General features: G+C 38.6%; 1 long non-coding RNA gene across 1 annotated transcript; it reads right to left on the bottom strand.

The window, feature by feature from the left end:
• Nucleotides 1-20378: 20378 nt before the first annotated feature.
• Nucleotides 20379-28882, bottom strand: LOC145795446 (uncharacterized). Its single transcript, XR_014336408.1, has 2 exons — nt 22875-28882; nt 20379-20906 (listed from the first exon to the last, which is right to left on the bottom strand). It is a non-coding gene; the product is annotated as an uncharacterized LOC145795446 (long non-coding RNA).
• Between the last annotated feature and the right edge of the window lie 43207 nt (nt 28883-72089).

The following is a 72089-nucleotide window of genomic DNA, read 5'->3' as shown; positions in this document are numbered from 1 at the left end:
ATTTATGCCATGAAAATTTATGTGAAATAAGAACATGTTATGGAATTTATTTTGGTCCAACTTTGAATTACATGTGTTTAGTCTTGAGGATTTTTCACGTGATATTACTTTGGTTGCATGTATTATACATTTTGTGAATTAAAAAATTATGTACTTGTTGTGACCATAAGGATTTGCTCACATTAATAAATTAAGCCATCATTATAAATAAATAAAAATTATTATGTTTTAAGAGTAACCACTCTTAAGACATAAAGATGTAGTGATTCTCAATATTATGATCACACAAAGTAAAATAAAATTAATTTGACATTTTCATATTGCAATTATGTTTTATGCATAATTTCTCAGTCCCACAGGAAAGTAGTTATTTATGAAATCTAATTGGAATATTATAATGGATTGGGTATTAAAGTGATTGACACACTACAATAATTTTCACTTTTGACGACTAAATTTTTAGTCACCAAAAATCAATTTTTAGTCACTGAAGTGCTTTAGCGACTAAATTATTTGGTTGCAGCATTAGTCGGGGGAGATTTTTCAGGAAAGGTAATCGCCGACTAAAATAATTTTAGTCGCCAAATATATTAAATTGCCGACTAAATTTTTAGTCGCCAAAAGGTTGGAAAAAAAATTAAATAACACATTTTTTGTCGCCTAAAGCTTCAGTTATTGTTAACGACTAAACATTTCGTTGCGAAATTTTTTTTTAGCTACTAAATATATTAGTCGCCTAAAGTAAATGCTTGTGTTTTGGCTACTAACATTTTAGTCGCTTAAAGTCAAATTTTTTTGGCTACTAAAGATTTAGTCGCCTAAAGTTCCATATTTTTGGCTACTAAAATTTTAGTCGGCAAATAGTTATTGTTTTGGCTACTAAATGTTTGGTCGCCTAAAGTCCTACATTTTGGCTATTAAATTTTTAGTCGACAAAAGTGTTTTTATTCTTCAACTTTTGTTTTTAGCTACAAAATATTTTAGTCACCAAATGTTTGATTTTCTTTTGGCTACAAAACTTTTAGTCACCAAACGTTTACTTTTCTTTTGGCTACAAAATTTTAAGTCGCCAAATGTTTGATTTTCTTTTGGCTACAAAACTTTTAGTCGCCAAATGTTTGAATTTTTTTTTTTTTTGGCTACAAAACTTTTATTCGCCCAAACTATTTTCCTAATTTCTTTTTAACTACTAATTGTTTAGTCGCCAAAAACATGATATTAAGTTTTATCGCAAAATTATAATTTCTCCACAACCTATTTATATTTCATGCAACTTGTAATACGTATATAAACAAAATGATACATATACTATCAATCATTCTACAATGTGCATCCATATACGAAAAATAAATAACTTTAAATGTCAAAGTCCATTCAAACCAACTATTGTCCAAACTAAAATAATAATTTCACACAAAATATAGAATCATACAAAAATCAAATCCCTCCGTATATAAAAAATACATTTACTACCATGCGAAACGACCATTTGGCATGGTACAAATTACCATCGTAATCTGTATCACGACAAAAGGTGATGTATGTACTTGATGTAGGCCGAAAGGTACCACATTTAGGCCACTGAAGTTACATTTTTTGTCTTTTAATTTTATTTATTTGGTGGAGATGATGTGTTTCGTGCACTTGTACAGATTTGACAGGAAATATGAAAATTCAATCAAAAGGGGGCGCGAAATCAGATTCTCCGAGTGAGATGTGAAAAATCCGAGTCCACCAGACCACCGCACGTGCGGCCAAGTTCCACCGCACGTGCGGCCAACACCACCGCACGAGCGGCCAACCTAGGGACGCGTGCACGGACTTTTTGGTCTATTTTACTCCGAATAAAAGACAGAAAATCAGTCACAGTTAGGGTTCGAAAATTGAATACAGAAAGGAGGGAGGCTAGGGTTCCAGAGGGGGAGACACTACCAAAGCTTGGAAAACACTTCCATGGGGGCTTCTTCTTCATCTTCTTCCTCTTTCCACTCCTCCATGAGTGGCTAGCCGTCTTTTCTAGGGTTTTGATGAAACCCTAGCCATGTAATGGAATTTTTCACGAGCTTTCATTGTAACTTGGTTTGAATGAATGTATGGATGTTTTAGAAGTTTATAAATAATTGTTTCGTTCTTCTCTTCAAGCATTTTACTCTCTGTGATTGTTTAATGTTTTCCATACATTAGTATTCTTTGTGCATGTATTCAAAGTACGAGACAATTCATGCTATGAGAGACGGGTCGTTTTGCTAACATAGTTTAGAGCAAACGACTTGTACTACTCGGGATGATTCGTGCCTATACATTGAATGCAACAACCCTCTTGATCAATATTTCAAACTTGTAGTTGTGAAATATTGGATAATTCAAACCGAATTGCGATTGATGGTTGATGTTAAGTCTTATTCATGTGGTTAGTGGTGAATTCTCTCCCCTAGGAATTTTTTCCTGAAAATTAATATCTCAAACCCTAGATTTTAATTGTCAATATAATTCTTCAATTTTATTTAATTGCTGTTTAGGTATAGAATCAATCTTATCTTTTTAATCAAAATTAATTTAGGAATTTTGCGATTGAATTAATTTAATTTCACAATAGTCCCTGTGGATCGATACCTGGACTTACCATTATTCTGATTGAATTTGGTATAGTTTAGTATTTAATTTTGGTGTGTTCAACGACCCATCAAATTTTGGCGCCGTTGCCGGGGACTTCTGGCGAAATTAGTTAATTTAAAGTTACATTCTTACTTTAATTTTTAGTTTAGGATTTTATGCTTTTGGTGTTGCTAAGTATGCAGAGTGGTTGAAATTGGAGCTATCATTGAAGTGCAAGCGGAGCGCTGCCGAGCTTAAATAAAAACCACAGCACTAAAGTGAGTAAATAGAAGCAAACACTCACAAGCAAAGCACCAAAGTGCTAAAACGAAAGTCAAAGCTCAAATAGAGGTTGAAAACAACGTCTACACGTCAAGCATCCGCAAGACGAGTAAAACGTTTTTGTTAAACCGCTGTGAGTATTTCTTCCTTTGGTATTTTGCTTTCATACTTAGTGCACAGAGTCGGTACTTGTTGTGTGTGTTTGGGTAGTGTATGCACGAGTGTCGTTCTTATCGCCCTGAATTGTGGAGTTTGGACCTTAAACTAGAAAGGACCCTTAGGAGACTTAGGACCTCTGCCCGTATTCCTAGGCTTGAATATTCATACATTGAGCCATTAGAGATGGCAGATCCTAATGTCCCAAATGTGCCCAACCGGACACTTAAGGATTATTTTACACCCACTACATATACATCACCATCATGCATCCAATTACCCAACACCACTGCTGCACATTATGAGATTAAGTCCAGCACCATACAAATGCTCCCATCATTCCATGGACTAACTCATGATGATCCTTATAAGCATTTGAATGAATTTCTGGAAATTTGCTCGACAGTGAGGATCCAGAATTTCACAAATGAAGCCTTAATGTTGCGATTGTTTCCATTCTCGTTAAAGGATAAAGCCAAACACTGGCTAAATTCTTTAGCTGCTAACTCAATCACAACTTGGGAACAATTATAGCAACGGTTTTTGAAGAAGTACTTTCCCATAGGTAAAACCAACCAACTTAGGCGAGCCATCACAAACTTTGCTCAAATGGATGGCGAGCAATTCCATAAGACGTGAGAAAGAGTTAGAGACCTTCTCCAACAGTGTCCCCACCACCAAGTGCCTGATTGGCAACTTGTTCAAACATTTTATTATGGCTTAACTAAGCCACATCGCCAAATGGTGGATTCGTCCTGTGGTGGGACATTTATGTCTAAAGATGATGTCGAGGCATGGCAATTGTTTGAGAACTTAAGTGATAATTCCCTTCACCATGCCTCCGCAGCCCGGCAAGTCCAGCAACCTGTAGTTGGAGCCCCGAAAAGAGGGGGCATTTATGAGGTCGGGCAAAACCTAGAGTTAGCCCAACAAGTAGAGGCACTGTCCCGCAAGATGGACCAATTATTAGCTATGGGACATGCCCTTTCCCAACAAGTTCAGCCTCAATTTCACGAGGCATATGTTATTTGCGCAAGCCCTGCTCATGACTTGAGTGAGTGCCCTTCGGCATCACAATTTCCGGAGTTAGTCCAAGAGCATGTAAATGCAGCTCAAGGATTCTCCAACCCGGGTAATGATCCATACTCCAACACATACAATCCGGGATGGAGGAATCACCCTAATGTCTCATGGAGACCCCCTTCACAAGGCACTTCTTACAATCCTCCACCACCAAGGCAGAATTTCAATAATTTTGCCAACCAATCATCTTACCGACCACCGCAACCTTATAGACCCCCACAACCATACCGACAACCACAACCATAACCCCTGCCTGTTCCTCAGGGCAACTCTGCCTTTGAGACTCAGGTGTTGGAAGTTCTCTCAGAACTGAAAGGGTTAGCACCAATAGTTCACTCCCACACTCACTCTATTACCAAGATAGAGACCCAATTGGGTCAAATGGCTAACAGCATGAATCGGAGAGAGGAGGGAAAATTACCAAGTCAAACTGTGGCCAACCCTAAGGGACAATACGGGGCAGAGAGTTTGGGTGGGAATGGTAAGCAACATGAGTAAGTGCAGGCAGTGGTTGCTTTGAGAAGCAGTAGGGAGCTAGAGCCTCAGTCAGTTGCGTCTGATGCAACTAGAGTTAGGAAGGGTGACCGCGGTGGTTCATCTAGTGAGAGTAAGGGTGAGGGGGAAACACTTAAGAGGGATGACTTAGTCCCTAGCACTTCATTTGAGTCTAAGGCACCATATGTGCCTAAGGCACCTTTTCCCCAGTGCCTTGATACACCGTCCCCTTTTAATAAGAAGGCGGCATCTTTGGAGGCAATGATGGAGGTCTTTACACAGGTAAAAATCAACCTCCTCCTATTGGAGGTGATTAAGAAAGTACCATCATATGCCAAATTTTTGAAGGACCTTTGTACGCAAAAGCGTAAATCTAGGACACATGTGTCCCAAAAGGTCCTACTTACGGAGCAAGTAAGCTCCATCTTGTTGAATGACACACCTCCTAAGCTTAAGGACCCAGGTGCCCCAACCATTGCATGCATTATTGGGGACCATTTCATTGATAGGGCCTTATTAGATTTAGAAGCTAGTGTAAATTTGTTGCTGTACTATGTGTACGAGGAATTTGGGCTTGGCGAGTTGAAGCCCACTACTGTTACTCTTCAATTGGCTGACCGGCCCCTTAAAGTGCCACGAGGCATGATTGAGGATGTGCTAGTTAAGGTTGATAGGTTCTACTTCTCTGTTGACTTTTTGGTTTTAGATATGGAACCGGTAGCCAGTTCGAGGAAACAAATCCCGGTGATTTTGGGTCGACCTTTCTTGGCTACGGCCAATGCATGCATTAATTGTCGGACCGGGGTTATGGAAGTTTCATTTGGTAACATGCAAGTGAAACTTAATGTTTTCCAAGCATCACAACAACCTCACGAGAGAGAGGAGTGCTTATTAGTGGATGTTGTGGATGAGATTGTTGAGGAGGCTTTGCCCTCCATTCTTGTAGAGGACCCTTTAGAGGCTTGTCTAGCTCATTTTGGGTTTGAAAATTTTGATATAGATGGGTCAGTTGAGGAGGTGAATGTCTTGCTTAATTCTTCTTCTACACCGGATTTTCCTCCATGGAAAGCCCGGTTTGAGTCACTTCCTCCTCTGTCGAGAGAGCTTGCCGCACCATCTTTGGTCACACCACCTACACTTGAGTTGAAGCCACTTCCGGCCACACTCAAGTATGCATTTTTAGGGCCCCAGGACACTTTACCAGTTATCATTGCATCTGACTTGACTGCGGAGCAGGAGAGTCAGTTAATGAGTGTTCTCGTGGCACATCGGAGTGCTATAGGGTGGTCAGTGGCTGATTTGAAAGGGATAGATCCCTCCGTGTGCATGCATTATATACACCTAGAGGAGGACACCAAACCTTCTCGCGAAATGCAACGAAGACTGAATCCTAACATGAAAGAGGTAGTGAAGAAGGAGGTTTTGAAATTGTTGGATGCGGGTATCATATACCCCATCTCAGATAGCAAGTGGGTGAGTCCCACACAAGTGGTGCCCAAAAAATCGGGCATCACTGTTATTGAGAATGAGTGTAACGCCCTCAAAATAAACCCATAATAACCATAACATTAACATGCATTTATAAAAGAAAACGAATCATTTGAGTTATTCATCAGAGTATTCTTATTGAAAGACATCACATGTAACATCCTGCAACATCAAAATAAATGCCCTAAGGGCTTACATCTTTCCAAGCTAACACTTGGACACAAAAAGGATGAGTACTAACTCATTTACAAGTTAAGCCCTAGGCTTGAATGTTTACATGAAATCTCAAAATAACAAAATAAAACATATAACTAAAGACAAGTCTTCAAAATCCCAAACATCAAATCCTTCCAGGCTAAGTCCGTGGAGGTAGCTTATCACCTGAACCTGAAAATGATGTTCCCATAAAGGGTGAGCCACAGCCCAGTAGAAAAATACTAAACCAAATATAAGCATTGAATAAAGCTATAGCATTCAATAGATGGTTAATCAAGATAATCAATTTTATCATTAAACAGTCTCATGACACTAATGTCTAAGACACATTTCACTTTCCATTATTATCAACATGGCTCAGAACCTGGCCAAACTTACAACAGTGAATTATATATCATATTCACATTACTTCCAATATCAACAAAACAAATGAGACTCATGCTCATATCAAAACACTTCATACTTCCCATTTGATACACATTTTAGTGTTGTATCAATAATCATGTAAAAACACTTCAATATAATAAGCACACATAAAAATGGTGCTAATGGAGTCCATCCCCTATCTCCTCCCAAACAAAAATCCGGTTTAGAGGTCCATCCCTTATCTTCCCCTAAACCGTGGAGTACATCCCCTATCTCCTCCCAAACAATATGCATATGCAATGCTCAATCAATACATGTAATTTCTGTATTAATTCAATAGTCTAAATTTATGACTTAACAAATTGATTAGTTTCAATTTTCCCTAATCCGCATGCAATGTCTACAACAAGCACGACTATCCTCCACCGATAGCCCAAAACAGTTATTTCTAGACTCGAAAAATAAATATACCAACTACACCATTTAATCAATAAATTCCCCAATTTCATGGATTTAACCAAATTCCCCAATTTCCTTGAATTAATTACTCAAATCAATTTAGCAATTCAACTAGGGTTTTTCCCAAAATTTTCAAAGTGTCCCCAACCTATCAATATACCAAACTTAGAACAAAGCATATAAAATGGAGTAGGAAAATCCCTACCTCGAAGAAAATAACCCGTATGGAGAAGATGGAGATGAAGACCAAAGACCAACATGCTCCAAATCCCAAGTTTCTCAGATTAAAACGAAGCCCTCAACTCACTCTAACTTTTTAATAAAGGATCTAAGGTAGAAACTCACTCTAAGTAGATCAATCGAAAGAGAGAAGGTGTGTAGAGGGAGAGAGAGAGATAAAAACACTCCAGGGGCGGTTTTTAAAAAGTTATGAAGGAAAAGTAGGTCAAAAAGTGATCCAAAAAGTGAAATCACGGACTGATATAATCGACTCTACGCTCGAGCGTAGAAAGCCCCGCTCGAGCGTAAGACACAGAATCATGCTCGAGCGTGAAGAAAGCAGCTCGAGCGTCGATTGCACCCTTCCAGAAGTTTTGCAGGCGCTGGTACCCGCTCGAGCGTCAAACTCCCCGCTCGAGCGGAGGAGCAAAAACAAGGGATCACGCTCGAGCGTAAAAACTACCGCTCGAGCGGAAGAACTGCAGAGCAAAATACTGGGAGATGGAAAATCACGCTTGAGCGTCAAAATTCCCGCTCGAGCGGAGAAGCAACAACGAAGGGACCGCTCAAGCGTTAAAACTTCCGCTGGAGCGTGAAGGCCAAAATCTGGGCATCACCTATTGGCATCTAAAATCAACCAACCTGTAACAGACCCGCCCAACACAACCTATACTTCAAATCCAAAGAGATTAAAGGACAACAACAACCAATAAGTAATGACAGGATCCACGGGTCCTAAGTCCGGATACAATAATTTAAAGAGAAAAGACCGGGGTCGCTATAATGAGGGAGAAGAGTTAGTCCCCACATGAACCACTACTGGGTGGCGAGTGTGCATTAATTATAGGAGACTAAATTCCTCGACTAGGAAGGACCATTTTCCCTTACCTTTCATTGACCAAATCCTAGAGCAGTTAGTGGGGCAGGGGTTCTATTGTTTTCTTGATGGCTACTCGGGGTATAATCAAGTCCCGGTGTACCCCGCTGACCAGGAAAAGACCACATTCACATGCCCTTTTGGCACTTTTGCTTACAGGCGTATGCCCTTCGGGCTATGTAATGCACCAGTGACCTTTCAACGGTGTATGATGGCCATTTTCTCTGACATGGTGGAGAAATTCTTAGAGGTTTTTATGGATGACTTTTCGGTGCTTGGACAGTCTTTTGAGGAATGCCTTAGGAACTTGACTAGAGTGTTAGAATGATGTACTGAGGCAAATCTAATCTTGAGTTAGGAAAAGAGCCATTTTATGGTTCGTGAGGGTATAGTGTTGGGACACATTGTGTCCCCTCGAGGTATAGAGGTTGACAAGGCTAAGGTTGACCTCATTGCAGGCCTTCTTCCACCCAATTCTGTGCGTCAAATTAGGTCTTTCTTAGGGCAAGCAGGTTTTTACCATAGGTTCATCAAAGACTTTAGTAAGATATCACGTCCTTTGTGTAGTCTACTGGTTAAGGATGCGCCTTTTATATTTGATGAGGCATGCTTAAAGGCATTTGAAACACTAAGAATGGCCTTGACCACCGCCCTAATCATGAAATCACCAGATTGGTCGTTTCCCTTTGAAATCATGTGTGATGCCTCTGATTATGCTGTCGGGGCTGTGTTGGGCCAAAGGGTCAATAAGGCACCATTTGCTATATACTATGCTAGTTGCACTCTCTTAGATGCACAATTGAATTACACTACCACCGAGAAAGAGTTGCTAGCTGTGGTCTTCGCCTTAGACAAGTTCCAGTCATATCTCCTAGGTTCCAAGGTCATAGTCTTCACTGATCACGCCGCTTTGCAGTATTTATTATCAAAGAAAGAGACCAAACCTTGATTGATTAGATGAATTTTGTTGCTTCAAGAATTTGACTTAGAGATCCGTGATAAGAAAGGATCCGAGAATGTGGTGGCGGATCATCTCTCCCGAATCCTTGTTGAGTATAATAGTGACCCTCTTATTTTGCATGATTCGTTTCCGAACGAACAACTCTTTGAGCTGTCACAAGCGAGCCCCCCGTGGTTTGCACATATTGTGAATTACTTGGCCATTGGGCAAATTCCACAGAATTGGTCTAAGCAAAACAAAGACCGATTCTTTTCGCAGGTCAAGTATTACTTTTGGGAGGATCCAGAGTTGTTTAAATATTGCTCCGACCAAGTGATCCGACGGTGTGTGCCAGAGAGTGAGGTGCAAAGCATTCTTACATTTTGTCATTCTTCTACATGTGGCGGTCATTTTAGTGGGCATAAAACGGCCGCCAAGATTTTACAGAGTGGGTTTTATTGGCCCACAATTTTTAAAGATGCCCATCAATTTTGTAGAACTTGTTTGCGCTGTCAGCAAATGGGTTCGATGTCTCGGCGTGACATGATGCCAATGTCCCCTATTCTTATGGTAGAAATATTTGATGTTTGGGGATTGATTTTATGGGCCCTTTCCCGTTGTCATTTGGGTTTGAGTACATTCTCTTGGCAGTAGATTATGTGTCTAAGTGGGTGGAGGCAATAGCTACTCGAACAAACGATCATAGAGTGGTAATCAAATTTTTACATGAAAACATCTTTAGTCGTTTTGGGTTTCCTAGAGCCATAATAAGTGATCAGGGTACACATTTTTGTAATCGGTTCTTTGAATTAGTAGTTAAGAAATACTCTATTACTCATAAAGTTGGCACTCCATACCACCCTCAAACTAGTGGCCAAGTGGAAGTCTCAAATAGGGAGGTAAAGCACATAATTGAGAAAATTGTGAGACCGGATAGGAAAGATTGGTCACAACGGTTAATTGATGCATTATGGGCTTACCGTACTGCTTATAAGACACCTATTGGGATGTCACCATATAGAGCGGTGTTCGGCAAAGCTTGCCATCTCCTGGTTGAACTTGAGCACCGAGCATTGTGGGCCATAAAGAAGTTTAACTTCGATATGGACGCGGCTGGGCTCAACCGGAAATTGCAACTCAATAAGTTGGAGGAAATCCGGAATGATGCGTATGAGAGTTCGAGAGTTTTTAAAGCTCGGACTAAAGAATTCCATGACAAGCACATCAATAGGAAATCCTTTGAACCCGACCAAAAAGCGTGGCTTTTTAATTCAAAATTAAGACTTTTTCCGGGTAAGTTAAGATCAAGATGGGATGGACCCTTTGTAGTTGTTGAGGCTTTCATTCATGGCGTCGTTGAGGTGCGAGATCCCAACACTGGCCACACTTTCAAAGTGAATGGCCAAAGATTGAAACCATATATAAAGGGGATTGGGAATGGGGATATGATTGAGTCCATTGCATTGATGGACCCATTTTACTACGATTGATGGATTAATTTCTTATTTTCTTTTCTTTCCCTTCTATGCTATTTTGTTTTTCTTTGTTCTCATCATGCTTTACTTGCGTCTAGGAGACTTTAAATCCTCTAAAGGTGTAATTCCTTTGGTGTTAGCCGTGCCCGAACGGCATCTGAAGGTCTGGTATAGCCACCTAACCGTGTTTGTAGTGAGTTCCTAGGAGACCAATTGAGACGGTGGAAACTAGAGTTTGAATGGCAAAGCCTAGAACACAAAGGTTTGGGATTTCTGAGACTAGAGTCTGGTTTAAATACCCAGGGGTGTGGAGATTCCTTCAAAACTACCTCGGCTTGAACTCTGTATGGCAGCTCCACAGGTTGAGGTAGCTTTATGCGCCTCGATTCTGGATACCGAATCAATCTAGTCTGTCACCCTGTTGGAGAATAGGGAAAGTTACAAACACAGTTAGGGAGAAAAGTAGTACCCGTGGTTTTCGCGTAAAGATTATACCTTTAGTGGGCATTCTGTTATTTTCTTATGTGCTATATTTATCTCGGATGTCAATTGAAGGTAGAAATGGTTAAGTATAATTGGGTTGTAGTAGCCCGAAGGCTATAAACTACGCTGGGTTTTATTACTTGGGGGGATTCTATAGTGGCAACTTTATGCCATAACTCTAGTGCCTTTGGTTAGGTGTTGAGAGTTAAAAAAAAAAAAAAAGGGGAGAAGCCCAGACCGCTCGAGCGGTTGGGCTCACCGCACGAGCGGCCCAAGCAAATTGCACACTGTCTAATTGCCGCAGGAGCGACCCAAACTTGCTGCAGGAGCGGTTCGAATAGGGCGCTCGAGCGGCCCACTTGGTGCACGAGCGGCCCAACTTGAAAAAAAAAAAAAATGATCAGCCCAGACCGCTCGAGCGGTTGGGCTCGTCGCACGAGCGGCCCAGCTCGAGATGGCTACTGTTTAACGCCGCACGAGCGGCCCAAATGCGCCGCACGAGCGGCCCAAAATAAAAAAAAAGAACTTTGCTGGAGCGGCCCAATGTTTTGTTTTTATTATTATTATTATTATTATTATTATTATTATTATTATTTACTTATTTGAAATAAATAAATAAATAAATTCTTTTTTTTTATTATTTTAAAAAAAGAGAGTAAAATTATTTCTTTCTTCAATTTCTTTTATTTATTTTATTCTATTTATTTTGTTTTATTTTCGTAAAAAAAAAAAACCCAAAAGGTGTCCTTATCTATACACCAAGATACATTCCCTCTCAATCTCAGATTTGTTGACTCACTCACTTTCCCAACACTGTCTATCTTCTTCATCTTCATTCTTCTTCTTTTCTCTCTCTCTCTCTCTCACAACCCCACACAAGCCCACTATCTTCCTTTTTCTTCTTCTTTCTTCTTCCTCCCTACCACCATCTCACCGCCGGCGTCCTATAACCCTCTCCGTCCGTCGAATCTCCGGCGACCACCATTTTTTCCGACGAATCACCACTCTTTTTCTCTTTTTCAAGGTAATTTTTTTCCTTTTTATGTGTAGATTGTGGCGTCTTTGATGTTGTTTTTCTGTTTATTTTATTTATTTTTAAGATCTATTGTTCATTCAAAAAAAAAAAAAAATTGCTTGGCTATGTTTGTTGTTAGTTGATCCTTCTTTCTTTTATTTTTATTTTATTTTATTTAGCCATGTTTATTTCCATGTAATAGTATAGTAACTTAGCCATGTTTAACTAGTTTGAAAAAAAAAAAAATTGCGAATCTGGGCAAGAACACCATCGCCGCACGTGCGGTTGCGGCCCATGCCAGAATAAAAAAAAAAAAATTAAAAAAAAAAATCGGAAATAAAGTTAATAACACTAATTTAGTTTATTTTTATTTCCTCCATTTATTTAGTTTCAATAATTTCATTAGTGATTCTGGTTAGTTTAATTAGTTAGTGGATTATTTTTATTTTTATTGTGTTTGTTTAGTTAGTGATTTCATTTTTATTTTTATTATTATTATTATTATTATTATTATTATTATTTATTTTTATTTTTTATTTTTTTACTCTATGATGCAATTGTTCATTTAATTATTCAGTAGTTTAGTTTTTTTTTTTATTTTATTTCATGAATTTTTATTTCATTTTATTTCGTTTTCGTAAAAAAAAAAAAAAAAAAAAAAAAAACAAACAAACAAACAAAGAAAAATAATTAATGTTTAGTTTAGGTTATTTTATTCTATACTTTAGCCTCTTCCGTAATTTAGCTATTTTATAGCTTAGTTTAGTTTATTTTATTTTATAGTTTAGTTACTTTAATTTAATGTCATTTTTATTCATTTATTTAATTATTTTCGTATTTATTTTTATTTTTTTATTATTTTTTTAAAAAAAAAAAAATTTGGTGATGTGAGGATGATCCGGTTTTGAATGATTTATGCCTACATGCTATTTCTGATGAATGTTCATATAATGGTTCCACATTTTTGGTTGTGTTGGTTGAACTATTTTGTGCAGATATGGCTTCATCATCCCATCGAGCACCCAAACGGCCTCGCATTGCCAATATTGCATTCAGGGATACGCCAACAGATGCTTGGGCCACCAAACCGGTGGTATGTGATACATCCTTTGATGTGGACTTCTTTCGTCGGCATCAAACCACTACATGGAGTATTCAACAACTCGAAGACCGGGGCCTCCTGGGCATCTGCACTGTCATTGAACCGGCATACCCACGCATTGTGCGCCTCTTTTATCAGCATATGTACGTCAGCGACGAGGCCCCGGGAGCTCTTTGCTCCATTGTTGACGGAGTGGAGTTAGTGGTCACTCCAACTTCAATTGCCGAGGTCCTCCACTGTTCTATGGACCCTATCAATGTAGAACAGTTCCCGGTATTCACTCGGGAACTCACCATCCCGGAATTGGTGACTGAGTTTTATGAGGGGCGTCAGGAGGATGACAATCGTACGAGCATCAGGCGGGCTAATTTACCACGTCGCCTTCTCTTCCTCGATGTGGTCCTGAAAAAGAATGTCATTCCTATTGGCCACAAGGAAGAGCGGAGAGGGGACTTCCACCGTGCCTTACATCGGTTTGACCTCGGGTTTTGGATTGACATCCCTACCTTGATCTACAATCAGATGTATAGAATCCTAAATGAAGTCAAAATCTGCAATACACGGGGTAGTTCTACATGGGCCCTCCCTTTTGCCAACCTCATTACAGCGCTCATAAAAGCCCAAGGGACATACCCACTGTAGGCCATTGAGGCTCAGCTTCCGCCGCCCCTATTTTTTGGTAGAACTCATTGGCGTCAAACCACTGCTCGCCTGCCGCCTCCACTAGTTCTTCCCGCGGCCCCGGCAAATCCTAATGATGCCCTAATCGAGCCTGCAGCCGCCCCAGTGCCGGCACTACCGCCATTCCGTATGACGAGGGCGCAATATCAGGCTATTATGGATAATCAAGCCGCCCTTCAGCAATCTATGGTTGATCTCCGGAACGACTACCAGGCTGACGGGGATTATTCACGGGCGACATTTGCTGGGTATCAGCAGTCAGTTGCCTCTTTGCACACTGACTTCTATGCATACCGGGATTCGAGTGGGCAGCGATTTGATCAGTTTGATCAGCGGTTTGATCGGTTTGATCAGTTTGATCAGCGGTTTGATCAGTTTGATCAGCAATTTGATCAGCATGGTACTAGGGTCCATGATAAGGCGTTCGAGACTCGGACACTGATGCATGCCCTATTTGAGCAGCATTTCCCACCACCACCACTAGATCCACATCAGTAATTTCTGTATATTTCCTTTATTTTCTTTCATTTCATTTTGTTTATTCTCTTTTCCTTTCTCTTTTATATGTACTTAAAAAAAAAAAAACTGTGTTTGGGTGTCCTTGCCTCGCTGGATGTGTGCCCATGATGTCTGGTACGCTTATCTCTCTCATTTTACTATCTCATGTCTCCTTGCTTACATTGAGGACAATGTTATATTCCAGTTGGGGGGTGAGGGTATTTGTAATAAATATTCATGTTTGTACTTGCTGCACTTGATTTGCACCACTTCACTTAATGTTTACTTTGTGCCAGTATGGTAATGATATGAACATATGTTAATTGGGGAACATAGTGGGCTTGTATGAAAAGGGTTTATTGGTTAAATACTCACATGTGATGTTTGCACTAGGATAGTTGTTTGTGTTTGTGGTATTAGTACACTTGTCATGAGTATGACTTAATTCACATGAACACACTATCATAGCAGTGACCTCTTTATTATAATCCCTGGTGTACATCATTGATAATGGTTGAGGTTGCAGAAAAGAATAAATGAGTAGCCAAGATTCTCTTTAAAAAAAAAAAAAAAAAAACAACAACAACAAACTTGACTTGTTTGGGTTCGTAGCCTCTTTAACTCGAGTTATTAAGCCTGTAGGGGTGTCTCTACACCTAGTACCCTAAAACCGTCTGGTTTGGGAGTCATTGGCCCACTACTTGCTACATGGGTTAATTAGAAAGCTTAAGGGACCTAGACATTGCACAGTTAAGGAAAAATAAAGAGAATGACTAGTTCGGATTCGTAGCCTTTTCAGCTCGAGTTATTAAGCCCGTAGGGGTGTCTCTACACCTAGTGCCCTAAAACCGTCTAGTTTAGGAGTCATTGGCCCAATGCTTGTTACATGGGCTGAATAGAAAGCTTAATGGATCAGGACATTGCACAGTCTAAAAAAAAAAAAAATATATATATTTTTTTTGAGAAGCTTGGTTGCAACAGTTTAGTTTTTCTGTATATGTTAAGTGTTATTATGAGTTACATTGGGCTATTATAGTGGATAGTTAACTAATATGGTGATGGCACTATACATCGAGGGTACTAATGATGTGTCTACTAGCATTCACAAGTACAAGGGACTCTACTTTTGTATTAACTGAATTGTGGTTTAAGCTCAATAGATTCCTTCATACTTGTCCACTATGCCTTTAATGAATCATCATGTTTTAATATCACACTGTAGTGACACATAAGTTGGTTGTTGTGTGGAGTAGTGTGGTTAATTGTTGTTGAGCGGATTTGAATATGTTGATGTTTGTGGGTATCATTTTTGAAAATCCTCACGAGACTATACTCGTCCACTTGGGGTAACCTTGTGGTTTAAAGGCTTGTTGAATATGCTAAATGCAATCGTGTTCCCTATGAAAGTGACTGAGAGTATTTTACTTTTCTTATTTCTTTTGTTTTGCTTGAGGACTAGCAAAAATGTAAGTTGGGGGGTGTGATGTAAGCCGAAAGGTACCACATTTAGGCCACTTAAGTTACATTTTTTGTCTTTTAATTTTATTTATTTGGTGGAGATGATGTGTTTCGTGCACTTGTACAGATTTGACAGGAAATATGAAAATTCAATCAAAAGGGGGCGCGAAATCAGATTCTCCGAGCGAGATGTGAAAAATCCGAGTCCACTAGACCACCGCACGTGCGGTCTACCACTGCACGAGCGGCCAACACCACCGCACGAGCGGCCAACCTAGGGACGCGTGCACAGACTTTTTGGTCTATTTTGCTCCGAATAAAAGACAAAAAATCAATCACAGTTAGGGTTCGAAAATTGAATACAGAAAGGAGGGAGGCTAGGGTTCCAGAGGGGGAGACACTACCAAAGCTTGGAAAACACTTCCATGGGGGCTTTTTCTTCATCTTCTTCCTCTTTCCACTCCTCCATGAGTGGCTAGTCGTCTTTTCTAGGGTTTTGATGAAACCCTAGCCATGTAATGGAATTTTTCACGAGCTTTCATTGTAACTTGGTTTGAATGAATGTATGGATGTTTTAGAAGTTTATAAATAATTGTTTCATTCTTCTCTTCAAGCATTTTACTCTCTATGATAGTTTAATGTTTTCCATACATTAGTGTTCTTTGTGCTTATATTCAAAGTACGAGACGAGTCATGCTATGAGAGACGGGTCGTTTTGCTAACATAGTTTAGAGCAAACGACTCGTACTACTCGGGATGATTCGTGTCTATACATTGAATGCAACAACCCTCTTGATCAATATTTCAAACTTGTAGTTGTGAAATATTGGATACTTCAAACCAAATTGCGATTGATAGTTGATGTTAAGTCTCATTCATGTGGTTAGTGGTGAATTCTCTCCCCTAGGAATTTTTTCCCGAAAATTAATATCTCAAACCCTAGATTTTAATTGTCAATATAATTCTTCAATTTTATTTAATTGCTGTTTAGGTATAGAATTAATCTTATCTTTTTAATCAAAATTAATTTAGGAATTTTGCGATTGAATTAATTTAATTTCACAATAGTCCCTGTGGATTGATACCTGGAATTGCCGTTATTCTGATTGAATTTGGTATAGTTTAGTATTTAATTTTGGTGTGTTTAACGACCCATCAGTACCACGACAAAAGTACATCTATAGACCATGACAAAAGGTCATATATGTACCACGACAAAAAGTCATATATATGTACGATGACAAATGGTCATATATGTACCACGACAAAAAGGTCATATATATGTACGATGACAAATGGTCATATATGTACCACAGCATAAGGTGATATATATATATATATATGTATATGTTCCAACTAGCATTTAAGGTAGAACAATCTAGAAATGTCTTCTTCGAAATAAAAGCACATATATATATATGTATGTATCATGCAATATTTATTCCAACCAACTGCGCAAACAATCCATTATGTAATTTCTTCGTCCTATAAATATAGAAAGGCAATTATTAGAATATGTGGATGTTATTTTCATAAAGTTGTCACTCTTTAAACTAAGTGTTACGCATTTTTTGACTAAGTGTAAGACATTTTCGGCTCTAACTCCCAACCTACGGGTTCGAAAAAAATTTCGTCTGTTGTCACAGGTCTTACTTGTCATGGACAAGCTGTCCATAAGAGCCACACGGTGGTTTGGGGGATGTTTTGAATTCTCGACCCCAGAATGCCATTTTTCAACTAAGTTTAAGGTGTTTTCGGCTCTAACTTGCAACCTACGCGTCCTAATTACATTTTGTTAGTTGTCACAAGTCCTGTTTGTCAAGGGGAAGCTGTTTGTGAGAGCCACATGGTGGTTTGGAGGCTATTTTGAATTTTCGTCCCTAGAACGCTCTTTTTCGACAAAGTTTAAGATATTTTTTGCTCAAACTCCAAGCCTACGCGTCCTATTTACATTTTTTCAATTGTCACAGGTCCTAATTGTCATGGGAAAGCTGTCCATGAGAGCCACAAGGTGGTTCGGGGGCTATTTTGAATTTTCACACCTGAAATGCCCTTTTTCAACTAAGTTTAAGGCATTTTTCGCTCAAACTCCAAGCCTACGCGTCCTAACTACACTCCGTTTATTGTCACAGGTCCTAATTGTCATAAGGAAGCTTTCTGTGAGAGCCACATGGTGGTTTGTGGGCTGTTTTGAATTTTCGACTCTGGAACCCCTATTTTTTGTTTAAGTTTAAGGCGTTTTCAGCTCTAACTCCTAACTTACGGGTTTGAATTACATTCCATCTATTGTCACAGGTCTTATTTGTCATGGGGAAGTTGTCCGTGAGAGCCACATGGTGGTTCGAGGGCTGTTTTGAATTTTCGCCCTTGGAATGCTCTTTTTCGACTAAGTGTAAGGCGTATTCGGCTGTAACTCCCAACCTACGAGTCTGAATTACATTCTGTCTATTGTCATAGCTCTTATTTGTCATAGGGAAGCTGTCTGTGAGAGCCACATGATGGTTTGGGGGCTGTTTTGAAATTTCGCCCCTGGAACACCCTTTTTCGACTAAGTTTAAGGCATTTTCCGCTCAAACTCTAAGCCTATGCGTCCTAATTACATTCCGTCCATTGTCACATGCCCTAATTTTCATGGGAAAGCTATCCGTGAGAGCCACATGGTGGTTTGGGGGCTGTTTTGAGTTTTTGCCCTCGAAACGCCATTTTTTCGACTAAGTTTAAGGCATTTTTAACTCTAACTCCCAACCTGCGGGTCCGAATTACATTCCATCTGTTGTCATAGGTCTTATTTGTCATGGGGAAGCTATCCGTGAGAGCCACATGGTGGTTCCGGAGCTGTTTTGAATTTTTACCCTCGAAACACTTTTTTTCAACTAAGTGTAAGGCGTATTCGGCTGTAACTCCCAACCTACGGGTTTGAATTACATTTCGTCTATTGTTATAGGTCTTATTTGTCATGCAGAAACTGTCTGTGAGAACCACATGGTGGTTCGAGGCTGTTTTGAAATTTTACTTCCGGAATGCCCTTTTTCGACTAAGTTTAAGACGTTTTCGGTTCTAACTTGCAACCTACGTGTCCTAATTACATTCCGTCAGTTGTCACAAGTCCTATTTGTCAAGGGAAAGTTGTCTTTAAGAGCCATACGATGGTTCAGGCCTGTTTTGAATTTTCACCCTCGGAACCCCCTTTTTCGACTAAGTTTGAGGTGTTTTCGGGTCTAACTCCAAGCCTACGTGTTCTAATTACATTCCGTCCATTATCACAACTCCTATTTGTCAAGGGGAAGTTGTCTATGAGAGCCATACGGTGGTTTGGGGGCTGTTTTGAATTTTTGCCCTCGAAACCCCAATTTTTGACTAAGTTTAAGGCGTTTTCAGGTCTAACTCCAAGCCTACGCATCCTAATTACATTTTGTCTGTTGTCACAAGTCCTATTTGTCAAGGGGAAGCTATCCATGAGAGCCACATGTGTAGACGTCCCCGAACGTCCCGGGAGAATCCCGTTTTGTCTATTGGGCTCACTACAGTTCGAACTCAATGTCACGGTTTTGAATCTAATCTCGCAAAGTGCAATGCAAGATTGATAAATCACCAAAGAGTCCAAATCCGACAAATCATTTTGAAAAACTGATTTTTAGAAAGAAGTGCCAAACATGGACTGCTTTGCCAGATACAGAGTCGCCACCTAAATATTTTATTTTGGGAGAATTTAGGAAACCCTGACTCGTGCTTAAGGCCATGTGTCCGTCATCACCAAAGTTTCCTCGGCTCGAGAACTTGGGTACGATTGGGGAAGGTCATTTCATGAGCACCCCCGTTCGCCCGATCAAAGATCGGCCACTACTAAGCATGATATCTTGTTTTTTGAAAACACATGTGCTCTTATTTCGGTTATTTAACCTAGAATTACTATGTGATGCGCACAACATACAAGTATAGACTAGATTGCCTCAGTTGGAACAAAGCATCGCATATCCGTTTGTTTTGAAAATGGATTGAAGTTTGCTACTCGCAAGTAGGCTGAAACACGAGTTTCGACGAATTATTCAAATTCAAGCAACCCAACCTTCACCCACAGGCATTTATGCAGTTATATCACATAAGCACATAGCCTCATGGTAAGCATGCTATCATGGCAGCCACTCACACGCATGCAAGGATGCTAAAACATAAACACTTACCGAGTACTCCGAGCCAAAGAAAGAAGCTAATTAGAAAACATGCATGAATCCTAACTATGCTGAGATGCCTAATGCAACACATGCAAGAATGCAACTAAGATAGGCTCGGCTATTCTAAGATGGCATATGAGATGCTACAGGTAACATGCATTCAACTTGGAATTGAAATACGATGCAGTTAGTATGATGCGCCGAGCCCGGTGCATGCAAGACAGATGAATGAATGCAAACATGCGAGGCATAAGGATGATAATTGAAACATGCCCTAAACTAACCATCATAAACTGGTAAATAAAAGGGAGAAAGATGTGGGGTTGGAAGACATGCATCACACATATGCACACTTATTACAACAGTTGGCCCTCTCGACGGAGGGTTCGAATAAGTAATACAACACCAACTAGCTAATCTAAGCTAATCTAATTAAGCTAGTTATTACACAACCAAAATAAATAATAAATTACAACTAATTATTACATAACTCTAATTAATTAACAAACTACCTAAGTAAGCAATTAAACTATCATGCAAACTACATGAAACGGACTGCCTCAGCTCTATCTTGAATGATAAAGGATGCATGCATGCTCGAGTCGCCTTGTCGAGAAATCCATCGCGACGCCCCAACTCGCCTTTGTTTGCAATTGATCTCAAAAACTTGCATAAGGCTTCAGAAGGCTGAAACTGCACCCTGGGAATCTGTGGGAAGGCTACCGACCAGCTATTGGCCTTGGAGACCACTTGCCGACCACTTTTTGTGGGAGAAACCAAAAGGGGTGGTCGGCCTACAAGAAAAGCTGGTCGGCCGACCAATTTCTACCTCTGGCTTCTGGTTTTCTGCAACAAGGAGCAAGAGAGAGGCATGACAAGGTATTTGCAACACATGTGTGCACGACCACTCTCCCCATCATTGCATAAGCTCTAGGGAGTGTAGTCCTTGATCCTCGGGCCACCAATCACGTATCTTGATGCATGATGACCGAGGAGTTGGATTGCATGACTCAATATGAAATGAATGCACATATAAACACATAAATGCCTAAACTCCATCATGTGTTAGTCAAGAGTGTCGGCGACTGAGAATCGAGGCACGTTTCATCACTTGGAGTGTGAAACGTCCCTCGTTTCCCGTGTTTGGACTAACTCCTATTCCAAACACAATGCAACAAGTAGAATGGCATGCACAATGCGACCTCAAGTATGCGATCCTAAAGCGATGCAACCAAGTCATGCAAACATGCAAAGGATGACGTGCAAACATGCAAACCAGCATACGTAATGCTACGAACTAACAATGGCATACTCAATGCATACGATACTATACGTCATACACAATGCACATATGAAGACTATCATACACAATGGAGTGAACAAGGCATGTGCAATGCAATGATCAAACATGCGACAACGCGGTATACTCAATGCTATGAACTACAATGGCATACTCGATGCAAAATGGACTTAAACCAAAATGAATGGGCTTCAGCCACACCCAAATTAGTGGCCATACATGATGAAAATGAGGCAACAAAACACATGCAAACATGCAAGATGCAAGGGCCTAAAATCTAGGGCACAAGATACAACTAGATGAAAGCATGGAAAGGATGAAATATGGCATACAACAACACATGTTCAAGCTCTGAAATGACATACAAAATGGTCCTGAATCATGCAAACAACTCATGTTATGCATATTGAATGGCTCAAATACCGAAATTAGTGAAGTGCATTACACTAGAGGTATGCAAAGCAATGCCCAAATGAACAAACTAACCCCAAACAGTCCCTATGCAGGCCCAAAACAGTGGCAAAATGGACTAAGATGATGGCTTGAAATGCACAAAAATGAAGCTCATGCAATGGCCCATAAATGAGGTATGCAAGTACAACTCTCAAACACATTTAAAGAGTGAAAAACATGGGAACATGACACAAGTATAGGCTCTTAAATAACATGCTCAATGATGCCAAGACATGGAAACACCTCAAGTTAAGCATGCAAGGGGCTCTAAAACTCAAGGCTAGGCAAGGATATTACACTACAATTATACATGGCAAGCATCATTCAACCAAGAGACGTCAAAAAAGAGCTAAGGAAGCCCAAAATATGAACAAAATCAGTTTGAAGTATGGCCAAAATATGCTAGAATCAATGGCCAAAACAACATGCAATGTAAAGCATGGTTTACACTACAAGCATGTGAAGCATTCAAGAGGCCACTAAACTAGTCAAAGACAGAGCTATGATATGCCAAAGAATGACCAAAAACCTACTGAAACATGACCAATACATGCAAGAATGACATGCTCCTTTGATAAGCCATGAAAGGGATTACTCTACACATGCAAAAAGCAAGCAAAAGGGGACCAAACCAGCCATGGCCAGAGCCTAGGTAGGTCCTAGAAGTCACCAAAAAGTGCCTGAACTAGGCCTCCAAATGGTATAAACATATGCTCCTTTGGTAGGCCAAAAATGCTAGTAAACAAGACAACAAGAGAAAGGGTCACCCCCCTCTGATCTAGGCCCTCAAAACCACATTATCACCACTAAAAATCTACTGGATTTCACTGGTAGGAAGGCCAAGCAAAGACTAGCTCGAATGCTTTATGGCATGGCACAAAACAAGGCTAAATAGAGCATGCAAGAGGGTAGATGACCCCCAACACCAAAAGAGCCTTAAACAAACATGAAAAACACTTAAATATGAATCTTTTTTCAGTTGACAACAAAGCTCAAATAAGCATGCAAATGAGGCTAAGAGAAGGATCAAAATAATGCTTAAAAGTGGGAAAAGTGATTACCCTTGAATCTCAGCAAAACCAGCAACTTCTCCAGCCCAAAACCAACTCTTTAACCTCTGAAAATACCCTCCAAGAATCTCAAATCAATGGTGGAGGTGTGTGGCTATGAGGTGTGGTGCAATAGGCCAAGAACAATGCACTTTTGAAGCCAAAATGTAGAGATATAGAAAGGGATATATATTTTGCCTTAAAAAATTTTTTTGGAACCTGGTATAAGGAGAGGGAGGCCCTCTCTCTTATAGAGGAGCAAAGGTTTAAGCTTCCTCAAGAAGCTAGAGTAAAGGTTCAAGCTTCCTTAAGAAGCTAGAACAAGGGTTCAAGCTTCCTCAGGAAAGCTAGAGCATGGGTGCAAATCCTCCATACACGTGTATGGAGGATACAATCTGTGCCTTCCAGTTGGCACATCTGGCAACAACTCACAGAGACAAAACTGGAGGGAGTAGGCCGACCAGTTAAGGTGGTCGGCCGACCACTTCCCCTGGTCAACCGACCAAGGCAAGTGGTCTCCCAAAAAATAGTTGGTCAGCCAGTCCATTTGATGGTCTCCCAACTGAATGCAAGCTAGTGGTATGATGGGAGATCAGCAAATGTGACTCAAAAATCAAGGAGACCAGTTTCCCAACAAGAAAATCAGTTGGCGAAGAGAGAAGTGGTCTCCAAGAGAAAAGGTGGTCTCCCACCCTTGTACCACCTTCAAAACAATGAAAACAAGGTTCATGCCAAAAATGAACCAACACCGATGCAAAACGAGGATTTGGAGGGCAAAACGCGCGGCCGGGTGCCCCGAAAACAGGTTGTTAAGCACCAAAAGTGGTGTGTGACTACAAAGGTGGTCTCCTGAGCTGTAATGTCCCTCTAGAGATAGGAAACAAGGTGTGTGCCAAAAACCGTGCCAAACGGAGAATGTTAAGCGATCTCGAACCGAGGCATGCCGCCGATGGCTCCGAAAATCGAAAACTAGTCTCCAAACGGGAACAGTGGCCTGCGACCACGAAAAGTAGCCTGCGGCCACTGAGAGATGGTCTACATGACCTCTTCTTCCCTCCGGGAAGAGAAAACAAGACTTAGTCCGCAGACCGAGTCAAAGTACAAAGAGTCCCGAGGTCCGGAGGCGAGGCTCTTAGCCAAGAACTCCGAAACCTCGAAACGAGTACAACATGCGCAATCACCGAGTGCTCAATCGATGACGTCTGAGTCTTAAGGTCGATCAAAAATGGGGTGTCTACAACATGGTGGTTCGGGGGCTGTTTTGAATTTTCGCCCCTGGAACGCCCTGTTTCGACTAAGTTTAAGTCATTTTCGGCTCTAACTCCCAACCTATGGGTCCGAATTACATTTCATCTGTTGTCACAGGTCTTTTTTGTCATGGGAAAACTGTTCATGAGAGCCACATGATGGTTCGGGGGCTATTTTGAATTTTCACCCTTGGAACGCCCATTTTCGACTAAGGGAATTACGTCAAAGTCAAATGCATATTGTGCAAAGTTTTAACAAGGAATAATTCTGCTCAGTGTTCTATAGTAAGAAGACGAAAGCAGCTATTAGTCTTTTAGGTTTTGTGATAAAGCAAGCTTGGCTAGATCACAATTTATCAACTTCATAAGAAGGGTCATTTTCTTCTTGCAGGCTCAAGGTGTTCACGTTTTGACTATGTTTCTTTGCCTTGCCTCTAGCTCGTAAAGTTTACCGTAGGTTGTTAAACTAAACTTTCTACATGAACTACAAGGAATATGAATAGTAATCACAACTTAGAACAATACTTTCATGCTTTTTAACAAAAAAATTAAAAATTAAAATTAAAATTAACCAATAGAAAGTGTTGTTTTTGCATGACAGTCATTGTCAAATAACTGATCGTTGCCAAGGTAGACATAAAAGCCTTTGAACAATAAAAGTGACAGCTTGCCCTGCCTTTAGTGTCTAGTTCAGCATCCAATCTTGCACATGCTAGTTTCAACTTTGGTAAAGGACAGTTGTTGTGGTCGCTCATATGATTTTCTTTTCTTTTTTCCTTCTCTATGCAAAAGCCAATTATATCATATGGTAGTATACTTGAAAACAAACACTGCTCTATAAAGATACAACTAAAAAGTTTAAACATGTTTAACAACATAAGAATATATGTTAATTCCTCATAAACACATGAAAGGGCCATTAAAGGATTTTAAAATGAAAAATGTGTAAAGAAAAACCAACTGTTTTTGACTCATTTTTTTTTTTTTCTTTTTTTTTGGTCTTCAACATAATTTTTTTTTTTTTTAGTTTGTCTTGTCGAATATAACCTAAACATTTAAAATGTTTTTAAAATTAAAACAAAAAGATCATTAAAGGAGAAAAAAGTCAATATGTCATAATAGTTGGACTTAATTTTCCTTTTCCATTTAGTAAAGTTGTGTCTGAATTATAATTTTTAAATAAGAATTCATTTATATTTAAATTAATGATGAAAGCCTTGAAGTTACATTAACAACATTGTCACTCAAAAGATACAGTCAAAATATTGGGTTCAAACAAGGTAATAAGTTTTTTATTAGCAAAGAAAAGCTTTATTTGAAGCAAAACGTTACAATACAAAATAGAGTACATAAAGAGAAACATCACATAATACAAAGCCATGTGCAATGCAGCAAAGTAGAGAACTAAACTAGAAAAATGGCTGAACTTGTCTGTATGTGAAGACCAAAACAGAATAAATGAAAGCAAGATATATGCCCTCAAAAGCAAAAACACACCAAATCTGCCAAACGCATCTTATTCATAGGCTAATAATAAAGTTAAGTGCTTAAGTAACAAGACAGATGGTAATTTTCAAGCATCTTATTCAACCCAAGTGGTATTTCTAAGCTTTCTACATGAAACTGATTAAGGAATTAAACTGCTAGCATATGAGTACGGTGGTAGTGGAGGTGGTGTTATCACGTAAAACCATATCCCATAGCTAACTATCAAAAACAACGGGGAGATGTGCAATAAGGCACTAAAAGGATGCAACGGGCGAACAAGTACAATCACCATGATTGAGGCAAGAAAGCATGTTGTGGTCAGTGGACAAGTACAAAGATTGAAGAAGTAGAATGGTTTTTATGTGATGATATAATTTTTGCATAGAACTACATTGAAAGAATTGTGCGTAGTGTTGGGGGTAGTAAAATTATTGGTGCAAATATGTATAACATCAAATTTGAAGGAGACAACATCAGAGCCAAAACCCCTAGTCGTGTCCCAAAAACTCAAATTGCTCAAACACTGAAGCATCCAGTTTACAGCTTCATTAAAGAAACCATAACTTGAAGACACAAAAAACAAAACTTCAAAAACCAGCAAAATAAAAACAAAATATTGTTTATATAAAAGTTCATAATATTTATTTTAAATTTTTTTAAAATAAAAGGAAGGGCACTATAAACAAATAAAAGATCAACTAGTAGTGTGAATCAACAATAACAATGCTTACAAACAATCAAACATTACTCACTGATTTACAAGAGAATTACAGTAAAAAGATGTACAACATCAACATTTCAATAGTAGAATGACCATCCCACTACAAACAAAACCAAAATCTCTTACTAGTCACACATTAAGCTAATATATTTCTAAAATCAAATTAAGCTCATGAGCTTAAATTTGGGATTTCTGTCTAGAAATTAACACAAACCTATAGCAAGTGTAGGAAATCAACACAAAAATCTGGATTTTGAGTTAAGAAATCATCACACAATCAAACAACAAAAATCATATAAAAACCTAGAGCTATGTATGAGAAATGGGGAAATAGAGGAAGGGAGGAAGAGAGAGAGAGGGAGAGAGAGAGAGGGGGAGAGAGAGCGAGATCGACAAAGAAGGAGAAGACTGAGAGTGACAAAGAGGGAGAGAGAGACTGAGAGCGACAGAGCGAGAGAAAAATACCTGTGATTAAGTGGTTCTAGTGATTTGTAGGTGGCGATGTGCGACGGTGGCGAGTGTAGGTGATGAGCGGGGGTGAGGTTTGGTGAGAGCAAAAAGTGATTGGGACAAAACAGTGTATATTGTGTGTGTGAGAGACAGAACAAATAGTGTATATATATTAGGCGTCAAAATCAATTGCTTTCTCTCAATAAAAAAAAAATTCAACCTTTAGCGACTAAATTATTTTTTTGTTGCCAAATAGTGATGAATAATGATTAAAATTGTTTAGCAGCCAATGATTAATTAATAACGACTAATATATTGGTAGCCAAAAGTATCATTTGGCTACTAATTTTTTTTTCATCGGCAAAAATTAAATATACGGTGGCTAATTTTTTTTGTCACCAAAAGGTGTAAAAAAAATGTCCATAATATTTGGCGACTAAACTATATTTTTGTCGACAATTAACCTTGTTTAGTGACTAAACCTACAATTAAAAGAGTAAAATATAAACTTTTGGTGACTGATTATTATTTAGTCACCGATTACTATATATTTAGTGACTAAATTTTGTTTTAGTTGCCAAAAAGACAATATATCTCGACTAAATTCAAATAGTAGCTGAATTGTGAACCTTTGGTTACTAATTTTTTTTTGGTCGCCAAAAGGTACATTTTTGGTGACTAAATTTGTTTTGGTCGCCAAATGTGTAGTTTTTTGTAGTGACACTCTAAACCCACATATATGATTTTTCTTTTCCTTGAATATTTTGGAATCCATTAGTCTTATTATGAAGTAATAGCAAATCTAATACAGTTTAGTGACTTCTATCCACATGAAGGTTTAGATTTGTTACTGAATTTGACATTGTTTCAAAGCATTAACGATGTTCTTGGTAATTGCAGTGATTTCTACCTTTGTACTATCTAATGAGTCTTATCGTATTTCTTTCTTAAGTGGTGATAATTTTTCGGACTGGAAGGACAAAATCCTTTTGACATTAGGGTGCATGGACCTTGATCTAGCACTCCATGTGGATGCCCTCTTGAACCCACGGATGAGAGTTCCACTGTAGAAAAGAATGCTTATGACAAGTGGGAGCGATTTAATCGCTTAAGCCTAATGCTCATAAAGTCACATATCAACCAGATCATTAGAGGCTCATTCCCACCATCTGATAAGGTTAAGAACTACATGAGGGTTATTGAAGAGCAATTTGTTAGTTCTAACAAGGCATTGTCAAGCACCCTAATGAATAAACTATTAGGTATGAAGCATAACAATTCTAGGAGTGTGCATGAGCACATTACGAAAATGAGAGACATTGCAGCTTGTCTTAAGACTTAGAGATTAAGATTTTTGAGTCATTCTGTATCAATTTCATACTCAATTCTCCTCCTATGGAATATGAAGCATTACAATTTTTTTTATAACACATAGAAGGAAAAATGGTCTATCAATGAACTCAACACCTAAAAGCACAGGGCTACGGACACAAAGGGTCCCCGGAAAACAGAACCCAACAAACCGGAAATCAACACCCAGATTACCGAAACTAACCAGGCTAGATTAGAAATAGGGCTAGTATAGGGACGAGCAAATCAAAAACAACAAAACTAGAAATAACTTACAGCATTGTTGAAAAATATGCGGGAAAAATGCTAGTTTACCACCGGAAATTGCCTTCACTTTGCTGTAAGTCACCAGATCTAGTGTGGTGTCAGACAGGTGAAAAATGGAAGGGGAAAGCGAAAGTCAACGCTGGAGAAGAAGGATAGCCAAGATCTACAAGGCTGAAAGCAAAGTTGGCGTGGAGAATGTCAATCGGTAGGTTCCCTTCCCCTCAAAGAGACAAGATTGGTGAAGGATGGATGAGAAGAATAAAGATTTGAAGGTCGCCGGAGAAGCCATTGGAGATAGCCGAAAATCGCCTTAACAAGTACAAGATTTTGGTTAAGAAAGCCTATTTTAAAGTTAAGAATTACGATTCTTTTTTTAAAACTTGAAGGATTAGTAATTTGACATTTCCAAATATAAACACTTGTCAATAAGCAAATTCCTTTTTTACTTCAATTTGTTTGTTTGTTATTTTTTTATTTTTATATAAATATATATTTTCACAAAACCCTCTTAATATGGGTCCTGCATAAACAAAGAAAAAAAATTAAATAAATAAATAATTGACACCTTGCTAATGTCAAATATGACATACATAGGGCAATGCAAAATACTACTTAGACAAATGACAATTTTTTTTTTTTAGAAATATTAAATATTACATGGTAAGTTATCACATAAGATTTGATGGAAATGCACTTTAGTTGCTTTTTGGTTGAACCACCTCTAACTATCATGGACTCAGTCAGGCCCATGTCAGCTGTTGGACAGCTCAATAATTGAAGAGAAGTTGAACCATTGTATGATAAAAGTAAGAAAAATTAAAAATAATTCTCATTCCACTCACATGAATTTTGTTGATATTAGCACCCCAAATATATATATATATATATATATGTATATATTTGAAGAGTAATGTTATACAAATAAATTATATATATATATATATATATTTATTAATTAGTGTGGCATTTACAATATTATTATAGTGAATCCTGTTTCAAGTGTCAATGTTTTGTTTAGTGTATGACACATCAATTAACCAAAAAAAATTGAAAAAATCATAAAATTTATATAGCAGTTCATTATCCAAATCCTTATAGGGGTCCGGCAATTCATGATGTAAGCATGGTATCCTTCCCCCATAGAACAAATCTGTCACAGTAAGCCATAGCTCTCATCACTCATCTGCTAGTGTGATTAGATTCCCAAAATCCACAAGCAAAAACTTTTTACCAATCAAAGGGTGTGCTTGACTCATCCACCAACCAAACAAACTGAAACAGCAAACCTAACAAACCCAAATATTGCACAACCAACAATGCAACAGACGTGTACTTTTTACATAAATTGTGCATAAAATGTTATGTGGTTAGGGTTACAAGACAGCATACAAGTTACTTTGGCTTGTTAAATGTTTGTTAGAAATTAACTTATTATGTAAACAAGTCAAGTCAAGTTTAAACACATTTTAAAACTTGTGGAGAATTTCCAAATCAAGTTTGAAAAATTTGCTACTGGGCTCGACTCAATCATATGTATTATAAAAAATCAAGCTGTCTAAGTTGGCTTGCAATAAACTCAATTAAAACTCATTTAAAATTAACCTAAAAGAATTGAACACATTTTGAAATTTATTAAGTTTTCAAGCCGTGTTGAACAAGCTACTACTAAACTCGATTCATTTACAACCTATGTGCCGCTAATATATGTGTTGTTAACACATCTTGGGAGCTAAATTAGTTTACTATCATGACAACATCATTTTGTGCACAAATCAGTATCTACAACATTATCTCTTCACAACCAAACTTCCTTGTATCAAATTTGTTACTCCCAAAATAAAAACAAGTCAATTGCACCTCTCCCCACTGTCATCTTCATGCTTCATGCGTACATAATGCAATATCCATATTCGTATCTCTACTTTTACCCACCCCCCCTCCCAAAAAAAAAAAAAAAACTAGATGAAAACAAATGTTAAAAAAAAAACCCGCATCCTATCATGTTTGAGAGAAAAAGCTACAGCCTGCCAAAACATCACAAACAATGGGCTAAAGCAATTCTTGGAGGAAAACAACTTGGCCTTCCAAAACATGAAAGAAATGGACTAACTCAGATTGAGGTCAAGTTTCTCACCAACTTCACCATTACAGCCGCTAACGGTGGTTGTTGCTTGGTCAATCTGTGCCTTTGCTGGAGGAAAGAACCTATATAAAGGCTATTTTTGGGGCCTAGGATGGTGAATTGGGTCTTCAGCACTTCCCCGAAAATATAGTGGAAGCGAACTATTAGATTATGCGATTGGAATGAAATCAGGAATCCAAAAAATTGATAATGGATTTTTGTTGTTCAATCTCACTTAAAGTGGTAGAGATTAAAGTTCTAATAATTCTCAGGTATATGGGGTTTGATACAATGAAAGGTGCTTATACTTTGAACTAGATTGGGGCAAAGCTGTTGGAGGAGAAGCCAATGTGAGAAAATCTCCATTTAAATTGCCATTCTCTTTTACCACTTTCTTTGGATTCAGCTCACACAAGACTGTTGAGCTTGAAGGGCCTTCTCTAAATAGGATGCTAATTCAATGTCAGTATACAAGAATAACACAACTACAACCACATTTTGTATATATAACAAATCATCAAAAGAAAGCTGACCTGAAAATTGGATTGTTGGGTTCGATATTAACTGTGCCTCCATTGCCACATGAAGCTGATTCATCTGATCTAGTGATGGGAGGAACAAAGATGGGTGGAAATTTGCAAGGGAAAGAGGGGCCTGGTGGATTGTCTGGAGGGAAAGGATATGGCCTCTTCATTCCAACCATCTAAATTACATTATATAAAATAAATAATAAAAAAAACCCATAAATATTGGTGAAGCAATTTCCATTAAATGTCATTAAGAAAAGAGTAATGATTTATCCCCCCTTTTCCACCCACCCCCTTTGACCCCCTCTCTCTCTCATTGGTTACCTTTTCTTTTTCTTTTTCTTTTTTTTCCTGCTCCTCCAATCACCCCCTGCCACGTGGCAAAGGGGGGGTGAGGGGGTGACTCCCAAAAGGGGGTCCCAAGCATTATTCTTAAGAAAAATCATAGAATTGAAATATGTAAGAATCCCATACTAGAATAAAGAAAATGCTAAGCTTATAGAATTATTATACAAAAAAACTCATACAGAATAATGTGACAAAGGCAATTATCAATCAACCTTTTGTTTTCCAATGAATGAATGTAAAATTTAAATAGGTCAAATAATTCTATATAAAATTTCTACATATAAATCCTATCAAACATATAAATGTTCCATATTTCCAATGTCTTGATTTTGATGAGAAAAACCAATTCTAGCTCTTTCCAAGAAAATATCTATCAAATTATAAACTACAGAAATTAATGATTTTAACAGAGTCACCTTAATAAATAGAACCTGCTCTAGTGAATCTCAACCAAATGCAGGAAAAATTGCGGCATACCGGCTAAGAATATGAAATGAAGTTGAGCATTACCTTCTCTTCCTCATGCCACTAAGGTGTGTAGTTGTTGCCATGAAAACTTTGGTTTAAAGGGGTTCCATCTGATGATAATTGATCTCAAATGGTGATGAAGTACCTTATGATTATGTGATTGACTTAATTTTTGTGTGTGGATAACATACTGTTGGCTTTTTGGCTTTCGAAGGTTATTGTTGTAATTGCGAGCGTGCCAGCAAGGATCGATCAGTCCTTAAAGAAATTTAATTGCCAACCAATTATCAGACGTTTGTGTTTTAGTTCTCTCAGCTTCAATGAAGATGACTTTTACTGGTGGCTTGATTTAGGAGAATTAAGCAAAATATCAATCAAATAAAGAACAACTGAAGCATTTCATTAGAATGAAAAAACTTACAATGATTTAAACTCAGCCTCGTAGAAGGTTTACAATGACAATTTACTTGAAACTACTCCTATGAATGAAGTGCAGTGCATAATTTAAAGTACAGGAATGTAAAGAACAGGAAATGTAAAACTAAGTAAAGTAGAATAAGACTGGTTTTTTGGATCTGAGTTCGGGGGCTTTTTCTGGGGCCTTCTCTGCTATTTATACTGCTCAAGGATGACCATCGAATTGTATTTCCAATCGTCGAACTGCTCCTCCATGATCGCCGATCATGTTGCCTCAAGATTAGCTCCATTACGCCATTATTTGCAGTTAGGCTTCCCTCCTAAATTTGAATTTTGAATGTGAGTAACCGTTGATGCCACATCACCTTGCATCTCTTTGTTGATCCACTGCTACTCAGATCTCGTAATAACCAATACTAACTGCCACGTGTATGATCAGGACTGAAGACTTGAATAGTCTTCCTATATTACCCTTATTTTGCCACGCGTCAAATTGTAATTGGCTTGTACAAAATATGTAGCCAACATTACCCTCCACACTATTATACCCAATACTTGGTGATATTAGTGGATCAAGGTCTTTTTTCCACGTCTTAGAACGTGCATGGGTTTTGCATTTTCCTAGAAATGCAACTGCCATTTACTATCTGCATTAAACTCTCCTTCAATCTTTTGAACACCCCCACCACCTTAGCATTCGAACAGACTGATACATTTTATGGCCGAATCAATTTTCTCCTCCAATGATCGAGCACACGAAGAGTCATATGACGATGCTGTTTCTCCTCGAAAGAACCTCCATGCATTAATTAGCCACCTTTACCCACCTTTCTATATTCAGGTCATGGATGTCTTTGCAAATTATCAACCCTTGGACTTCGAACATATTGCCCTTAATCCTTCGATTCAGAAACTCACAAATATGGACATGGGAAGTTCTTCTTCTGACTCACCCTTGGACTACCAACAAACTGCTCTCAATCCTTTGATTCAGAAAGTTGCAAATATGGACATGGGAAGTTCTTCTTCACAACCCTTTGCATGGGACAAGGCTGCGACTTCTTCCTCTTTTGGGGCTTCCGACTGGACAAGCTGGTCAAAACCTGAGGTCTGTGATCTGAGGGAACGAATCAACCGTCACTTTGTCGAATTTACTGACCCTTTAGAGTTCCCTTCTTATGCGCGAAGCTCGGTGGTCTATCCCTACGTACCCATTGACCATCGACGCAGTTTGGAAGAGAATTTGCTTGTGGCATGGTATACATCCTCCATACCTACAAAGATAGTGCACGCCACTCGACGCCTAGAAGAGGCACAAGGGTACAATCCATCATTCTTAGCCCAGAAGGCAAAGATTTGTTCTTCTGACTGGCTCGATTATATTAATGCCTTTGTTCCATCTCCTGAAATAGAAGCATCCACACCTTTCCCTCCATTAAATCCTTGCTGGACAAAGAGATTGAGGCTTGCCCTTTCCACAGATAAGATCTTTCCTCCTTACAAGCCTCCACCTTCCCTTACTCCAGCTGAGCGGAAGCAAGCTCAACTTTTGCTCGCGGATTTTTCTCACTTGCCATTCAATGTTCTTGAGGACGAAGTCCCTTTCAAGAACCTTCGATGGGCTTGTGATATTCTGACTCGGAGTCATGTCTTCAATCCCCTCGCCCAAGCAGAGCTTCACATGTTTTTGGACCAACTTCCATTGCTTCTCCACTAGCATCGGACCTCTATGGCCACCACACAATCTTTAGACCAACTTTCGTCCCTTCGAATTCATGCCCAGTACGAAGTAGAGAACTTCATTGAAGAATTCGATGATTTCAAGAATAAAGATTCTGCGTACAGGGATGACTTAGAGATAGACGAATTGGAACAAGGATTGAGAGAAACAACATTCGAAATAAAGGCTGAAGAGCTCTTTTACGAAGTGAGAGCACATCAACTCATGCAGCCAATGTTAGAAGAAATAGAGGATAGAATAAAGAAAGAACAGAAATTCATTTATCATTGTTGGACTAAATTCCATGATCTTGTTATTTATTACATTCCCTATTTTTATGAGCTTGAGTTTGTACCCAAATAGGGCCATCCGATGTAATTGCTTTGGTTTTTAATACCACTAAGACTTTTTCTTTGTTTGGTATGGTTTGATCTTATCTCCATTGTCTTTTGAAAGCAAATTCAGAGCTTCGAACTGAACAAGCTTATCCTTCGAACTTGGACTCGATTATTTTAAATGAAACACTAAAAGAACCAACAATGAACCTGTCCAATTTATCGAATATAGTTAACAATTTTTGTTGATTCTTATTTAAAATTGGTGCTTCGAATTTAACAATCTTACCCCTTAAAGTTTGTTTCGATCATAACCAACATATGGTCATGGTCAATATGATCAATCATTTTTCCTTAGAATAACAGTCCGTACTTTCAAAAATATGAAAGCTCTTTTTTAGGGATGCATTGTTTTAGTCTAGAAAGAGCATCTTTCTTGAATACAAACCAATTATTGGTTTTGATGTTTCAAACAACAATTCCCACGCTTAAGGGATCTCAAGTCCTGCTTCGAAGAACATTATTTTTATTGAGAAACCTAAAACAGGTCTTTAATCCCTTTGAAGTAAATGAATACTTGAGCATTATTGCATCCATTAGGTATGGAATGTGCTTCGACGCCGGCTTCGTAGTTTCGAAGCCGTTGTTATTTGACTTTTGGCACTAAAATTTGGTTTCGAAGCCAAATATTTTATTTCGAAGCTGGTATTATCATCTGGGCTGTGTTTTTTCCCTCCAAAAGTATCAATATTAAAGGAAACTCTTTGTATTCGTACTTTTAGTACTTAACAAATTACGCGATATATTTTCCAGACACAAAGGCTTTTAAAACCCTTTTATTTCGTGCTCTGAAATCACTCGCTCGTTCAAAACACAAACCCTTCTCCTCTGTTAACCTTCTCTTCCTTGCCTCTTCCTTGCTGCTTGTTACCAATGGCTTCTTCTTCTCTCAAAGTGCTTGCTGGTGATCGTATAAGCCCAACCATGGCTTTGAAAAAATGCATTGATGAAGAAATCGCCAAGTTAACAACTGGTGAGTCAAGCGCCATAGATAGCCGTCTCTTCGTCCCTCGCCACAGCAACAAACAAGAACACGTCTTAGGCCCCATCTTTCGAGAGGCTCTTGCTCAACTTCTAGCTTTATACCCTCGGCTGGAGGACCATTTTCTTCTCTACGAAGGAGGGTTCAATTGGGAAAATTGGAGGGTGACCCGACCTCATCGCTGCTAGCCAACATTGAGAGCTGAATGAGAAGAATGGTATGACAGAGTTGTACCTGCGCCAGAAGACGACCTGCAAGAGCTCTGTATTCTCGATGCCCTTCGTCTTTCCAGGTTTATCATTCTTGAAGACCCTTTCTTGATTCCTGTTGCTCTTTGTTTTTGGAACATGGCCTTTAATTTTTTCCAATTTCGGTGTGGCATGATGGCTTCCACCGTTCTTGATATTTGCCATATTTTAGGGCTTTCACCCCTTGGCTCTCCTTTCACTCCCAGTTATCCAGACCTTTCTGTAAGTTCTCCCTTCCACCCTTAAACTCCTCCTACAATGATTTTGTAAAGGCCGAAAATAAAAGGGTAGGTCCCGTGAGGGATAGAGAACTTTTTTCCTTCATTTGGCACTGGTTGTGTAAATTCCTTTTTTGTACATCATCTCAGAGGATTATGCCTGAGTTCGCTCCACTTGCGAAGGCACTTATTTTGAAAAAACGTATTCCCAATTTTGTGAGAAACCTCTCGATGTGAACCAATGGGGTCCCCTTTGGGTGCTCCAACTTTGGCTCTTCACCTATTTCACTGATTTGCATTCCAAATGCTTAAGATTCCTTGTTCAGGACCCTTGCACTTATGGGGAGAAGTATGCTAGGATTGTTCTTTATCCTGCTTCCTTTGCTTATTACCTCACTTTTTTTCACCAACTCTCTATTTCTCCATCTCCCACCTTCTTTTGTCCCTTTGATGTCAGCAAAGGACCTGCTTGGCTGCAAACCTTTTTGGTTGATAAAGAGTGTTCCACCTCACCTCACAAAGATATGTGGGCTTCTATTTTGCTACCAAGGGAGCTGTTTATTGGCACTTTAAACCTTCGAGCTTATAAATGTATAGCTGAGGTGTACTTCCCTTCTTAGTTTGCCAGGCAATTTGGGTTCACTCAGGGGATTCCTGTTCCACTTTGCAGTCTCTCGAATGTCCATCTTACGGCCAAAGACCTGAGAATACCCAAATCAAAGCTAGAGGCAGCTACATTTAGACTGCTGAAAGAATCATATGAGTTCACATCTGTCCCCTTTCTTCCCTATGGCTTAGTTTTGAAAAGATTCCAAAACTGGTGGTCAGTCAACATGGAAGTGTGCCTATCAGCGCACCCTCACGATTTACTGATAGGGTTAGGAGTGCCTTCTAGGGCTAAATCAACAACAGTTGAGAACATGCCTTCTCTTTCCACAATTGCCTAAACTGTTCCTGCAGCCTTACCCCCTCCAGCTAGAGTCACTAGAGCTGCTTCAAAAAGGGTAAGTAATTTCAGATCACTTTTCTTGTCGACTCTTTTGTTTGCTTCCTTTACACTCATACATTTTGGTGCAGGGTCTCCACAAGAAGAATCTCCTAAGAAGACTGAAATTCTAGTCGCTCTCAAGGACAAACAACAGCAGAAAAAGAAAAGAAAGCTGGTACTTACTCCTGAAGAATTTGAATCCCACACTGAAGAGAGGGAGATTGAGAAGGAACATGAGGTACCATTGCAAAGGAAAAAGAGGAAGCAGATGACTGCCTCTTCTGTTGATTCAGTCGAAAACCCTGCTCCTGGGACAGCTACCAAAGCAGCAGAAAAAGAACTTGCTCCTGAAGAGTCTGAATCCCATCTTGAAGAGAGAGAGGTTGAGAAAGAACAGGAAATGCCAGCACCAATAAGGAAAAGAAGGAAAACGACTATCTCTCCTTTTGACTTCGTCGAAGACCTTATTCATGAGGCGGCTGCTAAGGCAGTGGAACAAGAACATTCCAGGGCCATAATTGTTTTTGAGAGAGCTGAGAAGAGACAGCAACAACAACTTTTAAGAGATGAAGCTGCTGCTACTGATGTAATCCAGAGGGAGGCTGCAAGAAGGCAACACATTACTGGGCATTACTCCCTTCGAAGCTCTCTTATTGCTGCTATCACTTTTGAAACAAGTAACTTCTTTCAAGCCTCTATTGTTTCCCTCTTATCAAATTTTGGTGTTGAACTTGACATTACTGAGCCTATTCTTGGTATTTCTCTTCTTTTGCAGCAACAACTACTGAGCCTATTCTTCTAACGAGGACTCCCTCAGTTTTAGTTGAAGTTGAACAGATGCAAAATGTGAGGATTCTTCAGATAATGCTCCCACTTCTTAGGCCTACATTCAATGTATCCTCCTTGAGGCCAAGCATTCCTGCATCTCTTTCTTTTGGATTAAATCCATATATTCCTTACTTGTCTTTGGATTTACCTCAATTCATTTCTCATTCGAGCCTTGTTCTTCCCCCCCCTTCTAAGGAAGTTCCACCTGCTGCTCCATCTCTGATGGTAGCTGATTCCCCTACAGAGGGTGCTGGTAGCTCTCCAACTCATTGTTTATTACCTTTGCCTGCTTCCAGCCCTTCTTCTCTTGACCTATTAGTGGCTAGGACCATAGAGACTGTTGAAGATGCTCCACCTATTTCTCCTATCCCCATGCAGTCCTTTGTGCCTTACATCACTACCCTTTCTGCACCTCTCATGTCCACGGTTGAGGTAGATATCTTTGAAGCGAGACTAGCCAATCTGTTTGACATGCCCTCTACCTCTCCAATAGCCAATGATGAAGCTGAGCCATTAGTTTTGGCTGACTCTTTACTAGAAATTTTTCGGAGTCCTTCTTCCAGTAGTAAGCCTTCTACACCTCTGATAGATTTGGACAACTGCCTGAAACTATTGACATCTTTTTCAAGGATTCCTTTCGAGGCTCTAGAGAGACCTATAATAAGGAATGGCTTCCTTCAGTACTGCAAAATTGTTGAGCAATCCGGCATGTCTGTCTCAAGTCATCTATCTCAGGCAGCAGCTACTATTGACTTCTACATCAATATTTGCTGTGCTGCCAAAGTTGCAGAGGAGAAATTGGTAAGAGATCAGGACTTTGTTTCAACAGTACATGCTGAGATATCAGAGCTGAAGGGACAACATTCCTCTGTCTCCCAATTTCGCATTCAACTACTGGAGACGAAGGCTCAACTTGAGGAGGAGTTATCTGTAGTCAACCAGGCCTTAGCCTGAGCTGATACCAAGTTGCTGATCACCAACCAAGGACTGGCCGATCGAAAGCAAGAAATGACTACAGCTATTCAGTTGTTTTCATATTTTAAAACTAGAACATCTGTTGTAAAAGAACAACTGAGGCATTGTAATGATTTTTGGGCCAATTTATGGCAGAATGTATTCAACTTTTTATGAAAGGCAAATTCTTATTTATCATTTGAGTATTTTTGTGTTCTTGTACTTGGCATTTATTTTTCTCCTTGTGTTTCCCATATAGTTGGAAAATAAGGCTTCAAATACCTGCCATTAATCTTTTTGGGATGTACATATCCATTCAAATTTCTCAAATGATATGCTCCAAAAGGAAAGACTCTATGGACTTGGTATGGCCCCTCCCAGTTAGGTGACCATTTGCCAAACTTATGGCTTTTAATCCCTATTGGGAGTATGGTTTTCCACACCAAATCACCTTCATCGAAGCCAATGTGTTTGACTTTCTTATTGTAGTTTTTGGTTTCTTTCTTCTTTTGAAAGAGAATGCTATTTAATGCAAGAATTCTGGCTTCATCTATTCCTTCTAATTCCAAGCACATACTCTGATAGTATTGCTCAGGATCTAGCTAGTCTTGGCATCTTATCCTCAAAGACTTAACATTAATTTCCACAGGCAACACAGCATCATGCCCATACACCAAGGCATAAGGAGTAACTCCTGTGCTTGACCTTGGGGAAGTTCTATAAGCCCACAATACATCCAACAATAAGTTATGCAAATCCCTAGGATTGTCTTGCACAACCTTTTGTATTCCTTTCTTCAAGGACTTATTGGATGATTCAGCCTGGCCGTTGGCTTGTGCATAATAGGGGGTGGAATTAATAAGGCCAATTCCAAACTCTACTACAAAAGACTTCACCATTTTCCCATCGAACACAGTCCTATTATCAACAGTTATAGTTTGTGGGATGCCAAACCTATGGATTAAATCCTTGATGAATCCAATGACCTCAGTCTGGTCTACAGCCTTGTATGGCTTAGCTTCGACCCACTTGGTGAAGTAATCAGTAGCCACTAAAATGAAACAATGATGCTTCGAAGAGGGTGTGTGTATTTTCCCCATCATATCCATGGCCTATCCTCTGAATGGCCAAGGTTTTACTACTGCATGCAGGTCAGTTATGGGCACATGCCTTATTGTGCCATGCTTTTGACATGCCTGGCAACCCTTTGCATATTCTATGCAGTCTTTAAGGATAGTTGGCCAATAGTAGGAATGCCTTCGAAACAGCCATCTCATTTTCACACCAGGCTGATGAGCACCACAAATGCCTTCATGAACCTTAGCCATAGCTGTTAATGCTTCTTTTGGGCCTAAACATTCCAGCAATAAACCATCTCCCCGCTTTTGTAGAGAGCATTGTTATATATGATGTATTGCATAGATTGCAATTTAATTTTTCTGCTGGCCTTTGAGGATGGGCCAGCCAAGTATTGCATTATTGGATGCCTCCAATCTTGTTCCTGTAAGTCATTATGATTGACTTGCAGGACCACATTCCTTTTATTTAAAGGTGGTATAGATTTCTAGTATATTGTTTGGCTTATGTCCCTTTGAGTATTATCCCTCATCTTGAAATTCGAAGCTTTATGAGCTACATCATTAGCTCTATTATTCAAGAATCTTCGGACATGAGTTACATTTGCTATTTGAAATTGAGAAAGTAGATGTAATGCAACAACATAGTATGGCAACATGCTTATACTTTGACATTTAAAAATCCCTTTCACTTGGTTAACCACCAATTGAGAATCTCCAAATATGTCAACTGCATGTACTCGTAATCCAATAAGAATTCTCAATCCCACTATCAAGGCTTCATATTCAGCTTGATTATTAGAACAAGTAGTTTCATCCACTCTGAAACCATGTGTGGTTTCTATTCCTTGTGGTGACTTAATCACTATACCAATTCCAGTTAGGCCATTGGCTTTCGATCCATCGAACCACATTTGCCACGGCTCAACACTAGCCATACCAAGTTCCATTATCTCTTGGCTCTCTGTTTGAGATGGATGGTCTGCCATAAAATTGGCTAAAACTTGTCCTTTCACTGCCTTTTGGGGAACATATTCTAAATGAAATTCTGACAAGGCTAATACCCATTTGCCAATTCTTCCCCTCAACATAGGTCTAAATAACATATACTTAACCAAATCTGTAGTTGTAATTACCAAGACAGTTGTTGGCAAAAGATAATAGCTTAATTTCATTGCAGCAAAATACAATGCAAGGCACAGCTACTCTACAGCTGAATATTTACATTCACAAGAATTTAAAAACCTACTAAGGTAATAAACAGCTTGTTCCTTGCCTTCTTCATTGTCTTGGGCTAAGAAAGCTCCCAATGAATCTTCTGCTGCAGCTATGTACAACTTCAAAGGCTTATCGCCCTTTGGTGGCATCAGCACTGGAGGGTTGGCCAAGTAGGCTTTGATTTCTTCGAAAGCAATTTGATGCTCTGCTGTCCATACAAATTCCTCTTCATCTCTTAACCTTAGCAAGGGAGAAAATACTTTAGTTTTTCCTGCAGTGTTAGAAATGAATCTTCGAAGAAAATTAACCTGTCCAAGGAACTTTTGTAATTCCTTTTTACTTGTTAGGGGTCTGGCTTCAATGATGGCTTTGGCTTTATTCTGATCAATCTGTATTCCTTTCTTGTGTACTACATAGCCTAAGAAATTTCCAGATGATACGCCAAAAGCACACTTAAGAGGATTGAGTTTCAACTTAAACTTTCTCATTCTTTCGAAAGCTGCTTCTAAGTGAAATAGATGCTCCTCCATGGATTGGGATTTAACTACAATATCATGAATATAACACTCTAAATACCCTCCAATGAGGTCGTAAAAGATAGTGTTCATAGCCCTCTGATATGTAGCCCCAACATTCTTCAGACCCAATGGCATTTTAACCCATTCGAAGGTGCCAATATTTCCAGCACATCTGAATGCTGTTTTGTGAACATCCTCCTCTACAATCCAGATTTGGTTATAACCAGAGTGCCTATCCATCATTGATAAAATTTGATGCCTTGTTGAACTATCTACCAGCAAATCTACTATAGGCATAGGATACTCATTTTTTGGAGTTGCTATATTTAAGTTTCTAAAATCAATGCATACCCTCATTTTACCATTCTTCTTAACCACATGCACAATATTAGATAGCCATTCAACATACCTGACTATCCTAATAAAGCCTGCCTTGAGTAGTCTAAGAATTTCTTCCTTAACTTTCTGAATCACTTCTGGACCCATTCTTCTTGGTTTTTGTTTGTATGGCTTAAATTTAGGCTTCATAGGGAGCCTATGTTCCACTAATGATCTATTCAATCCTGGCAGTTCATTGTAAGACTATGCGAAACAATCTTTACATCTCCTCAGAATAACCAACAATTGGTTCCTGTCAAGAGCATTCAACCAAACACTTATATAAATGGGTTGTTGTACAGAACCTTCCCCTAAATTTATTTCTTCTAAGGGGTCTTGTATCTGAGAACTTACTGGAGCTCCTTCTTTGATTCCTTCTAGCTTCGAAGCAATCTCCTTGCTGTGTTCTGTTCTCAGGTTCTTTGATTCAACCTCTTTACCCTCCTCCTCATAGACAAAGTCTGTCCACAAGGCTTCTTCTTCCTGTATTTCCTGGACTTTTGTTTCTATGTCCAATGCATAGTATTTATCAAGGGCCAAAACTCTGGCTTGTTGCTGCTACTGCTTGTAGTCAATTATCATGGCTTCTTCCTCTTGCTCTAGCACTTTCTGGACTATTAACTTTACATCCAATACTGAAAACTCAATTAGAGCCAAAGACTTGGTTTCTGGTGCTTCATCTCTTTGCCTATAACCAGGCATCATTGTTATCTTTAATGACAACTTCTTCATCAGCACTCTCCTGGACTAAGTGCTTCAGGTGTGTCACTTCCTCATCAGCCGTCACTTCGGCTGAGCCATCAGATTTCCTCAGTATACTGAGTGGTGTCACTCCCTCAATATATAACTTGGCCTCTGCGAAGTCTGCGCAGGCTATGAAAGGTTGAGGATCTGCATCAATTTCCTCTGTCTCTCCGTTGCCCAGGGCCATCATTATTTTCTGATGCAAAGAGGAAGGCACACATTTGTTAGTGTGGATCCAATCTCTACCAAGTAAAGCATTGTACTTAGCATTACTGTCGATCATGAAGAATGCCGTCGTGCAGTCCCTGGTTCCCACACTCAGGTTGATAGGTAGAATTCCATGAGCCATTTGTCTGTCTCCAGCGAAACCAGCAATGGTTGTACTGGTTGGGATTAACTTAGGATTCCTCTTCCTTAATTTCTTCAAGGAAGATTTCGGTAGTAAGTTCACCACTGTCCCATTATCCACTAAGACTCGGTTTAATTGTATCCCATCGAAGAAAGCCTTAATATACAAAGGCTTAACATGCTGTGTTATAGAATTCGAGGGATACTCAAAAGGATATGAGAGGTTGACACTCACCACTTCTTCACTCTCATATTCAATTTCCATTGGGGTAACAATTCCGAAATTATCTTGCACCATACTCACTTGTGAGTCTTCACTAGAGATTAGAATTGGGTCAATTTCTTGCCCCTCTTGATTCTCATCTCCAGCTTGGAATTCATGCGGTAGTATGTGTACCATATTCACTGACACTAAGCCAAATTGGATAGCTAGCTGTGTCTGTTTCTCCTTTTGGCCGCCTTGTTCAGTTACTCTAGAAATATCCTCCATGCTGCTCTCTGGCACTTCATCCTTCAAATGGTCTGTCACGACTGGTTTTTCAACCAGAAATGTTTATTCAGCCATGAAGGCTTCGAACATTTCTTCCTTAACCATTTCTTCCTCAACCATTTCTTTCTTTTGGCCTAAGCCAACTTCTGTCTCTGCCTCGCTGTCACTCTCCATCAATGTCTTCTCCAATCCTGCTAAACTGGACTTCTCTCTAGCTTTTAGTCCAGAGTGAACTTTGGCCAACTGTTCTCTGCTGCAACCCATTTTGCCTTGTAGAGTTGGTTTTGGAGTATGGTCGGACTTTGGATTCTTCTTTCCTTCTGTCTGTACCAATGAAGAACTCTCTCCATTCTCTTTCAGGTCTCGCTGGTACTGAGTGTACCTACGCTGAATTTTTCTCCTTTGTGATCTAAAAATTACAGGGACCATATCTGGTTCCTTTGTTTTTGGGTGCTTAAGCAACACCCAATTGTTTGGAGCCACCAAAGGAGGCTTAACCATCCTGCCTTGGTTTCCAATTACATCTCTTTGGGTAAACACTTCCCTAGGTTTATTCTGAATCACAAACCAATCTGGGACCCTAGGTACCCACGAACCTACTGACGCTGCCGTTGAACTACTTCTTTCCTCTTTCAAAGTGATCTTTTCGAAGCTAGCTGCGAAGGCCACTACTTGGTCCTGACTTCATGCTTTGGGCCTAACTCAGGCCTTCGATGAAAGTGTCTACTTTCTGTTCTGCGTGAGGCTGGTCTAGGGGGCCAATCTCTGGCTTTGATCCCATAAACTGAACCTCTCTCCAATCTCCTCTCAGAATGACTGCTCTCCATTCTGTAATAATTAGCTGGCCTGGATTCATGTAAAGGCCTCTTTCCTTTGGAATGCATCCTATCAGCTGTTGGTTCAATCCTCAATGGCTGCTGCCTGACACCAGATGGATATGGCCTTTTGTTGTAAGCATTGGTTGGTTTAGGACGTCTCTGCACATCCTTGTAGTATTGCTTCTCATCAATTGGAAGTCCTTTCAACCACTTGTAGCTTAGTCTGCACCTATGACACATCCTCTGCATTGCAACTGCTTCTAAGGAATCGTCATCCAGTGCTTCTTCCTCAGAGTCTTCCCTCTAGTGTGAGAAACCTTGTCCAATAGCTGGTAGATTTTCAGTGTCTTTCTTGATAGCTGTCTGGTTGGCCACATGCATCTGCACATTGGCTTCTTCCAATTCTTTTAAAGACAGGTTCTGAAAATCCGGCATAATGACATTGGCTGCCACCTCTCTAATTTTTTGAAAATGGATTACTGTCGATCCCCATGGCCTTTTCAGCTTTGGCTGGGAATTTCAAACTTCATTTTCAAATTTGTTCTTGGATCCTGTCTCGAAAAACAACACAATTTTTAGTCGAGTGAGACCAAGAATTATGCCATTTACAATATACTTTTCTTTTAAGTTCATCAAGAGATGGAATTTTAACCCTTTTTGGTAACTTAAGGAAGTTGGTTGTGAGCAAATGATCAAAAATGTCATCTGCCTTAGTTAAATCGAAAGAGTATTTCCTGTGAAGGTCTTTCTTTTTAAATTGCTGGTCAATTGTTATATCCTTATGAATTAATGCTTCACAGATCACAGGTTCTTTCCTCACAATCTCTGCTGTATCAATCTCATAGTTAGGATCTTTGTAGTATGTCTTGTATGATGCATTATTTCGATCTTGTTCCTCTTCTAGTAATGCTTCATACCTAGATACCTTATAAGTCAGTTCCACTAAGTCCCTGAACTCTGTCAAGTCAAACTTCTTTCGAAACCTAAACTCTAAGCCATTTTGAGCCAATCTTACGAATTCTGGCTCTGACAAGATGACTCTACATTTATTTTGAGCCCTTTTAAATCTGGCAATAAACAAAGTAGCCTTCTCTTCAGGCCTTTGACTCAATCTTGCCAGGTCTGCCATGGAAACCTCTGGCTCTGATTGGAAGAATTGGGCATGAAATGCCTCTTCCATTTGTTGCCAAGTTTGGATTGAGCCAGGTGTAAGGTTAATGTACCATACAAATGCTCCTCCAGTTAGAGAGTTTGGGAACAGTCTTAGCTCTATATAGTCATTATTAGTAAATTCACCGCATTGAGCAGCAAACCTAGCAATATGCTCTATTATTGATTGGTTTCCACTCCCATAGAAAAGGGAAAAATCTGGTATCCTGAAACCTCTTGGGTATTCATGTACCCTATCCACCCATTCTGGATATGGTTTTCTGTATACAGGAGTTTGGACCACTAGAGCTATCGGTCCACACATCTCCCTAACGATGTCAACAATTTGGTCCCTATAGACCATGTTTTGTGCCTACTGAACCACTACTGGAGGAACAAACACAGAATTTGGTGGACAAACTTGTGCTTGTGGTCCTCTTGGTCCATAAGGTGGTATGTTTGGGACTGGTTGTCCCTGTAGTGCAGGTTGCTATTGGGGGTGTGGGTAACCCCTTTGAGCCTATTCTGCGAAAGGACCTGGGAAAGGTGCTGGAACTGGTGTTGTGTCTCTTTCATTTGTAGGAAAACCTTCCAACCCCCTGGGTAAAAATTCGAATAAAGGATTAGTGAAACCCCTTGTGCCAGGTATGGCTTCGAACATGGGATTTGGAACCATTCTTACGCCATTTTCTTGTACTGGGCCAGATCCACCAAATTGTATGGCTTCACTGTTAAGTACTGAGACATTTTGACCTGCTACAGGCCTTGGAATAGGTTCGTACCAAGACTGAGGTGATGGCCTTTCATAGTTCTGATTACTAGTTTGACCATTAGAATGCCCATTAACTTGCATAGGCTGTTTATCTCTAGCCAATCTTTGCTGAGGGACATTCAAAATTTCCTCCATGTGTCTTACGTTCGTTAGTTGGTGGTTATTCATTCGATCCAAAAAGGATATTGCCCACATTTCCATTGTGTTCATTAATTGCTGCCCCATAGCATTGACTAGGCCACCCCATGGATTTGGCTGAGTAGATGGAACAGTGGATGGTCCAATTCCTTGGTCTCGTCCAATATTATGAACATGTGGTACTTGTTCTAAAGTGTTGGTCTGTTCGACCATAGGTTCTGATGAACTGGGTGCCTCCACAGGATGTGTTATCACATTATCCTCTGGATTAGGTACTTTTACCTCTCCTTCTATGCCTTCTTCCAGGCGTTCATTTTCTCATTGTCTCCTACGTCTAGCCATTTCAATTGGTCCCACCGGGCGTGCCAAAAATATATGTTGGCTTTTTGGCTTTCGAAGGTTATTGTTGTAATTGCGAGCATGCCAGCAAGGATCAATCGGTCCTTACAGAAATTTAATTGCCAACCAATTATCAGGCGATTATGTTTTAGTTCTCTTAGCCTCAGTGAAGAGAACTTTTACTGGTGGCTTGATTTAGGAGAATTAAGCAAAATATCAATCAAATAAAGAACAACTGAAGCATTTCATTAGAATAAAAAAACTTATAATGATTCAAACTCAGCCTCGTAGAAGGTTTACAGTGACAATCTACTTGAAACTACTCCTATGAATGAAGTGCAGTGCAGAATTTAAAGTACTGGAATGTAAAGAACAGGAAATGTAAAACTAAGTAAAGTAGAATAAGACTGGTTTTTTGGATCTGAGTCCGGGGGCTTTTTTTGGGGCCTTCTCTGCTATTTATACTGCTTAAGGATGACCATCGAATTGTATTTCCAACCATCGAACTGCTCCTCCATGATCGCTGATCATGTTGCCTCAAGATTAGCTCCATTACGCCATTATTTGCAGTTAGGCTTCCCTCCTAAATTTGAATTTTGAATATGAGTAACCGTTGATGCCACATCACCTTGCATCTCTTTGTTGATCCACTGCTACTCAAATCTCGTAATAACCAATACTAACTGCCACGTGTATGATCAGGATCGAAGACTTGAATAGTCTTCCTATATTACCCTTATTTAGCACGCGTCAAATTGTAATTGGCTTGTACAAAATATGTAGCCAACACATACACAAAATACTTTATAAAATGAACCATTCAAATCATTAAAATGAGATCCATAATAATCTCTATGAACTAAGACAACACTTTTCAATTCATATTTTGGATGAAAGAAAACCCATCCCTTATTTTAATGGAGTTGGAGTCACTACTGTGCGGCTCGTGAGAATTATTTTGAACTTTATTTTAATAATCCAAACAGTTCAATTTTTAAATAATATTGAGTAGAAAATATCTGTAAAAAATAAAGTTGATTGAATATCGGTAGACCCTTCATCAACTTACATTTGCATTCAGTTTAATACTTATATATATACAAATGCGAATTGATGAAGGGTCTATCGATATCTGATCAATTTGATTTTTTACACGTATGTTCTGCTTGATATTCTTTAAAAACTGAATGATTCAAATTATTAAAATAAAGTCCAAAATAATTTTCATGAGCCGCACAACAATCATTGTTGTGCAAGCCACACAGTAGTGAGTTGATCGTATTTTATTTTAATCCATAGGTCATGAAATTAGATTAATCATTTCATGAATTCTAAAAAAGGAAAAAAATAAAAATAAGACGGTGAGTCCTATGAAATTATTAATATCGGCTAAGGTTGATATTTATCAATATAAGTCAGCTTCTACAAATAGGTTCAATATAAGTCATTTATTGTGCTGCCTTTGGCTACCGGCTCTAATGAGGCAGTATCGGGTATTATCTTTGTTAGTCGAAAAAAATCATTTGGAGTAGCAAAAATGTTTGGGACCCCCTTTTTGGGGGGTTCCATGACTCCTAATTTGATCTTGGTCCTTATGTGAGTGTGGGGTTCACTCATGTATGTGTGGGCCCCACATTATGAGTGGTTGGGATGAGAGTGAGGGTTGTGGAGGCCATGTATGTGTGGTGATCTCTATCATAATTGTTTGGAGTAGTTGATTCTTCTGTCCATCTCCATTTTTCTCAATCAAATTAAATTGGGCAAATTACACCAAAGGTCTCCATATAGTTTCTCTTGAATTTCATTTTGATTCTTGATATTTCAATTTGAATATATTTATCCTTCAAATTTTATTTTTGTATCAAATAAGGATAATTGTGGATGAAAGTTAAGTTTTTGGATGGAAAATGATCACATGCATTGCATATGACCATCTTTTAAGAGCAAAAATGAAAAGATATACTAGCCTATTGAGGTCATTCACTTTGAATCACTTATTGAGTTGACTCAGTCATCTTGCTCACTTATCAACCCCATATCACTAGATTCACCACTTCAGATGGCAACACACGACCAACACACGCTCTTCTCCTTCCATCTCCATCACTTACGACCCCATTATCTCTTCTCTTCCTTTCCTAGATCAAACTATCATTTGTCAATTCTTTTTTACTCTTGCCCAAACCACCCTTCATCTCCCCTCTATATGTGATGTGTATATAAAAGTTTTTCACTATAGGTTGTTGTAGTAGATTCAATGGTCGGCTTTGTTGAAGATGCAGATTTTGATGGGAGGATTTGAAGTTGGCAACACACAACCAGCACACGCTCCTCCTTCCATCTGCTTCACCTACAACTGTTGGACAATCTTCACTGTATTTAAGTAGATTAAATTCTGTTGTGTACTAAACAACAACTAGAATATAAAGAAATAAAGGAAAGGAGAGAATTTGTTTGATTACAAAAATCAAACTAGAAATAAAACAAAATAAATAAAAATCAGATTTTATTTTGTTACAAAAACAAAATTAAAATCTGATTTAAATAAATAAATACAACAGAATAATAAATTAAACAACTTACTTGATTAATTTCTTTGAATAATTATCTGATCAAGTCCAGTGTTTGACATTGTGTCCTTAAGACAAATTCGTCCTCTCCTCGGTGCTTTCAGAATTTGGACGTCTATCTCCCAGGATAAAATGATTTGCTACAAACAATAGCAGCACTACAAATTGTTTGTCTTACGAACACACTAAGTGTTTACACTCTTTCTTACAAGAAAATAATGCAACAAAATGAAGAATGAATTTGCAGAGCTCTTAAGGACAAAAATAATGAATTTTCGGAATTACAAACATCAAACGAGGGTTGTCCTATTTATAGATGTAATGGTGGCTGCAGATTTTGAATTAAACAGGTGCAAACCTGTTTGAACAGGTATGAACCTGTTGGTTTTGAATTCAAACAGATTTGAATCTGTTGGGTTTATAATTCAAATAGATAAAAAAGGGGAAGGGCCCTGTTTGGATATACAGTAAAATCAGACCAGTTTATTTCCGGTTTAATTTGAATTCTGGATTTTATTTTACCAAAAATAAAATTAAATTCAAAATTTTTTTTGGCCTAAAAAGATTAGTATTGGGTCGAACAAGCCCAACCCAACCACACACTCGCACCCAAGCCCAGGCCCAGGCCCAGCCCAGCCCGCCCAACTGACCGGACGGACGGTGGTGGCGGCGCGCGCGCGCGTGTGTGGTGATTTTTGGGTCCAATGGGTCTAGCCCATTTTGCCCATAACCTCTCTCTCTAAAGCACTTGGGTACCCCTTGGGGCACACCTCAAGTACCAAACCCATGTCTTATAAACCCATTCAAAACTTTCCACCAAATCAATGTGAGATAAGCCTTATTCAATACCTTTAAGGATTTTTCACCAAAACTCCATTTCCATGGAGCATACTTTGGCTTCCATTTTCCATTCACTCGGTAATGGTTTTGAGCAACCAAATATATCACGTGAATCACAACGCGGCATAGAACGCGTTACCACTTTGACCCGTAAAAATTGACGCACGGAGCCCACCTAAAAAATAGACCAAACTTAGGAAAAAATTCTGGTTTTACCCAGAATTTTATAACCATTTCCAACAATCCCCCATATGAACGGAATTTGATGACAACGGAAATGCAACAATATGCAGACTTTATCGAAAGAGTATAAGTCGAAAATATCTTGCATCAGGATAGGTAGCTTTCGGCCTTGAACCTTCCCTAGTGATAACCTATTGGACTTACTGGCTAACCAATGGACGCGATGCCTTGAATTATTCAGCCGTTTGTGTAAGCCAAGACAATAGGTTTCACACAAAATATCTTCCAACACATCGTGGTTCTCACTGTTGTGTTCATTTTGGCCTTGAACGCTCCTGGTTTTCATGAATGTTTCTAGAGAATTTAGCCTTTTCATTCTTATAGAACCGGTCCCAGTTCGACACTCATATAGGTGACTGTTATTGTGAGTATCTCCTTATACTCGTCTTGATTTTATGCCTTAATCAAGATATAAGTAATCATTAAAAGCAAAGCTTATCCTTATACCCCTGCAGACAACACATGTTGCAGATATCACTCTCACCATAGGAATGGGTAAGGAATTTTAATCCCTTGGTGATTTCTGGCGAGCCATACATAACTTAGTTGTCCCTTTGAACTTAGTTCTTGGGATCTCTATTCATATAAGTAGGGTTACCATTATGACAATTCTTATGTAATGGGCTTTAATCCCATCCCCTTTGATGAACTATACACTAGCTCTTTTGTCAAACCTTTTGTTAACGGATCCGTAATATTCTCTTTAGATTTTATATAATCTATTGAGATTATTCCATTTGACAACAATTGCCTTACGGTATTATGTCGACGATGAATATGTCGTGACTTACCGTTATACATATGATTCTGTGCCCTGCTTATTACAGATTGACTATCACAATGAATGCAAATAGCTGGCACAGGTTTTGGCCACATTGGAATGTCTTCTAAGAAGTGACGAAGCCATTCGGCTTCTTCTCCTGCTTTGTCTAAAGCAATGAACTCGGATTCCATTGTGGATCGTGCGATGCATGTTTGTTTCGTGGATTTCCAAGATACAGCAGCGCCTCCCAGAGTAATGACATATCCACTTGTGGATTTTGAATCTTTAGTATCCGATATCCAATTTGCATCACAATAACCTTCAAGTACTGCTGGATATCGAGTAAAGTTCAAACCATGATCGCGGGTGAATCTTAGATATCTAAGAACCCGAATGATCGCTTTCCAATGGTCTTCTCCGGGGTTACTAGTGTACCTACTCAATTTACTGATAGCATAAGTTATATCAGGACGAGTACAATTCATTAGGTACATTAGTCTTCCAATGATTTGAGAGTATTTTAACTGAGACACTGCATCACCTTTATTTTTCGATAAATAAAGATTGACATCTACAGGTGTTCTAGCTAAATTCATATCATCATTGATAAATTTATCAAGAATTTTCTCAATATAATGTGATTGAGATAATGCATATCCGTAAAATGTTTTAGTAATTTTCATTCCTAATATAACATCTGCGACCCCCATATCTTTCATATCAAATCTTTTGTTCAGCATCTGCTTAGTTGATTTGATCATGTTTTGACTGCTTCCAATGATAAGCATGTCATCCACATAAAGACAAACTATGACATATCCTTGGTTAGTGTTTTTAACATAGACGTATTTGTCACATTCGTTTATCTTAAACCCATTAGTAAGCATTGCATGATCAAATTTCTCATGCCATTGCTTAGGTGCTTATTTTAATCCATAAAGAGACTTTACAAGCCAACAAACTTTCTTTTCTTGCCCCGACACTACAAACCCTTCGGGTTGCTCCATCTAGATCTCTTCATTTAGATCATCGTTTAAGAAATCCGTCTTAACATTCATTTGATGTATTTCTAAATTAAACAACGCTGCTATAGAAACAAGCATGCGAATGGAAGTTATTCTTGTCACAGGGGAATATGTGCCAAAATAGTCCAAACCTTCATTTTATCTGTAATCTTTAACTACAAGTCTTGCTTTATACTTGTCAATTGAACCATCTGCTTTCATTTTTCTCTTGAATATCCATTTATATCCAAGAGGTTTAGAACCTAGTGGAAGATCCACCAATTCCCAAGTATGATTTTGCATAATGGATTCAATTTCATTATTAACAGCCTCTTTCCACAAAGGTGCTTCAGGACCTGTCATTGCTGCCTTAAAGCTTTGAGGTTCATTTTCTAACAGGTATGTTAGAAAATCTGGACCAAAGGATTTTGATGTTCTCACTCTCTTACTTCGTATTGGTTCATCATCAGTTAAATCCTGTTGGTTGAGACCATTACTAGTCTCTTGTGTTTGATTGTCATTAGTCTCTTGACTTTGTGTACAATCATAAGTTCTTTTTTGTGAACTTAATTCCTGTCCTTTCTTGTAAGGAAAGACATGTTCAAAAAACACAACATTCCTTGACTCTATAATAGTGTTCACATTTATATCAGGTATTTCTGATTTATAAGTCAAAAACCGATATGCACTACTATTCTGAGCATAACCAATAAACACACAGTCTACTATTTTTGGTCCAATCTTAGTCTTTTTTAGGAACAGGAATTTTAACTTTTGCCAAACACCCCCACACTTTTAAGTATTTGTAGGAAGACGGTCGACCTTTCCACAATTCATAAGGAGTGCTGTTGGTTTTCTTATGGGGTATTCTGTTAAGAACATAATTAGCAGACAATATTGCTTCCCCTCACAAGTTCTGTGGTAAGCCTGAACTTAGTAACATGGCATTCATCATTTCTTTAAGGGTTCTATTTGAAAAATCTAGAAATCCCCTAGATGTTGATTTGTGATTATGTATCAATTTTAAGCAGTATATAACAATCTCAATCAAACAATCAAGACAAATCGACGCAACGATTTTACGTGAAAAAACCAATAATTGGACACCTCCAATTGTGATAAAAAAACCACGAGCAACAGCCACAAAACAATCTACTAAGAAGATATAAAGGATATTGAAAAATCTAAAAATTCCCTAGATGTTGATTTGTGATTATGTATCAATTTTAAGCAATATATAACAATCCCAATCAAACAATCAAGACAAATTGACACAACGATTTTACGTGGAAAAACCACAATTGGACACCTCCAATTGTGATAAAAAAACCATGGACAATAGCCACAAAACAATCCACTAAGAAGATATAAAGGAATTACACAGGTATACTCTCAATTACCTAGCGAATCCATGCTCGAATTGAACCAACCTCTATGTGCCTCTTTTAACCCCGTATTTACCTCGGAATTGTCTTGACGATGAGTCATTCTGGAATGCACCAAAGCTTCAGGCTCAAATTCTTTAGAATCTACCGAAGAACAACTCTCTCTTTTGTGTAGAACAAACAAATAATCCTTTGATGTATACTTTTTAAACCATGAGTTGAATACTCAATCAAAACATCAAAGAAAACTAGCATAATATCCCCAGATATAAACCCCAGGACCCAAGAAGAAGATTTGGAGAAGTTATCCTAGATTTGGATTGAAACACGTATTTATAGAAAACTGTCCCGCGATCTCCACTCGAGCGCAGGAATGGCCGCTCGAGCGGACCTACACTCGAGCATGAAAAGTTACGCTTGAGTGGGAAAAAACATATTGCAGTATTTTTGCAGGCGATCAAACTTCTGGAACCAAGGATTCTCCGCTTGAGCAGGGGAATGTCCGCTCGAGCAGACAGGCAACTTGGAATGCATTTTTGCATTTTGCTTCGGGGGCGCTGCCCCTTGACCCCGCCGTGGCGCTGCCCTAGACTCGCCAAGGGACGCTGCCCTCTGGACCTCTGTGAGCTAACCGGGCAGCTCGATCCCCGTCATAATCAGCGAAGTGGCAATCTTGAAAGTATTAACATCACAAACTTCTCTGTAAGGCACAATTCGGGTTGGATTCGCATCTAAAAACTCATAGCCTCACTGAAATAAAAATGCGAAAACAAATACAACTAAAAGGAGTTTTGTCAAATGGGGTTGCCAAGAATAAAAACCTAACAATCTCCCCATTTGGCAATGCCGTGACAGAACACACCTAACAAATAAAATTCAAAACACCCTAACCCTTACAGCCAATAAAAACAAACTTCTTTCTCAAGGTCATGATCTGCAAAACAACTATTAGTGCCACAATCTCCAAAACAACTATTAGTCCCACAAGAGTATAGGAAAAAAACAATAAACATATGACAAGATTATCTTGAAGCATGAGATGGAAAACATGAATAGATGCAACTTGGAGATTTTAAGAACATGTAGCATGAAAACCTGAAAACTAAGACACATGCCTAAGACACATGCACCGAACAACATTACTCCCCCCTTTTGGCACGAATTGACAAAGGAAGCTCAAACAACTATAGCATGCAATAAGGAAATAATAAGCAAACAGTGCATAGCAACATGCAAAACATATAGCCAATCTCCCTTACCAAACATATCAAAGTGTTCATGCTAAACAACTCTTGCAATGAAAAACCAAATTCCCTTACCAACCCAAATCAAGATGAACCAAACTCCCCCTCACCAAAAGCAAACACAAACACTGAAAACAGTGAACAAGAAGAAAAAGACAAAAAATAATATGGTGGAGCAAGCAAGAAATCTCAGATTTGTACCTTAAAACACACAAGACTATCCAAGAAACACAATTACTTGAAAACACAATATGCACAGTCTGTAGAAGATTCCTTATGAAAGAAAGTGATGCATTATGTGAAAAACATAGATTCCATGATAAAAGTGTGTGTGTGACTCTTGGAGTTCGACAAACACTAGATTCAATCCTAGTAGTGATCTGAAAGTTGGACCTCCGACAAGAGAGTCTAAACACAACAAAGGAAAGTCAAATCACTAGGAATCAATGGGTATTTGGTGAGTAAAAGCAGAGGCTCCCCCTCAATCAATGAATCCTTTATTTTTTCATTTTTTTTTCACATCTTTTTTTTTCTTTCTTTTGCACATTTTTTTTTTCTTTTTCACATTTTTTCTTTCTTTTGCACACTTATTGGCGGCTGACACGCTCAAGAGTATGGAAACCGAACCAGAGAAGCATGGATATAATAAGGATGACCTGGTTGGTGACTCTGAGGTAGCTTTTTCCTCATGCCTGGACTACAAAGAACAGAGGGGAAAGCCGTGGAGATGCAAAAAGATGGAAGATGGTTAAGAGACTCAACATCACCTATGATATGCTAGTATAGGTCAATTCCTTTAGAAAAGCAAAAGATACCATGCCAGAAGTCCATAGAGACAAAAGATCACTAAGGTGGAAGACTCCAATATTTTTTTATCCAAGAGTGTGTACAGAATGAGACATACTAATCAAAGAACACACACTCCAAAATGAGTAATGATCACAGAAAGCACACACATATTAACATGTAATAGATATTCTCATCAATTTCAATATGCACCAAGGACCACTCAAAAATTTTAAGCTTGCAAAACCATACAAAGAAAATCTTTTTGGGATTTTTTTTTCATTTTTTTTTACTAAACAAAGCAAGACATAAAAACAAGCATGCACACATTTTTTTCTCATTAAAAAAAACACAGAAACCTAAAAACTAAAACAAATAAACAAATTAACACAAGTTAAGTTTTCTCACCCAAACTGCTTTAGTATAAACAAAGTTGTGAGCATTGCAGTTCTTGGATGGTGTCTTGACGTTGTGGTTTCCTTTGCTTTCAATGGGAACCCGTCTCGACTTGGTTGTCAACATCCTATTTTTAGGTCTAGGCAAATACACTCTTCTATGCAACTTATAACAATAAGGGCGAATATGACCATGCATACCACAATGATGACAAATAAAAACACAGTGTACAGGGTGTACCTTCTTTTCTTTTACCTTACCAACTCTAGGAAGTTTGAGAAGTCCATCCTTATGTTGAATTTTTTGTTCCCCCTTTCCTTGAGTTCTTGTATCATGACATGTGGAAGCACTCTGTTTTTGCTCTTTCTTACCACCAAACCCAATGCCACTCTTGTTAGAACAAATTTGTTGAGACTCAATGATATTGTCCAAAATCTTTGATCCTTTGTTCCAAAGACCAATGGTAGCCATAGCACACTTGAGTTCTTCCTCTTTCTTGATGATTAGTTCTTCCAAGGCAAGTTGAGACATCTCGAGAGTTTCAATCTTTTCTTCATATGTTGCATAAATTTGGTGTAGGTCATTCCTCTCTGTCTCACAAGTCAAGAGTTTTGCATAAAAAGCTTGTCGATCATTAGATATCTTAAGGGCATCATTCCTAGCCTCGGATATCTCTTTCTTCAATTTGACATTCTCACTTTCACATGCTTTGAGTTTCATAGTGAGTTTGTCATTCAATTTAGATAAGTTAAGAGATTCCTTATACAACTTTTCATAAGCTTGCTTAAGCTCTTCATCGTCACTACTCGAGGATTCATCATCAGTGGTATTCTTAACCGACTTCTTTGGATACTCTGTTCGTTCTTCAGTTTCAGAAGCCGCTATGAAAGCAAGGAATTGTTTATGTCCCTCTTCGCCTTGATCTTCATTGTCACTTTCATCTTCATCAGATTTTGATTCATCATCCCAAGTGATGGCGAGGGCTTTCTTCTTCTTCAAACAAGTGGGGCATTCTGAAACAAAGTGGCGAAATCCTTGGCATTCATAGCATTGGACTCTTTCAGAGTTCCCTTGTATCTTTCCTTTCTCCTTCTTGGCTATAGGATTAATTTTGAGTTTATCTTTACCTTTAAATTTATGAGTATGAGTAGATTCCAAAAGTTTAGGATTCTTTTTTAAAAATGATTTTTTAAATTGTTTAACAAAAGTAGCCGTAATCTTGGAATTTATCTCACAATCCTCATCAGAATCCTCTTCAACTCTATGAGCACTACTATAAGCAATAGTATCTTTTTGTTTCCTTTTGAAATTCCTATGTGCTTCATAAATTTGGAGATTTCCAACCAAGTGATCCAGCTTGAGGTTGTCAACATCTTGAGCCTCCTCAATAGCCGTAACTTTTGGTTGGAACCGATCGGGCAATGATCTCAAAATTTTTTCCACAACTTTGGATTTTGGTATTTTTTCACCTAAATTGAAGCTGGAATTTACAATGTCACTTAACTTCGCATAAAATTCATCAAAGGTCTCACTATCTTTCATTGAAAGGTTTTCGAAACTAGACGTGAGCCTTTGAAGTTTTGAGCGTTTAACAGAAGGAGTGCCCTCATGAATAGTTTGTAAGATATCCCAAGCCTCTTTTGCGACCTCACAATTGCAAATACGACTAAACTCTTCAGGTGTGACAGCGTAAAAGAGAGAATTGATAGCTTTACTATTCCAGCTACTATTTTGGCGATCAATTGTGTCCCACTTATCAATTGGTTTGGGGAAAGTTACTCCATCAACAGTAATTGTTGGTTCGGTCCATCCATTCATGACAGATTGCCAAACTTTTTCATCTATAGATTTCAAAAACGATCTCATCCGAGCTTTCCAAAAAGAATAATTGGATCCGTCAAGTAGGGGTGGTCGAACCATAGAATTTCCCTCACGTATTGAATCCATTATCACAAATTAAACAAGATCTCGTTCTAAAATAATTTTTTTTTTAAAAAAAATAGAACGACCTGCTCTAATACCAATTAAAAAAATCTAGAAATCCCCTAAATGTTAATTTGTGATTGTGTATCAATTTTAAGCAGTATATAACAATCCCAATCAAACAATCAAGACAAATTGACACAACGATTTTACGTGGAAAACCCACAATTGGACACCTCCAATTGTGATAAAAAAACCACGAGCAACAGCCACAAAACAATCCACTAAGAAGATATAAAGGAATTAAACAGGTATACTCTCAATTACCTAGGGAATCCACGCCCGAATTGAACCAACCTCTATGTGCCTCTTCCAACCTGTCTTCACCTCGGAATTGTCTTGACAATGGGCCACTCCAGAATCCACCAAAGCTTCAGGCTTGAATTCTTCAGAATCCACCGAATAACAACTCTCTCTTTTGTGTAGAACAAACAAATAATCCTTTGATGTATACTCTTTAAACCATTAGTTGAATACTCAATCAAAACATCAAAGAAAACTAGAAAAATATCTCCAGATATAAACCCTAGGACCCAAGAAGAAGATCTAGAGAAGTTATCCTAGATTTGGACTGAAACACATATTTATAGAAAACTGTCCCGCGATCTCCGCTCGAGCGTAGGAATGGCCGCTCGAGCGGACCTACGCTCGAGTGCGAAAAGTTCCGCTCGAGCGGGAAAAAACATATCGCTGTATTTTTGCAGGCGATCAAACTTCTGGAACCAAAGATTCTCCGCTCGAGCGGGGGAATGTCCGCTCAGGCGGACAGGCAACTTGGAATACATTTTTGCATTTTGCTTCGGGAGCGCTGCCCCTCGACCCCGCCGTGGCGCTGCCCCGGACCCGCCAAGGGGCGCTGCCCCTTGGACCCCCGTGAGCTAACCGGGCAGCTCGATCCCTGTCATAATCAGCGAAGTGGCAATCTTGAAAGTATTAACATCACAAATTTCTCTACGAGGCACAATTCGGGTTGAATTCGCATCTAAAAACTCATAGCCTCACTGAAATAAAAATGCGAAAACAAATACAATTGAAAGGAGTTTTGTCAAAACAGGGTTGCCAAGAATAAAAACCTAACATTATTCTTCCTTTCAGCAATTTCATTTTGCTGTGGAGAATAAGGTGCTGTAGTTTGGTGAATAATGCCATGTTGTGCACAAAATTCATTTAATGGTGCATCATATTCACCACCTCTATCACTTCTAACCAGTTTAATGGTTTTACCAAGTTGATTTTCAACTTCTATTTTGTAGAGTTTAAACATTTCTAAGGTTTCATTTTTATTTCTAAGTAAATAAACATAACAATATATCGTGCAATCATCGATAAATGTTATGAAATACTTTTTGCCTCCTCTAGTTTGAATAAATTTAAGATCACATACATCAGTATGAATTAATTCTAGAGGTTCGGTTTTCCTTTCAACAGATTTAAATGGAGCCTTAGTTAGTTTTGCTTCTACACAAATTTCACATTTATGATTAGGATTAATTTCAAACTTTGGTATATAATCCAAACCAATTAATCTACGCAAAGCATCATAATTTACATGTCCTAATCTACCATGCCATAAATTTGACTCAAGAATATAAGCAAAAGATGTGTTATTCTCATTCATAGCAACTTTTGGTACAACTGTCATTACATTTAATTTGAAGAGACCATCACTCATTGTCACAACCCAAACCCGCCCCTATGGGTTTAGCACCGTGACCGGCCAGTAATCCGTGGATTACCAAAGGCCTCTGAACAGATTAACAAATAATAAGGGGCTGCGGAAGCAATAATACAAAATAGACAAGGTTTAATGAGCTGTGATAACATACATGGGACAGAACATTTCAAAACTTATATATATACATAAGCATGCCGCTCAAAGGACACCAATATTTACAAAGTATTACATCCCAAGACCTGTCCTTACAACACATACAGAGACTAGCATGAGTACAAAAACAGCCATATCATTAGACTTCGACCGGAACCTCCTCGGGAGGAACAACAGTTGGCTGACAAAACAGAACAAAAGGCCGTCAACTCTGGCCCTGGTCACACGCTGGCTCACCTACATATATAATATAAACCGTGAGCGAAAGCCCAGTGAATAATAATAGAGTAAAGGGTTTCAATGAATGAGTTCGTACAGATTGAAAATCATAATTCAGTTCATATCAAAATCATAGCTTGTCCAGATCATAGACAGACAGAAATCATAAGTCATGATTAAGTTTACATGATACATCCATTAGCATTAACAGAACAGAGCAGAACAGAACAGAACAGAACGTATACATGTGGGGTTACGAATAACCAGTTCCATAAAGGAACCTTCGAATCCGGGTAACAGAACAGAACAGAAGCTGAGCCCCCATGACAGGGCCTTCGGTACGGGTAACAGAGTGCAGACAGAAATAAGTTTTATAAAGGAACCTCCGATACCGGGTAACAGTTAACAGATATCATATGATGCTAAGGATGTCACGAATATATATTAGAAATTGAACAATCATTCATTGTATATAACATATCATTCTGGAAAACAGATCTTGTTTTATCACACAGAAAATAGATACAGTTGAACATTTTACTAAATTATTACTCACAGTTGGCCTTGAAACAGACAGACGAAGCAGATCGATCACACGACACGCGGCACGTGACCTACATAACACATAACGGACACACACTTGAAACACACATTCTAATTGTACAAAACTTATGTCGTTGGTTCTTAGTGTGTTTCTAACCTTAAATCCTCACTATAAAGTCTTAAACATGGCCTAGGAATGCCTAAGATGGAATGAGGATGCAAAGATGCCTTTGGAAAACATTTCTCAAATTTTGCTGAAGATAAGGTCCACGCTTGAGCGTGGCTTTCCCCGCTCGAGTGGACATGCAGAAAAGAATCCCCGTTCGAGCTTGGACTTCTCCGCTCGAGCGAACTGCAAACATATGAAAAAGTGCTGGATGCATGAAATTCACGCTCGACGGGCGCTTGACCCCCGCTTGAGCATGTGACACAGACCCTCGCTCGAGCGTGGTTTCCCCCGCTCAAGTGGACTGCAAAACACATAAACTTCTGGGTATACGCATTTCACGCTCGAGCGTAACTCTTGCCGCTCAAGCGGAAGTGCATGTGCTCAGGCTTCATGCTCGAGCATGAAAGTCCCCGCTCGAGCGTGGGTCAAATTCCTGGAAAATCCAGATTGACCTCCAAACATGAAACTCGACCTCCAACCAACCAAAACTCATTTTCCTGGGCCAAATCTTTGGAAAACACTAGTAAACTCAAAGTATAAGATGTTTTAAAGATCAATTTGTAAAATCAAAGCCCCAGGGTGAGTCAATTAAACACAATTTCAAATATGCATGAATTCTCATGACTCCTAATGCTCCAAAACTTGATCCAAAACAAGATTAAGCTCAAGAATAGGGTGAATTCATGGATTAAAACCAAAATGTGGACATGCATGTGGAAATTCACGAAGAACAACTCCAAAATCCAAGAATATGTGCATGCATGCATGAATTCACTCTCAAATCCAACTCTTAAAACCAATTCTAGACTTTAAACTCTAATCTTCCAAGAACCATGTAAGAATTAAACTCAAATGCACAATTGAAAGGAGAATCTCCTATCTTAAGCCTTGAATTCCAAGCCTAGAAGCTCAAATATGCAAGCTACTCTTCAATTCTCCTAAGCTCCAAGCCAAATCTCTAGATGAATCCTATTTTCTCCTAGCTCTCTCTCTCTCTAGTCGGTTTTGACAGGGAAAATAGCTGAGGAAATATGTTTCAAAGTGTAATAAGGCTGGTCTCCAAATCAAGCCACTAAGTGGCATAATGGTAGATAAGTCCAACTAATGTAATTTAGCTTTATTTAATCATACCAAATCAAATTTAAATTAAATCTACCATAAAGTCACATAAATTCTAATTATCACATAGCACTAATCAATTTCAAAATCGGGCGCCGATAAGGCTTTCAATTTGAAGTTCAAAACATAAAACATGAACAGATCGTTTTATGGCAAACAGATAAAAACACTAAGATAATGCAATACATATGCAATTTAATTTCGGATTCCTTCTAAATTACTGTTAGGCATAATTAATCATGGTTTAGTATTAATCGAAGGTCGGGGCTATTACACTCATGTATCCCTCACCAACATACATGCCACTCTTTGTTAATACAAATTTATCAGACTAAAAAACAAGCCTAAAACCATTTTTACTTAACAAAAAACCAGAAATTAAATTCTTTTTGATGTCAGGTACACGCAGTACGTTGTTGAGGGTCAGTTCTTTCCCTGATGTCATCTTCAAGATCACTTTCCCTTGTTAAGCCACAGTAGAAGTAGAAGAATTTCCCATGAAAAGTTGTTCACCATTTGCAGCCTCATTGTAGGTAGTGAACGTCTTCTTGTCCGCACATATGTGACGAGTTGCTCCAGTGTCAACCCACCACTCGTTGGGATTTCCAACCAAGTTAGCCTCAGACACCACAGCAGAGAGGTTGATGTCATGCATTCCGTCAGAGATGTAATCCAATTCTGTTACAGTGGCCTGATTGGTGGTCTTCTTGCTTGTACTTCCATGATCCTTCTTAGGGCGGCGGCAATCAGAAGCTCGATATCCAGTCTTGCCACAATTATAGCATTTTCCTTTGAACTTCTTGCTGCTATCGCCTTATTTAGGACCATCTCCAGTAAACTTCCTCTTTTTGTTATGTGGTTTATGAACTTGTTCAACCACATTAGCCTTGGACTCAATGGGATTTTTCCCATTCCTCTTTTCAACCTTTTGGTTATCTTCCTCAATTCTTAATCTTACAATCAATTCATCCATGGTCATCTCTTTGCGTTTATGTTTTAAATAATTTTTGAAATCTTTCCAAGCTAGTGGTAACTTTTCCACTAAAGCAGCGACTTGGAATGACTCGCTTAGAGACATACCCTCAGAATAAATATCATGTAAAATTAATTGAAAACTTTGAACTTGAGAAATTACCGTTTGGGAGTCTACCATAACAAAGTCCAGAAATTTACCAACAACAAATTTCTTCGTGCCGGCATCTTCTGTCTTGTATTTTTTTCTCTAAAGAATCCCACAATTCTTTTGCTGTTTTCAGAGGACTGTATACATTATACAACATATTGTCAAGGCCATTGAGGATGTAGTTTTTGCACAGGAAATCTAGATGTTTCTAAGCATCTATAGTGGCAACAATTTGCCGATCACTTTCACCATTTTTAAGTGCTGGAACCTGTTCATGGAGAAACCAGGCCAAATTAAGAGTTGTAAGATAGAACAGCATCTTCTGTTGCCGTCTCTTAAACTCAGTATCGTTAAATTTTTTCGGTTTTTCTCCATGATTTATTGGTACATGAACATGGTTCTGGATAGGGACTGTTGTTGGTGTAACAATCGGAGTACCACTACCAGTTGCAGTTTTAGTTGTAACAGCCATAATCTCTGATTACAAAAATCAGAAAAATTAAAACACAAACTAATTTTGTAGTTACTAAAACCAGAAAATAAATTATAACACAAAATAATTTTATTTTCTTTGTTACTAAAACTAGAAAAATAAAATACCACAATAATTTTCTGTAACACAAATTAATATTCTGCAATTGTTAATGACACCAGTATATTACTACTAGTTGTCAAAGAAAAGAGACAGTATATTACTACTATCTGTCAAATAGCATAAACATTTGTTTTTCCAACCAGAATATGTCTTTATGAAATTACAAAAAATTAAATACAATGAAGTTACCAAAAAATGGGTGTCAAACACTGGACTTGATCAGATAATTATTCAAAGAAATTAATCAAGTAAGTTGTTTAATTTATTATTCTGTTTTATTTATTTATTTAAATCAGATTTTAATTTTGTTTTTGTAACAAAATAAAATATATTTTTTTATTTATTTTGTTTTATTTCTAATTTGATTTTTGTAATCAAACAAATTCTCTCATTTCCTTTATTTCTTTATATTCTAGTTGTTGTTTAGTACACAACAGAATTTAATCTACTTAAATACAGTGAAGATTGTCCAACACCAACCCCATTATCTCTTCTCTTCCTTACCTTGATCAAACTATCATCTATCAATTCCTTTCCACTCTTGCCCAAACCACCATTCATCTCCTCTCTATATGTGATGTGTATATAAAAGTTTTTCACTATAGGTTGTTGCAGTAGATTCAATAGCCGGGGAGGATTTGAAGTTGGATTTAGGATGGTGAGAGTGGTAGGGTAGAGAGAGTATGGTGGTGATGATTTGATAGTGGTTTAAGGGTAATGATGGGAGATGGATTTTGGGTTGGTAGAGTGACGAGATTTTCTATTGGTTTGGGGTAGATTTTTTGTCAGTTTAAAGTTACTTTGGTGTGATGGTGGTATGGAAGAGGAGGTGTTTTGGTGGTGCTTGGTGGCTATGCATACGGTGGTAATGTTTGGATGTGGTGGTTAGTGGCTGCGGGTGGTAATGGTGGAAGAAAGAAAGAGGATGAATTATAGAGAGGAAAGGATAAAAATACTATTTTGTCCTTAAAAGATGGTCATGTATAATGAATGTCACCATTTTCCATCCAAAAACTTAAATTCTATCCATAATTATCCTTATTTGACACAACAAAACTTGAAGGGCAAATGTATTCAAATTGAAACATTAGAGACCAAAATAAAACTTGAGAGAAACTATAGAGACCTTTGGTGTAATTTGCCCAATTAAATTTAGAGCAAATTAACTTTTCTCAATAATTGCATAAAGTATAATTGGTTTTGTTAGTGTAAAAAAATAGTCTCATTATATCTTTTAATCGAGACCCTCTAATTCCACTTCAAATGATGTGGCAAGGACATATGTGAAGTAGTCCCACACTACTGTGATAACCTAACCTGTATTATGTTTAATTATGCATGGGATTATGTGTTTGACATGAATTTGCAAGTTTAAGTATGTGAATTTTGTGATTTTGGAACTTGATCTGTTAAATGTAGAAATATCTGTTACAAATACCTCTTTGAGCGAAAAATTGATATCGGTAGAGGTGCGATAAACCAAAATCGACTTCATATCTGTGATTAGCATGATTTTTAGAGCCTTGGGTGAGATTTTGAAAAATTATGATTCGTAATGAATAAATTAAGATTTTTGAATTAAGTGTATATGTTTAGCCTTTTGTTCTTTATTTTTGGTTGAAGAAAGAGCTCAAAGTGTGAGTTAGAGAGAGAGGAAGAGGAGAAAGCTAGGGATTTGAAGGGAATCAATGGGCAAACCATAGATTTGAGTTATGGTATGAAAATTTACTTACAAACTTTGTTTCTAACTCATCTTTGTCTTGAAATCACGAAGAAATTAGGAATTTTGAGTTAGGGTTTGAATTATGTGGTGGCTTGAGCTAAAGGCATGAAATTGAACCCTAATCTCTCCATCTTTGTTTGATTTAAGTTCACTCTTGTGATTGACCCATGAAATAAACCCTAGATTATTCATGAAAATAAGTTTTGTTGAAAGATTGCTCATGGATCATGTGTTTTGAATTTGTTTATGTAATGTATGAATATGGGAACAAGATGAGTCCATGAATTTGTTGTTGATGCAAGGTTGATATGTTTGATGTGGAATTATACTTGTATCATGCTTAGTTATCATGTTTTTGAGTTGTTTTTACATGAATTTGGACTTGGAAATGAGTTTAGAAAGTTTGCATCTTTGAACCATTTTCGGACTGTCTGATTTTTCCCAGACCGCACGAGTGGCCATGGGCACCGCATGAGTGGAACATGAAAAAAAAAAAGAAGTTTTGATTCTGCTCCTAGCGGCCGGTTTTTCCGCTTGAGCGGATTTGGGCCGCACGAGCAGTGAAGACTTCTGCTCGTACGGAACCCCCGTTTCAACCCAACTTAAAAAAGACATATCTCTTTCATGCAGACTCTGTTTTAGATGATTATTGAGCCTAAATTCAAGCCCCAGAAGTCTAGTTTCCAATGGTGGTGGTCTCACATCTAAATTCTAAATACACAAATAGATATGTTCAAATTAGTGAAGGCTGTTCATTTTCTTTCTAACCGTTTCATGCTATTTCCTCTCCTAACCCAGTTTCCTTTGGTTTCTTACTATTTTGCTAGACACAGATTATGACCCATTGAGGACTAATGAGTTTAGAACCAACAAAAATAATTTGTTAAGGATTAAAGTAAAGGATTGATTTATTTGGTTAAGAAAAGATTAAGAGAAGTAAATTTGATCAAGAGAGTAATTCTATGTTTTGATATGTTGTGCCATGCGCATTGTGTTTGCCGGTCATAATTTGAGGACCGGTCAACCATTTCTGGAAATCACTGTGAGTAATAGTATAGTAATGATATGTTTTCATTATCTATTTTGATTTATGTATGACACGTTCTTCTAAATATCGTATTTTGTCAAAGTACACAAGTTTCTAAGAAATGTGAAATGAGTTATGAACAAGAAATGCGAATTGTTTATAATATGATATGGTGGGCCCAAGGCCATTCCGTTTATCCGTTCCATTTATGCTATGACATGATATGAATTGTTCAGTCTTTAAGACTTACTGATTTCTGGTATGGAATAAAGTGCTGTATGGAACTAAGTGCTATAGTGAGAGCCACCTCTAGAGTCCGTACGAGTCACCTCTTGGGTCAATACATATATAAATAATTGGGTCTGAGGCTGCTTGATAAATGATTGGGCCCAAGGCCGCTTGTTAAATGATTGGGCCTGAGGTTGCATGTTAAATAATTGGGTTCGAGGCTGCTTGTTAAATGATTGGGCCCAAGGCCGCTTGTTAAATGATTGGGCCCGAGGCTGCTTGTTAAATAATTGGGCCCGAGACCGCTTGATAAATGATTGGGCCCGAGGCCACTTATTATATGATTGGGCCTGAGGTCGCTTGACAAATGATTGGGCCCGAGGCCGCTTGTTATATGCTTAAGGCCACTTGATTTATATGATTATGGATATTGAGAGAGCTTTATGATCATCTACTTACACTGTTTTACTGTATTATTACTCATTGAGCTTCACTCACCCAATTTTATGTATGCATATGTAGGTGATTAGCAGCATGGAGCACACCCCTAGAGTCAGCTTCAGTAGCCTTTTGTGACCCAATCAAGTCATGCTTCTGAGACGAAATTTTGTCTTGGCTCACAACACACTTTAACCCTATTATGTTTTTGTTTTTATGGTCTTCGGTTGTAAACATTATGTATGATTTTTCTCTGGCTCTTATATTATTGATGGGCATGTATATGTATTATTGTGTTACGTGGTTAACTCTATGATTTTGCTCATGCTTGGCACAACTCAACGGACTTCTCTTTATTATATGCTTCCGTTTATGGCCCCATTAGCATAAATATTCTGTATGATCGTTTGAGGCCTTCGGTAATCTATGGATTATTGGCCGGTTATGACCCAAACTTTTAGGGGCGGGTTCGGGTCATGACAACTGCTCTCTCTCTTTGTCTCTCACATCTTTAGTCCTCTTAATTCTACATCATTGGGAGTGAAATTAAGAGTCAAAATTAAGAAAATGAATAATTTTTCATAAAAAAAAAATAAAATTATATCAACATTTCTTAATGTTTAAGTGGTATTTCATTTTGACTCTCGTCATTGTGGAACTATCAAAGTGTTGGACAAAATATCATAGACAATAGTAATAGAACTAACATTAGAGTAACATAAATGGAGTAATTTATATAATGGAAAATTCCATCATTTGATGTGTATGATTAAAATTAATTTTTTATTATTGATTCATTATTTGTAAAATTATTGCTTAATATTAAACCAACTCGTGACCTGTCAGATTCAAGTCTTAAATATTTTAGACCCAACAAGGTTTAAAATAATGAAAAGTATCAAGAATGTATGATTCCCACTAAAAATGAAGAAAAAAAAAAAATCAATATAATAACTAATTGTGTTGACATTTACACTCTTATTTATTTATATATTTTATTTATGTTTATACAAATATTTTTTTCCTCCAAATATCGTGGCCACCGTATCCTGACAGTGAAGGTATATATATATATATATATATATATATATATATATATATATATATATATATATATAATATAAAAAAATAGAGAAATTGACACACGATTGGCTGAGTTTGACCTTTTTATTGTAAAATAGTTTTAAATTATTATTAGGGCAAATCTCAATAAATAAATAAATAATAAATAAAAAATAATTTGGGGTTTCGTGTGTTTTTCAATTTAAATTCCAGAATTTCAATTTTAACAAATTAAACCTTAGAGTCTTTTTCGTGTTTCAATGTGAACTCTCCAGTTATATCCGTTTGATTGAACTAACAGAATCTAGACAAACTTCTCAGATTCAAACACACATGTTCAAACACTTGTATCTCTCTCGTCGTAACTCTGTTTTACCTTAATTTTGCGTTGTTGGATTCAACTCATTGCCTAAATTTCATTCTACCCCTCATACACCTTATTCCACCTCTTCTTACATGCCGTTGGAACTCCAAAAGTTGGTCAAAAATAATATTTTTTTTCTTTTTGGAATTTTTTTTCAAATTCAAACACACATATTCAAATACTTGTATCTCATTCGTCATAATTCTGTTTTACCTCATTTTTGCGTCGTTGGATTCGCCTCATGGCTTAATTTTTATTCCACCCCTCATAAGCTTTGTTCCACCTCTTTTGGCCAACTTTCGGATTTTGCATACTGTCGGAGCTCCGAAAGTTGGACAAAATAAAATTTTTATCTCTTTTGGCAAAATTTCATATTCAAACGCACATGTTAAAGCGCTTGTATCTCCCTCGTCGTAATTTCGTTTTGCTTTATTTTTACGTTATTGGATTCAGTTTATGGCCTAATTTTCATTTCACACCTTATGCGCCTTATTCCATATTTTTTTGCATGTTGTTAAAATTCTAAAAGTTGGCCAAAAATAAAATTTTTCTTTATTTTCTCCCCTTCCTCTGTCTTCTATCTCCATGCTTCTTCCTTCCTACTTTATTTCCACAATTATTCTCTTTTTTTCTTTTCCTTCATGGCCCTTCCATCGAGCTCGTGGTAGCCACCGAACCTCCAACGGTGGCAATGTCATCAAGTATGAATGTATATGACTTACAAGAACGGAAAGAAACATAAGAGTGGGAGAAGGGCTATGAAGAAAGAGCAAAAGAGAGAACAATTTTGGAAAATAAGGAGGAAGGAAGAAGCATGGAAATAGAAGATAGTCAGAGAGAGAGAGAGAGAGACAGAGAGAGAGACAGAGAGAGATATCTTATTTTTGGCCAACTTTTAGAGCTCTGACAACATACAAAAAGAGGTGGAACAAGGCGTATAAGAGATGGAATGAAAACTAGGACATGAGGTGAATCTAACGACGTGAAAATGAGGTGAAGCGGAGTTACGACGAGAAAGATATAAGTATTTGAACATTTATGTTTAAATTTGAAAATTTTGCTTAAAGAGAAAAAAATCTTTGTAACGCCCCGACCCTTTACACGTCATCGATATTGTTCGTTTTGGGTCATGCTCGCATGGATTTGTTCTTCCTAGTGGGTCACCTATCCTAGAACTACTCCAGCCAAGCACGCTTAACTGGGAAGTTCTAATAGGGATTTCACCACTTGGGAAAAGGCCTCGATGCTATATAAAGGTCCAGGTTTTTACTTTTATAGCCTAGGAACTCCCCCTCCATTTCCGATGCGGGACATCGGGGCTTTACAATCCAACCCCCATAAGGCTGCACGTCCTCGTGCAGTAGCCTGCCAGCTTGCAAGCCCGCCCACATGTACCGAGAGACGCCAGGGGCCCACACTCGGTACTCCGGAGAGTCGGCTCTGATACCATTTGTAACGCCCCGACCCTTTACACGTCATCGATATTGTCTGCTTTAGGCCACGCCCGCACGGATTTGTTCTTCCCAGTGGGTCACCCATCCTAGAACTACTCCAGCCTAAGCACGCTTAACTGGGGAGTTCTAATAGGGATTTCACCACTTTTATAGTTCTTGGGCTATAAAAGTAAAAACCTGAACCCTTATATAGCATCGAGGCCTTTTCCCAAGTAGTGAAATCTCTATTAGAACTCCCCAGTTAAGCGTGCTTAGGCTGGAGTAGTTCTAGCATGGGTGACCCACTGGGAAGAACAAATCCATACGGGCATGACCCAAAGTGGACAATATCGATGACGTGTAAAGGGTCGGGGCGTTACAAATGGTATCAGAGCCGACTCTCCGGAGTACCGAGTGTGGGCCCCTAGCGTCTCTCGGTGCATGTGGGCGGGCTTGCGAGCTGGCAGGCTACTGCACGAGGACGTGCAGCCTTATGGGGAGTGGATTGTAAGGCCCCGGTGTCCCACATCGGGAATGGAGGGGGAGTTCTTGGGCTATAAAAGTAAAAGCTGGACCCTTATCTAGCATCGAGACCTTTTCCCAAGTGGTGAAATCCTTATTAGAACTCCCCAGTTAAGCGTACTTAGGCTGGAGTAGTTCTAGGATGGGTGACCCACTGGGAAGAACAAATTCGTGCGAGCGTGGCCCAAAGCGGACAATATCGATGACGTGTAAAGGGTCGGGGCGTTACAAATGGTATCAGAGCTGACTCTCCGGAGTACCGAGTGTGGGCCCCTAGCGTCTCTCGGTGCATGTAGGCGGGCTTGCGAGCTGGCTGGCTACTGCACAGGGACGTGCAGCCTTATGGGGGGTGGATTGTAAGGCCCCAGTGTCCCATATCGGGAATGGAGGGGGAGTTCTTGGGCTATAAAAGTAAAAATCTTGACCCTTATATAGCATCGAGGCCTTTTCCCAAGTGGTGAAATCTCTATTAGAACTCCCCAGTTAAGCGTGCTTGGGCTGGAGTAGTTCTAGGATGGGTGACCCACTGGAAAGAACAAATCCATGAGGGCATGACCCAAAGTGGACAATATCGATGACGTGTAAAGGGTCGGGGCGTTACAATCTTACTTTTGGCCAACTCTGTGACGGTACGCAAAAAGAAGTGGAATAAGGCGTATGAGGGATGGAATGAAAATTAGGCCATGAGGTGAATCCAATAATGCAAAAATGAGGCAAAATGGAGTTACGACGAGAGAGATACAAGTGTTTGAACGTATGCATTTGAATATGAGAATTTTGTCCAAATTCTGTTAGTTCAATCAAACGGATATGAACGGAGGGTTCACATTGAAACACAAAAGAAATTCTAGGATTTAATTTATCAAAATTGAAACCCTAGAGTTTAAAAATATGCGAAAACTTGGGAATTTTTATTTTTATTTTTATTTTTATTTATTTATTTTTTCCCTTATTATTATTATACAACAACACAGACATGGGCATGAGAGAATCAAAATTGTACATTTTAATAATTTATCAAAGAGGACTTTTTTTTTTCTCATCTGTTCCTCTGTGGTACACACAAAAGTTGCTTTGAAATTAATTAGAATAAATTGTGTGATAAATAAGGTTAGTTTCAGTATTAAATAAGGTCATAATTTTATTTTTTTATTTTTTAAGAAAATCACCTCATAAAATGTATACCAAATCTTGTAATAAACAAGCTACTCATACCAAAATACAAGTTACACGAGTTTGATACTAATTTAGCCTATTTATTTTTTGTGTGAATAGTAATACTACTTTTGGATTTATGTCGAGAACTAACTGAGCCCAAATGCCTAGCCCCAAAAGTCTATTTTGGAATTAGGGCTGCAAACGAGTCGAGTTGAGCTGAGCTTTAGTGTGTTTGGGCTTGTTTATTAAGATTTTAATCAGCTCGAGTTCGAATAAAAATTTAACGAACTGAGCTCGAGCCTATTCACGAACCTTAACGAGTCAAAAAATTGAGATAGCATGTGTATGCGCCTCAATTCTGGATACTGAACTAACCTAGTCTGTCACCCTGTTGGAGAATAGGGAAAGCTGCGACCATAGTCAGGGAGAAAAGTAGTACCTGCGGTTCAACCGAAAAGAAGGGGAAGGTCTCTGGTAGCATGAGGCACGATATTGTATGTACGGTTCATTTGAAGCTGGCGCGACCAGACGAACCAGACAGGTATTGTATGTACTCCGCGTGAGACGTAGCGAGAATTGGATAATTCTCTTACATCCTTTCTGTATGTAATATAGTTTGTTTTGCATTCACCTACTTAAAACTGTTGCATTTATTTTGCATAACTGCTTCGTTACAGCTTTCTTTGCATGATCATGAGTTATGTTCGGCTTTGTGCATATCGTTTTGCAATTTTCC

This window comes from Camellia sinensis, chromosome 7, assembly GCF_055761805.1.
Source record: "Camellia sinensis isolate YWXY chromosome 7, ASM5576180v1, whole genome shotgun sequence".
In the NCBI taxonomy this organism is placed as follows: domain Eukaryota; kingdom Viridiplantae; phylum Streptophyta; class Magnoliopsida; order Ericales; family Theaceae; genus Camellia; species Camellia sinensis.
This window is presented reverse-complemented; position numbering and strand designations above follow the sequence as displayed.